Source organism: Vicugna pacos, chromosome X, assembly GCF_048564905.1.
Source record: "Vicugna pacos chromosome X, VicPac4, whole genome shotgun sequence".
NCBI classification, from domain to species: Eukaryota; Metazoa; Chordata; class Mammalia; order Artiodactyla; family Camelidae; genus Vicugna; species Vicugna pacos.
In genome coordinates, this window is record NC_133023.1 from 111,369,195 (window position 1) to 111,430,611 (window position 61,417).

General features: G+C 40.7%; 2 protein-coding genes, 1 long non-coding RNA gene and 1 other non-coding gene across 4 annotated transcripts; 2 read left to right on the forward strand and 2 right to left on the reverse strand.

The window, feature by feature from the left end:
* Positions 1 to 9,734: 9,734 nt before the first annotated feature.
* Positions 9,735 to 19,393, reverse strand: SLC25A53 (solute carrier family 25 member 53). Its single transcript, XM_006216535.4, has 2 exons — positions 19,300 to 19,393; positions 9,735 to 12,289 (listed from the first exon to the last, which is right to left on the reverse strand). The coding sequence occupies exon 2, from the start codon at positions 12,256 to 12,258 to the stop codon at positions 11,338 to 11,340; it is 921 nt and encodes a 306-aa protein (XP_006216597.1). The 5' UTR covers positions 12,259 to 12,289; positions 19,300 to 19,393; the 3' UTR covers positions 9,735 to 11,337.
* Positions 12,790 to 12,861, forward strand: TRNAA-AGC (transfer RNA alanine (anticodon AGC)). The gene has a single exon. It is a non-coding gene; the product is annotated as a tRNA-Ala (tRNA).
* Positions 19,394 to 19,598: 205 nt separating the features above from the next.
* On the forward strand, positions 19,599 to 22,763 carry ZCCHC18 (zinc finger CCHC-type containing 18). The gene is made up of 3 exons (XM_072956402.1): positions 19,599 to 19,766; positions 20,116 to 20,167; positions 20,906 to 22,763. Exon 3 carries the CDS (start codon positions 21,033 to 21,035, stop codon positions 22,215 to 22,217), a length of 1,185 nt encoding a protein of 394 aa, XP_072812503.1. The 5' UTR covers positions 19,599 to 19,766; positions 20,116 to 20,167; positions 20,906 to 21,032; the 3' UTR covers positions 22,218 to 22,763.
* A 3,684-nt stretch (positions 22,764 to 26,447) lies between these two features.
* On the reverse strand, positions 26,448 to 47,910 carry LOC107034783 (uncharacterized). The gene is made up of 3 exons (XR_012067503.1): positions 47,566 to 47,910; positions 39,781 to 39,999; positions 26,448 to 30,773 (listed from the first exon to the last, which is right to left on the reverse strand). It is a non-coding gene; the product is annotated as an uncharacterized lncRNA (long non-coding RNA).
* Positions 47,911 to 61,417: the final 13,507 nt, after the last annotated feature.

Sequence of the window (61,417 nt, forward strand, 5' to 3'; positions counted from 1 at the left end):
GCTATGATGTTTGATAGGTTAGGTGTATTTAATGCATTTTTGACTTACAATATTTTCAACTTACAATGGGTTTATCCAGATGTAATCCTATCGTAAACTGAGGAAGGTCTATAGATCATTTTCTCTCACAATCTCTCTACCATCTCTCGCCCGCTTATCTCCTACATCATCGATCTGTGCTCTCTACCACATTGTTTCTGTCAGGATATCTTCATGCTGTTGTTTCTTATCTTCATATAAATACATTTTCATCATTATATATGGATTGTTCTATATATATGTTCTCTTAATTCCACTTTCCACACTTGCTATCAGCCCATTTGTTTACTCCCCTTTGAGGCAAATCTCTTTTAAAGATAAATGTAATCTACATCTCCATGTGTAATATTTGAACATGAATATTTGAAGACATTGTTTGAATCAGTGTTCCTAGTCTAAGACCACATTCCCTTAGGCCTTCTACCTACATCAATCTGGTGTCCAGAGGGAGCCTCACACAACATTCCTTTCCTAGCCCCTACCCTCTCTGTGTGCTCTCCACCTCACTCACTCTGCTCCAACTACGGCCTCTTTCCTGTTCCTCAGACAAGTCACACTCACTGCTGCCGAGGGCCTTTTTAATATCTGTTCCACTTTCATGAACATTCATCCCTCAGACATCCACTTGGACTACTTCACCCTTTTGTAATATTTGTCTTATTCACTGTTTCCAAATTTTCTCCTCCTATTCTCATTTGAATACATTCCCATCAGTGGCCCACCTCCACTGCTCCACTGAAATTGCTCTTGTCAAGGTCATGAATAAATTCCACATTGCTCAATCCAGTGGTCAGTTCTTAGTACTTGTCTTACTTGACCTATCAGCAGGACTGGCACAGCCAATGAGCCCCTCCTGCTCAGTTCATTTTCTTCACTTGGCTTCCAGGATTCCACACTCTCCTGGTTTCCTCTGACCTCACTCACTGCTCCTTCTCAGTCCCTATTACTGGCTCCTCCTCTCCTCCCAGACCTCTTAAAATGGGAGTGCCCCTGGGCTCAGTCCTTGTTCTCATTTCTACACTCCCTTGGTTGTCTCTTCCAGTCCAATGCTGTAAAACCATTTCTATACTGACAACTCCTAAATTCATGCCTGCAGATCAGATCTGTATTCCAAACTGCAGTCTAATATATCCAACTGCCTACTCAGCACCTCCTCTCAGATGTCTAATGGACATCTCAAACTCAAAATGTCCCAGATTGACTTCCTAATCTTTTCCCCCAAAGCTGCTTCTCTTACGGCCATTCTCACCTCAATTGATGGCAATTCTATCAGTTCATATGCTCAGGGCCAAAATCCTGACATTATCTTCAGTTCTTCCCTTTCTCTCCCACTGCACATTCAATCTATCAAGAAATCATTTTGGTTCAACCTCAGAATGTATTCAAAATCCAACCACTTCTCACCATACCCATTGCTACATATAAGATCTAATCCACCATTATCTCTCATCTGATAACTGAAATAGCCTTCTAACAGATCTCTCTGTTTTTATCCCTGATCCTCTATGGTGCACTCTCTACACAAAAAAATTAAGTGATCATTTAAAAATATAAATCAAATTCTTGTACTTCTCTGCTTAAAATCCTGAAAGGATACCCAGTTCCCCTTAGAGTGAGAGCCAAAGTCCCTACAAAAGCCCTACATTTTCCATCTTTCCACTATACCTCTCACCTCCCTACCTGCTCTCTTCCTCACTCACTCTGTCCAGTCTGTGTTCTCCTTACTGTTCATCAGACAAGCTAGGCTCACTGTTGCCATAGGGCCTTTGTAATGTCCCTGTGCAAGGAGAGCTTTTTTCCAAGTTATCCATTTATTTAAACTCTTTCACCTCCTTCAAGGCTCATTTCATTGAGGCCCACCTAAACTATGCTATTTAATACTGCAACCTGCCCATCCCTGTCCTACCTGCCTTACCTTGCTCTGCTTTCATCACTAACACACTATACAACTTATTTACTTGCTATGCTTATTGCTTTATTTCAGTCTTCCCCCATGGAATGTAAAGTCCATGAAGGCAAAGCTCTCTGTTTTGTTCACTGATTCCAAGTACCTAGAATTGTGCACAAAATGAAGATCTGTTAAATGAATTATTTTCTTGTGATTTTTGCATCACAATAAATTATATCACATTGTGTGTAATTATCTACAACTCGATTTTTTTCACCCAACATTATGGTTTTTTAAGATTTATCCATGTTCATACTGCAACATATGTACATTCATTTAAATTGATATATAGTATTCCATTATATGAATAGTTTATTTATGCATTTCCATTCTTGTGGACATTTAAGTTGCTTTTTTTCTATTATAAACAATGCTGCAATTAATAGTCTTTTTATAGCTTCCTATTACTCTATAAACATGTTCCCTAGAAGTGAAATTGCTAAATGACAGAGTATGTGCATCTTCAACCTCTCCAGACATTGCAAAATAGCTTGCCACAGTAATTGCACAAATTTACACATGTATCAACTGTAGAAAAGTCCCCACTTCCCTCACATTCTTACAAATAAGTATTTTTAGATTTCTTTTTACCAGTCTAATGGGTGAAAATGAGTATCTCTCTAGTATTTGAATCTTCTTTTCCCAGAGTATTTCATGAGATGAGCATCTTTTTATGTTTTCTGGCCATACATATTTCCTCTTCTATGAATTACCTTTTGATATCCTTTACCCGTTTTTCTTTTGTTTGTCCTTTTACTATTGCTTCTGATGGGTGCTTTACATATTCTATATTCTAATTATTGGTCTGTAATATATTTTGCAAAAGTTTTTCTGCATTCCTAATTTGGTGGCTTACAACAAGTAGAACTGGAATAAATCTGAAGGAAAAAATGACTTTTGGTATACATGTAACTCTACTAGTAGAAGCCAGGTATAAGAAAGTATCCTTAGTAGGCAGGTTTTCAAAAGGTTTTGTTTAAGTATCATATACATACAGAAAAACAGACATATCTTAAGTGTACATAATCAGCCTCCAGATCAAGACTGGAAACACCACCTGTCCCCCTAGAAGCCTCTCTTGTGTCCCCTTTCAGTGACTGTGCCCAAGAATGGTAACCCTTGTTCTGAAAATTAGTTTTGTCTCTTTTGTATTTTAAGTAAATGGAATCATTGAGTACATACTCTTCTGTGTCTGGCTTTTTTTGCTCAACATTAGGTTTATAAGATTCATCCATATTGCTATGTGTGTTGTCATGTGTTCTCCTTTATGTACCGGGTTCCAATGTATGAATATACTACAGTTTATTCATTCTGCTGTTGATGGACATTTGGGTTTTCCCATTTGAGGGTATTACAAATGATGCTGTTATGAGCACACTTATGCCTTTTAATGAATATACATATGCACTTTTCTTGGGCATATATCAAGAGGAGCTGCTGGTCATGGGACATGCATAAGCTCCGTTTTAGGAGCCAATTACTGCTTGCCTTTTGACCTTAACTTTGCTTCTTATGTCTTTTACTATATAGTTTTCATGGAATCAAATGTATCAATCCTCCTTCAAAACTTGTGTTGTTATGTTTTGTTTGGGAAATTCTTCTCTACTCTGAGGACATTATGATTTTTGTCTACACTTTTAACTGTTTAAATTTGGTTGTGTACTTTAGGTCTCTTTTATATCTGGAATTTATTTTGTATAAGGCATGGATCTAGGTATTTTTAAGGGAGGCCAGTTGTCAATCATATTTATTACATTGTCCATCTTTCCTCCACTCTTTTGCTGTGTCACATTTTTCATAAACTAATTTGCCATATGTGCCTTTTCCAATTTTGTAATCAATTTGTGAAGTTCCACAAGAAATGGGCCTGTTAATATTTTGATTGGAATGATTTACGGATTAATTTGAGATGAATTGCTAACTTACTGACATGAAGTCTTCCCACACATAAATACAGTGTTGTTGGGAGACACAGTCCACCATTGGCCCTGAGCATCTCTCCATGTTCTTGCTGAGTGTGCCAACATGCAAGCCCCTGACGACTGTTTATCTGAATCATTGCTTAGGGTCATGTTTGCAGTGGGGAACCGTGAGGGATGAGGAGGTATCTCCCCATAGACAAAGAGCAGGCTTGCTTCTACTTTCCATAAAATCAATGGAACCTCCAAACTCATTGTTCCTCTCCTGTAATACAATCCACTGTGTGTGCAGCCATCCATAAGGGTCCTTTACATCATCCCTGTGGGACTTGGGGGACATTAGGAACAGACAAACCAAATGAAGCTCTGGCTACTGCTTTTGTTGTCAACAATAAAGCCCTTTGTCTCTCACCCAAGATTCTCATATCTTATGCTAAAATCCATTAAAAAACTGCAGGCTAATGTCTTAGCTTCTATATAGGTAAAATCCCCAACCCTGTGCAGGTCTTGACAAGTATATTTCTTTACTTACAGGTATTTTTAAAAATTTCCTTTAGTACAATTTTATACTTTTATGCATAATGGTTTGTTCATCTTTGTTAGCTATCTTCTTAACTGCCTTATAGATTTTGGAGCTACTGTGAATGAGTTATTTTTTCTACTGAATTTTCTAATTGGTTGTTGAATTCTATATCCTTTTTACATGTCACTCGTTTAGCTACTCATATGGAATAATGTAGTGTATGATAAATTAGATAATTCTTGTGATGCTTTCATATAGTACCAGGCACAGAGCATGCATTCAATATATAGTAATTCTTATGAGTGGTAACTCTGTTTTATCCATCCCTCTGGTATTAATTCTCAAGTCAATCAAAACACACTCCCTGTATATCCACAATGTGTAATGGATTGTATTAGGTATCATGGAGAACACAAAGATGAATAAGATCCTACCTCTACCCACAGTGACCTGCAGGTAACGGATATAAAATATGTACACAAATAATCATAAGGGAAGGAAGATTCCTCTGGCCCTCCATAGCATGAGGATGTTGGACCATGGCCACCAAGATTATTTCCAAGTCTAACATTATGATTCTATGACTTCTATGATTGTAAGTGCTACATCAAGGGTACTAAATACCAGGGGAGAGTGGAAAAGAAGTTAAACCTAATTCTACCTGGGATAGCTGGGGATGCCTGCATAGAGGAAATGATATTTGAATTGTGTTATAAGAGATAGGTACCATTTGGTGAGGGAAGAAATGGAATTGCATGCAGAGAGAAAAATAAGAAGAAAAAGAAATGTAGGGCACACTCAGGGAATACCCAGTCGTCCTCTATGGTTGGAACAGCAAGATGCATATTAACTTTGGGATTCCTATAAGATATTTTAGTGGAAATGTCAAGGAAGCATTTAGATGTAGATATTTTGAGCTTTTTTGTGCTCCATCCCACAATTCCTCTCCATTAACATAGTATTTTGTTTAAGGTGAACTGTTCATTTTTTGAAAGCCTGATGAATTGTTGGCATCTTTATCAATAATAGTATATTAATCAATATATAATATATTACATTGACTATGTCAATATGAGGGAGAAACGAATAGATAAACAAGATTACACTGTATAGCACAGGGAAATATACACAAAATGTTATGATAAATCACAGAGAAAAAATGTGACAATGACTGTGTATATGTCCATGTATGACTGAAAAATTGTGCTGAACACTGGAATTTGACACAACATTGTAAAATGATTATAAATCAATAAAAAATGTTAAAAAAATATGAGGGAGAAACACATATAAATAGACTTCTTAAGACAGATGTATATTCTCTCTTAAAACAAAACATTACCTATAAGAAACCTATTATGATCCCATTCCTGAGAATTCTTTTTACTGTTAACAACTTTTAAAAATTCAGCAACTAACAAAAATCCAACAAAAGATATGTTATACTCCATGTAAAATATTATGAAACTTTGAGAAACATTAAAATTAGAGTCTCAACCATTATTTTTGCTTACATTAAAGTTCAACAGTTACTTTTGCTAAAATTAAAATCTCAGCATTAATTTTTGTAGAAAATAAAATCTCAGCATGTATTTTTGTAGATATTGATATGAACAGTTAAGAAACTCCTGATGAGAACAGAATGAGGTGGGAAGACTTTCCCTATCAGATATCAAGGCTCATTACAAAGCTATAGTAATTAAGGCAATATCATATTGGAACAAGATTAGACAAACAGACCTGTAGAACAGAACGGAGAAGCTACAAATAGTCCTAAGAACACATGAACACGATATTTGACAGAATTGGCAGTGTGAATGAGTGGGGCAAAGAGAGCTTTTTCAACAAATGACATGGGGCAATTGGGTATTTGTAAGGAGAAAAATGAAATTGGACATCTATTCTATCACTCTGCACAAAAATTAACTCCAAATATATTAAAGACTTAAGTGTAAAAGGAAAAACTATAGAAAATTTAAATGTTAATATAGGTGAATATTTTCATGATGTTGGGTAGGGAAGGATTTCTTTGAAAAGACACAGAAGAGCACTATGCCTAAAGAAGAAAAGATTGGTAACTTTAGACTATATTATAATTAAGAACTTCTGTTTATTGAAAGAAATCATCAAGAAATGATCATAAATAAGAGACAAACTGGAGAAAGATATATGCAACATATATAAAGAACAAAGGACTAACTTTAAACTATATAAATAACACCTACAAATTATTTTTTTAAAGGCACACTACCCAACAGAAAAAAAACTTGCCAAATATCTTGAATAAATACTTCACAAAATAATAAATCTTAATGTCCAGTAGGCATATGAAAAGATGCTCAACATCATTAGTAATCAGGAAAATCAAATTATGAGAGGCCATTTTACACCCACCAGATTGGCAAAAATTTTGACGTTTGATAATACCAAATATTGCCAGCAGGTGGAGCAATGGAAACTGTCAGACTCCTAGTAAGAGCGTAAATTGGTAAATAACATTAGGAAAAGTTAGTAATTAGAAAAAGTTAGGGGGAGGGTATAGCTCAAGTGGCAGAGCACATGCTTAGCATGCATGAGGTCCTGGGTTCAATCCCTGGTACCTCCTCTGAAAATAAATAAATAGACCTAATTACCACCCCCCCAAAAGAAATTTAAAGAAAAAAATTAGGCATCATCTAGTAACGTTGAAGATGCCCATACCCTATAAACAAGCCATTCTACTCTTAGGTAAATATCCTAGAGGTATCTGTATTTATACACACTACCAAGAATATTCATGGGAGCCCTGTTTTATGATTCATGGTAACCCTGTTTTGTAACAGTCAAAAATGGGAAAAAATCAGAATGCCCTCAAAGTTATCATGGATAATTTGTGGTATATTCATACAACAGTGCATACAAAAATAAAAGGGAAATAACCAAACAGCAGTGAGATACCTCTAATACAGCTATTAGAATGCCCAAAATTTGGAACACTAACATCAAATGCTGACAAGGATGTCGAGCAGCAGGAACTCTCATTCATCGCTGGCGGGAATGCCAAATTGTACAGCCACTTTGGAAGGCAGTTTCACAGTTTCTTACAAAACTAAACTGTATGCTTTCTATATGGTCCAGCAATTGTGTTCCTTGGTACTTACCCAAAGGAGTTAAAAACATGTCTGCACAAAAACCTACAGACAGAGGTTTATAACAGCTTTATTCATAACTACCAAAACTTGGAAGCAACCCAGATGTCCTTCAGTAGGTGAAGGTATAAATAAACTGTGATAAATCCTGATGATGGAATATTATTCAGCACTAAAAAGAAATGAGCTTTCAAGCCACAGAAAGACATGGAACAACCTTATATGCACATTACTAAGTGAAAAAAGCTGATCTGGAAAGACTACATACTGCATGACATTCTGGAAAAGGCAAAACTATGAAGATGGTAAAAGATAAATGGTTGCCAGAGGTGGGGCAGGGGGATGACTAGGCAGAGCACAGAGGATTTGAAGGGCAGTGAAATTACTCTGTATGATACTATAATGGTGGAAACATGTCCTTATACATTTGTCCAAGCCCATAGAATATACAACACTAAGAGTGAACCCTAAGGTAAACTACAGACTTTGGGTGACAATGATGTAGCAATATAATTTCAGCAATCGTAGCAAATGTACCACTCTGGTGGGGGATGTTGATAATGGGGGAGGCTATGTACGTGTGGGAACAGGGGATATATGGGAACTCTCCATAACTTCCTCTCAAATTTGCTGTGAACCTGAAACTTCTCCAGAAAACACTTTTTTGAAGTAAATTTATCACAATTTAGAAAAACAAAATAACTACAACTACCTGCAAAAACGTGGATGAATCTCACAAATAATGTGAAGGGAAAGAAGACAGTCACAACTGCAAGTACATAAAGTGTATAAAGTTCAAATATTTGTAAAACAAAACTGTGTTGTTTAGGGATGTCTGTATGGAAGATAAACCTATAACGAATGGTAAAGAAATGATATCATAATAGTCAGGATTGGGGTTACCTCTGGGATGGGTGGATGGGTGGAGGAATGTCATCAGTGGGGGCCCTGGGGTGCAGAAGGAGTAGGGTGTGAGGGGCATCAAGGTGTCCCATTTCTGGTCTTGGATGGTCATTATATGGGCGATAGCTTTATAAATATTCTTTTAACTGTCAGTTCTCTTCTGAATACTTCTCTGTTCCTAGAGAAATAGAAGGTAAGGTCTCCAACTGCGATTGAGGATGGGGGAGGAGTGTTGAAGATTTGAGGAAAAGGAAGATAGTATGAAAGAAACAGAGAGAACACTGGAGAGTGAACAGAATAGAGAAATACAGTATTTTTTACATTATTCTTTTAGGAAAATTTCACTTTTTAAATCAAGCTTTTTGTCTCCTGTATAACATTATTTTATTAACTTCAATATACTATACTATATGCAGTTATTCGAAACATGTAGTTACATTATAATGCTATCTAATGTTCAAAAATAAATGTTGAAAGCGAAAGTCTTAATAAACCATGTAATTATAGTAATAGTCATAATACATTACTTATTTATTATTTCACCTTGAGCTTTAGAAAGCTGATGTAGTTTATATTTAGACAAAATTACACAGGGCTTATACAGGGATTTTTATTCTTTTTCTTCAACTTTTATAACAACTGATTTTAGTGTTAAATTTTACATTTTATAAATTTTAAACAGAGGTATTTATTACCTCATTTTATTGATTTCAAGTTTATCCCCTTCTTTCCAGCTTAAAAACCAAAGCCATTAGCTGAGTAATGATTTTTTGTAAATAGTTCCTTCATTCTGAGAGCTGGCCTTGAAATATAACTAGCTGTTCTTTAATTTTTTTCTTCCCTTATGTGGATTTATTGCTCCCCATCCTTGAATCCCCAAGCAGAGTACTGTCTGTCCCATCCTGTCCAGGTCTGCACGTGGGTGCTCATCTGCAGCTGTTCTGGACCAGTCATTTTCTCTTGATCTTGTTGGCAAAGGCTTTCTGATCTCAAATCACCTAGAGCTATGTCTTCAATTGCTGTGCTATTCAGTGAGGAATTCTCACTGCTAAGATATATAAATGACAATTTTGATTTGGTAAGGAGGTACAAGCGGAGGTCATTGCATGATATCATCCATAAAGGCAAAACTGCAACATATGCCACCTTGGAAATCCTCAAAATTCCAGAGTTGAAACAAATCAGAGAGTTGGGCAGTGTGTCTCTGTGAAATTTCAGTTCCAGTTCCAGTGTTGCTAACAATAAACCTCAATAACACAAACTCATCAGATGTGTCAGTTGAAAGTCATTGTTTAATTATTGTTGTTATTATCATCAGCATCATTATCATTAGCACACAAAAGTAAACTCACTAATAAAACAAAAAGGACACCCCAAAGGCAGGTGTCTTGATGACAGTGAATCAATAACATTATCTTCATGTACAAGGGACAGCACCCTGAGGATAAAGACCATATCACAGCTTGATAATCAATTCAGTAATTCAGCCAACATTATTGAGCACCTAGGCACCATGGGAGATTTAAAACTGCGTAGAAGAATCCCTGCTTTCAAGGAGTTTTACAGTCTAGTAGGAGGTATTGAAGAACATCAAGAACACAGGATCACATGAGATCAATGACATAATGGAATCAGTGCCATGTATGAGGGGTTAATGGCGATGGGCATCATCACAAGACACTAACATCACATTCAGTTGGGGGCCATCAGGAGACGCTCCTTAGAGAAGGTGGCATCTGAGCTGGACTTTGAGGAACTGGAAGGATTTTGCAGACTGGCATGTGGAGAATGGGTACTGCAGGTGGAAAAAATAGTGTGGGTCAAAAAAGCATGGCCATGAAAAAGTTAGTGGCATGCTTGGGGAGAGAACTAATAGTCCAGTTTGGCTGCTCTATGGGATCCATGTAAGTGGGAGTGGTGTGGTAAAATGCTACAAGTTTGATGGGGACCATATTTTAAATGGCTCTGAATGACAGGCTAAGATTTCAGATCTTTCATTTGCATCCTAGTAACCATATTTATCCCCAACAAGAAAATATGAAATTATTTATGAAGAGATACTCATTCGAGTTTCAGATTTCTTAGGGAAACTCAAATGTTTCTAGGCAATGTTATTATTGCCTTGCTATCAAAAACATCCCAGCATTTAACACCAAGCAATCTACAGAATTTTCTATGCTGCATGCAACTAAACCTCTTCTTTCAAAGTCTATTCTTTCTATCCATCCAGGGACCACACTTCTTCCCACTCCCACCTCCAGCCCCACAAGTTCTTGTGGCACCTGATCAGTTGAGGCAAGTCTAATTTAGGATTTCCAGCCACAACTGCTATCCCGAAACTTCTCAACCCACAGCCTTGAGAAGTGGGAGTGGTGGTGGTAAGAGCAGGGAACAATGTCGTGAAAATGCAGCCATCTGAGAAAGTCTATGAAATCCCAGTCCTACGAGTCAAGCTTAGTTCTCTGAAATTGGAATTCCTGGTCCTCCATCCAGTTTGGTCCGGAGGCCAACTGGAGGGGCCCCAGAACTCACAGTGCCTAATTAAAGGCATCTTTTAGAGTTTCCTCTTATTGTCAAGGAATTCCTTAAAGAAATGACATTCCATCTGGGTTCTGAGTTACTTAAAGGTTTCCTGGGTCTGAGGCCATTGCAGCTGTGGATAGACTGGGGTAAATTTCTCTTTCTAACCAAGGAACCGTGTTGGGCTTTGTCTTTGTCCAACAGGCTGGTAGTTGGGAACTTCTCCAGTGCACTGACAGTTCAAAGATGTTAAGGAATAGCTGTATTAGGTGACCAAGCCAAAGAAGTAAGCTATTTAAACCAACCCAAGAAGGCTTAGAATAACAAAATTGCCAAGGCCACACTTCCTGCAGCTAGTCAGTCTTGCAGCTCTTTCCTGGAATGAAACCTCCTCAGCAGGAAGTCATGGATAGCAGTGGTGAGGCCCCATGTCACGCTGGACCTTAGGATGACCAGGGAACCCCCACGGTAGATCAGGAACAGCTTTCGGCCCCGAGTGTCCCACACGTCCTGGACAGAGGCCCACAGACTTGGCATGCTCTGCCAGCCAATATGGGACTGCATATTGGCAACTAGCACGATTAGAGGATACAGAACCAGGCAGGTGATTGTTCCATTGATACTCCCAGACACCAAGGCAGGCACCCAATGGGGCAGGCCTTGCTTTGCCAAGCCCTCCTGGATGGGGTCCTTAAAGGAGAAATACAGAGCACTCCCCAGGCTGTTCCTGAGAAGGACAGGCCAGAAACCTCGATAGTAACCCAGCGACAGCCGCCCCCAGAGCCCGTAAGAGTGGAATTCCTTGAGAATGCTGAAGGTGCTGGGAAAGCGAGCTTGCTTGCGACCATCCTGAAGCACATTTTGCACCCTCTCAAAGGGGCTGAGGGCCACAGCCTCCACCACCCCAGACATGAGCCCTGCAGCCCAGCGGTGTCCCAGGGAGTGTGGCCCAACAGGGGAGAGAGAGCAGAGCAGGCTATCGTAAGTCCCAAACAGCAGAGTCCCTTGCAACGTCTTGGAGAGAAGAGGCGGGTAGATTCCCCGGTAGAAGTATTGAGGGCCTTCATGCCAAAGCTGTCGCACAGCCTCCGACACCGCCACAGCATGGATCTGTTGCCGGAACACAACCTTATAGATAGGAAAGGTCAGAAAAGTAGACATAAAGTTGGAAACAGCCCCGAGGGCATAGGCCTGGGAGGGCCAGCTTTTCTTTCCTGGAGCTTCTGCTCGTGTCCAGTGCTGAAGTTCCTTCCCGGGAGAGTGGTTCTGTTCCCCCATGCTGAAGACACCTGGGTGCAGAGGGAAGAAACTGGCAAGAGTGGAAAAAAGAGGTTAGACTGATCAATCAAATCTGTTGGTGAGCATTTTCATTGCTCAGTTTAGAAGCAGAGTCCCAAGAAACTCAGTTCTAAGGAAACAAGCAACTCTTAGGGCCAGTTTCTGAGAAACAGGCACGCTCTTAAGAAAGAATTCATCAAACTTTAATTAACAAAGGCAGTGAGCTCATCGACACAGAAAACAAACTTATGGTTACCAAAGGGGAAGGGGGGAGGGATAAATTAGGAATTTGAGATTACGAGATAGACACTACTATATATAAAACAGATAAACAGCAGGGACCTCTTGTACAGCACAGGGAACTATATGTCCGATATCTTGTAATAACCTATAGTGGAAAAGAATCTGAAAAAGAATATACATGCACACACGAACACATATATATATGTATATATAGCTGAGTCACTTTGTTGTGTACCTGAAACACTGTAAATCAAATATACTTCAATTTAAAAAATAAAAACAAGAAGGGAGGGTATAGCTCAGTGGTAGAGCACGTGCTTAGCATGCACGAGGTCCTGGGTTCAATCCCCAGTACCTTCGTAAAAATAAATAACTAAACCAATAAACCAAATTACCCCCCACCAAGGAAAAAAAAAAGAAAAATAAAAAATAAAAACAAAGGCAGTTAGTTTTTCTGCACAGAGCCACCTCTTCAGTGTTTTTCTGACCCCTCAAATATTCTAATATTCAAAGAAGGTTGAAGATTGAAAAAAATCAAATTGGGGAAGGAGGGCTCCAAAATCTTACTGTATTCAGTCTTCACTACATGAAATTTTGCATTTGATGAACTGCTGAAATAATAAGCTGCTATTCCCTTTCTGAAAAGTGGCACTCTCCTGTAGACACAGTACGGCATTCAACAGTTATAGTCCAGTACTTTTCTCTAAAAGTTGGTAGTAAATTTAGGGAGTGGGGAATCTCTTCGCCTCTCTTTTTGTAGATTCCTGACGATGTTGTAGCTGTTTCATGGCAACACCCCGCCCCCCTCTCCTAATTGAGGAACAGAAGGAGTAGCTGTTCCTGGAAGTTTAGCACCAAAAGGCTCCGTACCTGGCAGTTTCCAAGCTTAACCTTGTAGACCTGTAGCTATATAACAGAGCTGGGGTTCTCAGTCTACATACTATTGAAATTCTGGGCCAGATAATTCTTTGCCAGAGGTTCCTGCTCTGTGCATCATACAATGTTTAGCAGAACCCTAGCCTCTACTCGCTCAAAACCAGCAGCACAAACTGTGACCTACCCAGCTATGACAAACAAAAATAGCTATAGACATTGCCATATGTCTCCTGGGAGGAGGGTATAATCGTTCCTGGTTCACAACCACTATACTAGAGGGAAGAGACAGTGCAAGGACTCCAAATTCTCCCACCCCAGAATGGTCTGGGAGCAGACGGAGTAGTATGAGAGATGATTGGGGAGCCAGGGAACAGGAAGGAAATTTGGGGTCAAGAAGAAATGAATGCTCATTGCAGATCTGAGAACCTGAGGGAGTTTGTCAGGAAGCGAATAGGGGTGAGAGGACAGGGTGTGCTGCATGGGAGATGGTGTGTGGAGGAGAGAAAGCACAGAGCTTTCTCTGTGTGTGGGTTGGGGGGAGAGGGCATGACGACCAGGCAGGGGACTCACAGCTAGATTTGCAGGAAGCCTGGTAGGATTCACAGACCCAGAGGTTTCACACAGAACCCTGCGCTGTGTGGTCCCGAGGGGAGAGGGCGGTTGGGGCTCTAATTATGGGAGCAGTTGATGGCCTGTTCAGTAGCGACAACAGGGACACCGGGGTCCCCTGCCCTCCAGGCTGAGGCACTGAGGGAGGGGTAGAAGCCAGTCACTGCAAGAAGACCACTGCAGCCTTCCCTGGGCTGCCACACCCAGAACCTGCCTTGACTTGCTTCTCCTTCCAGAATCACCCCCATCAGCTCCTCCCTGGCCTCATGCTCCTGCTCCATCCGTGACTTCACAGTCAGACCTTACAGCCTTATAGGAGCAAAGGCTCGTGAGGCCCACTCCTGGTATTCCTCTGGGGCACTTTCTGGCCCCTGGCAGCCACCTCTATCTCTCCAGAGTCACAGGAGTCACAGACCCCCAGGGAGGAGGTAGCTCCACTCAGGCCCCCAATGCCACAGGGGCTCCCAACATTACCCAGCTCTCCTACCAAAGATTTCTTCCCCAAGTTTTACTTGCACCTGCATAAGGATGAGTGGTGAGGGAAACATTTGTCCCCTCTTCTAATTCAGAGTATAGTAACGTTCCACTTCCTCCCCACATTTTCCTGAGTAACCTATAAACGTGTGTTGACTGACTGCATAAGGGAGGCTGACTTAGCAGAAAGAAAACCAGGCTAGAATTTGGCAGATCAGAATTCTAGGTGTCCATTCTATTATCAGTTTCTTGTGTGACCGTTAGAAAGACATTGACACCTTGGAGCTTCATGCATCTCAGTTGTAAAATGAGCAGACCGGGATGAATGCTCTCTAAGCATCCTCACGCTGTGCATGTGACAGGGGGCTGACCAGGGGGAATTCGGAGCAGTATCTGATAGAGGAATTGTCCATTTCCATCCCTGATTCCTTCTGCCGTTTTTGCCCATGATTTCCCGGGATTAAAAGTGAACAATAATTTAGAAACATTTTACCTTAAATATGGAATTCATCATTTTATAAATCTAATTCTTCCAGTTTTCTGGGGGAGGGGAGTCTACTTTTCTCCCATGTATTTTTCTGTTAAGATGCCAGGCTTTGGGGACAGACAGACCTAATCCTGGGTCCTGCCTCCACCACTTGCTTAGTTTTGTGACCTTAGGCAAGATGTTTCACTTGGTCTCGGTTTCTTCAGCTACAAAATAGGGACAACAGACCTCCCTCAGAAGGTTGTTGCAAAGATCACAAAATAAAATGAGATAAAGTGGTTCACCATCCACAGCATGGTGGCCTCAATAAACAGCATTTTTTTTAACAGAGACTTATTTATTTATTTTTAGAGGGGATCCTGGGGACTGAACCCAGGACCTTGTGTATGCTAAGCATGCACTCTACCACTTGAGCTATACCCTCCTCCCCAACCAGTATTTTTTTTTAAAGACACTTCCTGACCTCACCATCTGTCTCCACAGAGCATACGCTCCTGCAGGACTCTCTTAGAACCAGAGGGAAGTGGTTTGGTGGGACAAATCCTATGTTCACGTGGGAGGCAAGGAAGACCCTTCTCCTGTGAATGCAAAGGTGTTATATACACAATCCTGGACAGACTGGCCTCTTAAAGGTGAATTCCAAAGTAGAGACCACAGAATGAGCCTGGAGTTGGCCTTTGGCACTTATCGCCTGGACCCTATGATAGGTCTCCTATGTTTACAGCCTAGTAAAGTGAGCCCAGGGGATTCCAGACTCCCCTGATCAGTCTAGTCTAGATGGACAACCTGTGTGACCACATCAGTATCTAGCCCCCTATTTATCCATTCATTCTAGGCATCCCTCAGCCAGTCCTTTGATCAGCTCACAAACACGTATTGATCTACGAAATCACTATGTGTAAGTCACTGCGGAGCTAGAGATGAACAGACTTGGTACCTGCCCACAAGGGTCCGGGAATCTAGTGGAGGAGACAGGTCAATCATGAGCTAAACTCTACTGGAAGGTAGGATAAAGGGTACTCTAATCCAGGTCAGAGCAGAAAGACAAGAGCAATTTATTCCACCTGGGATAGGGAGTGGCCAAAAATTTTTTCTGAGGAGGGACATCTGACTATCCTTTACCAATGAGCAGGCTTCTGTTAGGTGGAGGTGTCAGGGCAAGAGTTCTGGACTGAGGAAGATGCCTAAGGCACAGATGCCTAAAAGCCTGAGTGGTACCCGGCTCTGGACACAGGCCATGGGAAGGAGACAGAGCTGTTGGCTGACAGAGACTAGCCGAATCAGAAAGAGGGCCCTGTTTATTTTTCCCAGTACAGCGCATTATAGCATAAAGATACAGGCTCTGGAATCAGACAGCCCTGGGTTTGGAGTTCACCATGCCACTTCCTAGCTTTATGATCTTGGCCAAGTCTCTTCAACATTCTGAGCCTCAGTATCCTTGCCTGCAAAATGATTGTCATGAAAGTTGCATGAGATGAAGTACATAAAATGCTTAGTGTGGTACCTGGTACACAAGTTGCTCCGTAAGTTATATTAATCGTCTCATTAAAAAAAAAAGAGAAAGATCCCTGGAATATAGATAAGATTACCACCACATTCTTCTAAAGGCTGAAATCAGTCTAATGTACTGGGTCAACTGAAGAGTGCATTTTAAATTGCTTATCTGGAAGACAACAGAGAAGATGGGCCTTGGAGTCTGCCAGCCTTGGGCTGGAGTCCCAGTGCCTCCACTTACAAGGAGTTTGGCCTTATACAAGTTACCTAACCTCCCTGAAACTCAGTTGTCCTAACTGCAAAATGGGATAACAATGTCTGTATCAGTGGCGTTGCTGAGAACCTTAAATGAGATAATCAACAGCAAGTTCCTGGCACAGAGGAGGCAGGTAGTGAAGGGCAGCTATTATTGTTTCAACTAAAAGCTTTATCTCCCTAACCTTCAGGCTTTTAAGATTTTTTTGTTGAAATTGGAAAATGTGCTCACATTACAGCCATGAATTGGAACACACTTCCATACATGAGGCCAGAGATCACAGATGCTCTATATCTAACTGAAGTCAGCTTAGTATACCCTCCTCCCAGCCTTGCAAAAGAGATCCTGACTTTGTTCTAAGGGCCCAATCCAGGCTCATGCACCCAATCTGTTTCTTTTCACATTTTTTTGTCAGAGCTCTAAGATCTATTCTTTGTCCTGGCTGATCCCAACCCCACCAGGTCCAACTGCAGATCACCTACTTTGGCAATGCAGCCCATTTAAACACAGAACGAGAGTCTGCAAGAGACCCAGGGTCAGATGTCACGATGTTGGGGAGCAGGAGCAAGAATCTGAAGGAAACCCAAGTGCTACTGCCAGCATCACCCCTGACTGTGTGAGGCGAGCCTTCTTCTCTATTTCCTCCACCCTCCAATCCCCCTGTGGTTCCATCCACAAAAAAGCCCTCAGGCCTCAGATGGAAGGTGCTTCATCTCCAAATTTGAATTGTTTACTCCAGGGTACTCTAGGTATTGAGGTAAGTCAAAAAGAAGGCAGAAAGGAGCAGGTGAAGTACCTTGGCAGGTTGAAGACCTCCCAACAGCTGTCAAAGGGCACAGTGTTCATTTGCTTCCAAGCATCAGGAGTGAAGAACCAGCCCTGCAGGGGGCCTCCCAACCACAATCTATGTAAGGGAAGTAAGATCTGCTCTTCAAGAACCAGAAATCATGGAAAATGGTGCAGATTTCTCTGCCACTGGCTTCACGGTCCATTCACTCTGGACAGCCCTACATGCCGTTTCCATGGAGTTGCTCCTTCTCTGAGGCCAGTGATGCCAAATTCAGCATTTAAGAGGTCCCCTCAAGAGCTCACAGAAGGGCAACCTAGCAACGTGTCCTCAAGCCAGGAAATGAAAGAGCTATCTATACCAGCGGCTGAGGGCTGTCGTTCGGGGGTTAGATCAAATTGTGTTTCGTTTCTCACACTTCTTCCTCAAGCACAAGTTGAAAGAGAAAAACGTTAGGAAGAAAGATTGTAGGGAGGTGGTCCTTAACTATTTCTGGACTCATCTGAAAATTTACAAAGCTATGAACTCCAAAAAATAAAGAGTTCAAATTCTAATCTTTGCAAACAATTTCAGGAAAGACCCTAGGTCTTGGAGTTAAATCTCACGACAGATACCTTGTGGGCAGTTACGTAGGCCACAGACCAATTGACTTACTGCCCTCAGCATGATGTGTTTTCAGAAGTGGTTCACAAACTTCTCTACACCTCAAAATTAACTACAGCACTGGTGAAAACTATCAATCACACTCCCCACGCCCAGTCCTAGTAAATCCAACCCCCCCCCCAGAGGTGGGGCTCAGGAATTTGCATCTCTAACAAGCTCTTGAAAATGATTCTGAGGCAGCCAGCCTTGTACCCATACTTTGGTTAATAGCATAGATTCTGGTGTCAGAGAGACTTGGTCCAAATTTTGGCTTCACCTTGTAATTTTAGGCAACTCATTTTATCTCTCTGAGCCTTGTCTCCTTTGGGGTCATAAGCTGTAAAAATGTTTTTTTTTTAAAAAGGCAGACAGCTTGTTGTAATGTAAAAAAAAAAGATAAAGAAAAGAATCTCAGTTTCCTCTTTTGTACAATGGGTACCATAAAAGTTGCCTACCTCTTCCCCCTCCCCTCTCCCCACTGTCTCCCCACCTCTCCCTCAGCACTTCCAAGACACCAAGAAGCTGTTGAAATGGTTCGGGACCGCCCATGTGAAAAATGCCCTCTAGGCAACTCAGGAGGATAAATAGTTGGCCTTTGGAGAACAACTGACTTAGGTGTAAAATCGGATACTGATACTTATTTGCTGTATGATATCGCGCAAGATGCCTAACCTCTCTGTGTCTGTTTACTCATTTGTAAAATGGAGATAATATTCCTTGCTCACTAATTCTATGTAGTTCCAAATGGACCTTCCCATCTCCCCTTTGGCTTTGGCTTTTCTCCACTAACCCTCAGTCTGAGAGGAGAGAAGAGTGTTTACAAGGGGCAGCCCTTGAAATCAGACATATCGACTTGGGTGTGAGCTCTTAGCTCTGCACTTCCTAACCAGAGTGACTGAGTGCTTAAGTCCCCTCTCTGTTAAATGGGCATACTGCTCCCTCCTTCACAAGGCTTCTGAGAATAAATGAGATGTCCGCGCAAATGCATTTGCACGGAGAGAGCGCTCAGTAAATCTTTTCCCCCCTTCCCCCTATACAAAGGTAAGGAACTCTTATTGTTCACTTGATTTCTGTCCCACCTCGTGTTTAAGGCATCCGGTCTCAAAGCGCGGAGGACAGCAGAGGTGGAAGGGGAGAGGAAGAAAGAAAGCAAGGGGGAAGCAGCAAACTCACGGGTGAAATGCAAATCGGCCCGGTCCGTGAGTCCGAGCTGCACTTGACACCGCACCGGCTCCCGCGCTCGTGTGCCGCAGCCCCCGCAGGCCGGCTCCCCCCTTTTTGCTAGCAATGGCCTCGGGCCGGAGGCTGCGCGGGGAGGCCGCCCCCGCGCTCCGCTGATTGGCCGTGCCGCCCCGCTCATCATGCTCTTTTGTCTCAATGGGCAGAGGCTAAAAGAAGCGGCGGCTGCTGGGAGGGCCCAGCGGGTGGGCGGGGGCGGCCGCTGCTGCCGTGGGAACCGGGCTGCCTCGACTCCGCTGTCCCTTACTGGGCAATGCTTCGAAGCAGCTCGGTCTGGCTGCTCCGGGTCTCTTAGCGGCCTAGGAGGCGTCATCCTTTCTCCCTACAGAGCCTCTGAGGCGGCGAGGCGGCATCCACAGCTGTCCACGCCAGAGCATCCGCTGTCCACCAGCGGAGCACAGGTAAAGAAAGGGGGAGCGATTGCCTGGCGTGGAGAGAGGAGGAGGAAGTCCCACCAGGACTGGGTGGCTCCCCACTTGGGGAATCGAGAACTGAGAGGCAGGGAACGGAGCACTCTTGTTGGCCCCGCTGAGCTGAGGGAGGAGGTGGGGTTCCATGGGATGCTGCCTAAAGGGTAGGATTTGCCTGGATTGAGAGGGGGACGTTTCAGGGATGGTGGTGGCAAGGGGCTGGTGGTGGGGTAGAATCGCAATCTGTCTGCCTTGAACCCCCTTTGCATCTCCTGGTCTCTTCCTGGTGAGGAATATGTGGGTCTACGTGTCCAACTCCCATTCCCTTTCTCCACGGCAGGTCATCAAAACCGAATTTGAACTTGAATTCCGTACGGCTGATTGCGGAGCTGGTAGGCCAACGATTTCCCGGGCTGAGGGCGGGGGATGTAACGGGGGCGTCGCTTTAGCTTGTATTCACAACGTGGGAGAGGAATTTTCCGTCTGGCTACGGCGGAGGAGAGGGTGAGGGAGCGGGATGAAGGATGAGACTGCTTCTGACCCTTCCCTTCCATGCCCTGCCCTCCGCGATGGCCCTGAGGACCGGGATCTGCAACCCGCGTGGACAGGTCGACTTAGCCCCGGAGCGAGCTCTCTCACCGAAGCACCTGTTGCGGAGGCTGAACGGGAAATAAAGGCGCGCACTTATTTCCAAACTCATATAAGAATCTGAGAAATAACGGCGGAAGCTTTGAGAAGGGGGTGTGGTTGAGACCTGAGATCATGAGTTTAATGGAGATCTTATTTACTACCACAAATTTGTGAGACTTAGACCGTTGCAGTCTATTTTGAAAGCTCAATATCGGCTCCACACACTGACAATTTCACCTAGAATTCTAACAGTTGCCACCTAAGTAACAGGTGGGAGGGAATGGTTGTAGCTCCGACAAGCTCCCTGCTTGCATGGGACACCCACTAGCTCCTGAAGGTTATAATTGCCAGTTTCCTGTAAGGTATTTTCAATTCCAGTTTCCTGCAGTGGGCAAATGGAAAGTGTACTGCCGGGTGTTCGGGAAGATAAAGAAAACGACCGCAGACTGCTTCCCTGCAGTCTACTATCTTACTGACTTATTCTTTTCTTTTCTTTGCAGTTCCTATTGAGATACAAGAAAGGCAGAGCTCGGGAACGTTGCTTTGGGGGTTTCGCCTGCAGATTAGACTTTTCTAAAAAGCCTGAGCATTTTGTTATATTCAGATAGACGATCATCATCGTCTGTCATGGCTAGCATCATTGCACGTGTGGTTAATAGCCGGTGGCAGAACACATCCTTGCCACCTTGGGCCCAATCCATGTTGAGGTCCCTGGGGAGGAGTCTTGGTCCTTTAAGGGTCAATATGGCCGAAAGAAACGTGAAGTTTTTCTCCGGAAGGGTGGTGCCAGCCCAAGGGGAAGACACCTTTGAAAACTGGCTGATCCAAGTCAATGGGATCCTGCCAGATTGGAATATGTCTGAGAAGGAAAAGCTCAAGCGCTTGCTGAAAACTCTGAGGGGCCCCGCGCGAGAGGTCATGCGTTTGCTGCAGGCTGCGAACCCCAACCTAAGTGTGGCAGATTTCTTGCGCGCCATGAAATTGGTGTTTGGGGAATCTGAAAGCAGTGTCACTGCCCATGGGAAATTTTTTAACACTTTGCAGGCACAAGGGGAGAAAGCCTCTCTTTATGTGATCCGTTTAGAGATGCAGCTCCAGAATGCTATTCAGGCAGGGATCATAGCTCAGAAATATGCAAACCAGACTCGCCTGCACCAGCTTCTTTTAGGGGCTGAACTGAATGGGGACCTGCGCTTTAGGCTAAAGAATTTTCTCAGGATGTATGCAGATGATCCAGAGCATCTTCCCAATTTCCTAGAGTTAATCAAGATGATAAGAGAGGAAGAGGATTGGGATGACACTTTTATGAAACGGAAGCGGCCCAAAAGATCTGAGCTAATCATGGGGAGGACAGCAAGCCCTGTAGCATTTCAGGACCCCCCGCCAGTAGCCATCAGCAGTGCTGATTGCAACGTGATAGAGATAGATGATACCCTCAATGACTCAGATGAGGATGTGATCCTGGTGGACTCTCAGAACCCTCCACTGACATCCATTGGCCACCCTCCCCTCAGAGTCAGGGCCAGACCTCAGAATCACGTACTGGTCATTGATTCCCCAAACAGTTCCCGGGCTCAGTCTCCTATCAGTGGTGGTTCTGGGTATAAGAATGATAGTCCTGGGGATATACGGAGAGCCAGAAAGAGAAAATATACAATCCACTGTTCATATTGTGGTGAAGAGGGCCATTCAAAGGAAACTTGTGATGAGAGCAGCAGGGCCCAGGGGTTTGAGAATCTAATCATTACCCTGCAGGAGCTGACCCATACTGAAGAGGAGAGGTTAAAAAAAGGTTCCTGGCAGACACAATGACCTCTCTGAGCCAAAGTAAGGTGCTAGACCAGCCCTAAGTAAACCCATAACTGTATTCAGAGACTGGTGATAGGGAAAACAGTGGTGGTGGGGTGGTGGGGGAGGCTTTGCATGAATTTATCCACAAAGTGGCTTTCTTTGGAGAAGAGGTTATGTATACCAGCAAAGTGGAAAGAATGGCCTGACCTCTATCCCTGCTCCCTCCTCCATCTGCCTAAGTGTCTATTCTCTTGATGTGTCTATGTCTATTTCCTTGATGACTTTATTCTTTTTATGTAAGGAGTATAACTCATTGTTAAACCTTCAAAAAGTGAAGGAAAAAACAAAAACTAAAGTATGCATTACCTGAAACTGTCCACCCTTGTATAACCAGTCAGTCCTTGGATGAATGTCCTAAATATTTCCCTCTTCTTGTGTACCCAGAAAGATATATGTATAGATAAAAGTGATCAAATATAAGTGCTGTTCTATACTGTGTATATTTTCACCAAATAATATATGTTGTGGATTTCTATGTCAATTAATATATGTAAGCATCAAGTTTAATGTCTCTGTGTGTGATAATACTTTTAGGAGTACAGAAGGAAAATAATAAGAAAACTAAATATAGAAGCTATAAATGGGGGGTCGTACTGTGAAGTGGAGTTTTTATGAACCTCATTTACAGATGAGGAAAATGGAAGCTGAAATAAGTTGACTATCTCCCAGAGTCCCTTATCACAACTGATCTGTCTCCTATGTCACAGAGTCAAATCTGCCCCACTAGTTAACAATGCTTTCTTCCCTAATGCATCTTGAGAACTCTGATGATGGGGACAGGGGTGGGGCAAAAATGGGATATGGGTATTTCAAGGGCTCCATTCTGTTCACTTTAGGAAGGGAAGGCTCTCCCTTGCCTGGGTAGATTCCTTAGATTGCTGCTACTGCTCCTTCTGGACAACACCTGAATAAGACTGTCCCTTGGGTTGATTCTACCCTCTGCCTCCTTTCCAATTACAGAGAAAGGAGCTATTCATGAGAGTTCAGTATCAGGGGGAGCAGCACAATGCAAACCTCACCCTAGCTACATGCTAGAGGACACCAGAAGCCCAAGGACTCCCAGCTAACTTTCCGTGATCCAAGAAATGGGACTTGCCAAGGAAAGATGAGAAGCAATCCAGATGCCAGGGTGTGTGAAAACACAAGGAAATTAGAATGTCACAGACCCCTTTAATTTTTCCCTTAGCAGATGTACTGGGGATTGAACCCAGGACCTTGTGCATGCCAAGCACATGCTCTATCACTGAGCTATACCCCCCACCCCATCCACATACCGTTTTAGAACTGAGGGTATTAATAGGGGAGAGAAAACACAGAAGGACCTTCCTGGACATCTGCTCCTGCTACATCCCATGGCTTCAGATTGGAGGGTGATTTAAAAAAAAATGACTGACTTGTGACCTCAGTCTTTGAGGGTCCCATGTTCCTGGTGGGTAAAGAAGTTCCTGTCCTTGTGAGCAGGACAAGGTTGGTAGGGGAATGATTTCATTTATGTCTGTGTGTGGAGTGAAATGAATGAAGACCTGAGGGAGTTTGTCAGGAAAAGAATAGGGGTGAGAGGACAGGGTTGCTGCATGGGAGATGGTGTGTGGAGGAGAGAAAGCACAGAGCTTTCTCTGTGTGTGGGTGGTGGGGGGAGGGCATGACGACCAGGCAGGGGACTCACAGCTAGATTTGCAGGAAGCCTGGTAGGATTCACAGACCCAGAGGTTTCACACAGAACCCTGCGCTGTGTGGTCCCGAGGGGAGAGGGCGGTTGGGGCTCTAATTATGGGAGCAGTTGATGGCCTGTTCAGTAGCGACAACAGGGACACCGGGGTCCCCTGCCCTCCAGGCTGAGGCACTGAGGGAGGGGTAGAAGCCAGTCACTGCAAGAAGACCACTGCAGCCTTCCCTGGGCTGCCACACCCAGAACCTGCCTTGACTTGCTTCTCCTTCCAGAATCACCCCCATCAGCTCCTCCCTGGCCTCATGCTCCTGCTCCATCACAGTCTGACCTCACAACCCACGCACGCCCTCCAGCCACAGTGTCTGCAGGTGGAGGGGGTGGAGGCTCAGCCTCCTGTGCTCTGCCGTCACTCCTCCTCGACCCCCAGCAGTCCACGGGTGCTTTTAATCTCACCTCCTTAACCCTCAGGGCCAGAAGGCGGCTGGGAGGGCTCCTCTGCCTTGGACCCTTCAGCTGAGAGCTGGCCAGGGGCAAAGGCTTGTGAGGCCCACTCCTGGCATCCCTCTGGGGCACTTTCTGGCCCATGGCAGCCACCTCTATCTCTCCAGAGTCACAGGGGATCTCTCCCCTCCAGGAAGGAGGTAGCTCCACTCAGGCCCCCCATTCCCTGACTCTTGTAGGTTTATAATACTTTAGTCCACTATACCCTTCTCTAAATCTACACTTGGAGGGGATCATTCATTATCTTAGATTATCATTCTTATTATTAATATCTTAGAATATCATTCCTGGGGGGGAGAGTATAGCTCAATGGTAGAGCATGTGCTTAGTGTGCACGAGGTCCCGGGTTCAATCCGCAGTACCTCCATTATATATATATATATATATATACACCTAATTACCTCCCCGTCAAAAAACTCCAAAGAATACCATTCCTCTTTCTGCTCTCTTTTCTCAATTTTTCTCTTAAATACACCACCCTCCTTTTCACTGGAGTTAGCTTGGGGGTTCACAGACCACTGCTTTGAAAACCCGTAATTCATCCCTTTTTCTTCCCTCCCCAGCCTCAGCTCTGTTGTATAAACTTGAAATTGTCTAGATTTTTATTTCACCAAAATGACGCGAACCTGATAGTTTATTTTAGTTTGTGTGAGACTGGCTTTTCCTTTATTCAGGAAATATGTATTTTCCCTATTTGGAAGACGTGGGAGACCTGGGAATTCAGATCAGATTGAGGGAAATAGGCGAAAGAATGCTTTTAGATACTTTTGCATCTAATAGCCTTTATTGAAGGTGATGGGTTTTCTTCCTTCCTCTCTGCCTCCAGTCTCATTAGTCGCTAAGAGATGAAATGGGTATTTTGCAGGAGAAACTAGCCTTTGAATGACCTTCCTTTGCATTATCTCCCTCCTTCTAGATACGATCTTCCCTTGGTTTCCATGACACCCCTGTCTCTTAGTTTCCCCCTCTGAGATCTTTTTTGGTGCCTAGTTCTTAGTCTCCTTTCCTGAATTTTTTTCTCTTCCTCATTGTTCCATCATAATAGTGATAGAAAGATTAAAATCACCACAAATGTGATTCATTGAAAGCTTATTATGCGTCAGGCACCCTCATGCTAAGTAAGCCCTTAAAGTCCAGTATAGCTCTTTAATTCCCAGAAGCAACCTCAGAAGATAGCTATTACTCTTTCTATTTCTAATTTACTATTAATATTAATTTCATTACTATTAATTGTCACATATTCAGATGAGGAAACAGGTTGGAAAGTTAGGTAACGACATAGGGTCATGAAGCTAGTCAGTGGTGGAGCCAGGGAAGAGACACCTGGCCGACTGACTCCAAAGCTTGTGCTCCTTACTGCAGTTAGCTCTTGTGCCCCGCACCCTGTGACGCAGGTGCTGTAGCTATCCGCACGTGTCGCGTGAGGAGACTGACGTCTCCGCACATGAAGTGATTAGTCGAGGGTCAGAAGCGCAGGCGGCTTGTGTGTCACATACAAGGATGGAATCTTTAAGGAACACTTCTTTGACAGAAAAAAGGCTTTTCTACATTTTCTGTCCCTCCAGGTTGCAGCTGCCTGGCAACCATCCCCTCCCCCTCCTTCAGCTGCATTATCACATTCCATTTCTATGCTTTAGGTGCAAATGCTTGTGAATTTAACATATGCAAAAGGAGAAAGCAGCAGAATTCAGTGGGGAAGAGATGAATTGTTAAATAGTGGTGCTAGGGGGGACTTCATTACCTGATTGGAGAAAAGATCAGTTTATTTTCTCCCATGACATTACATATGAATTCCCCGTCAATTTGAGAAATAAATGTAAATTTTATCCAAGTGTGTACTAATTTTTAAATATGTTGTTATGAAATGAAGAAAAAGAATCAAATGATCAAAAGCAACTCCTTTTAAAACTGCAAAGAAAATAAAATATTTATTAAATCTCTGTACTGGAGAAGACTTTCTATGGTTAAGAATGATGAAAGAAATTATAAAGGAAAGGCTGTTGCCGAAAGATTGGTCCCCTTCCCTGACGAGCCAAATAACTCATAGACGGGGGCTTGGAGCTTAGAAAAAAAGAGACAGCTTCATTACTTTGCTGGGCAAAGGGGACTCACAGCAGGCTAGTGCCTTCAAAACTGTGAACCCACCTTGGGGATGGGGCAGGGTGGTTATACAGTCACAGCTCAAACAATAAAACATCGATAACAATCAACAGAATCATTTTCTCATCAGAAGACTTAGACGGGCATCATGATGCCTCCAGGCGACCAATTCTATAGAGGCTAGCTGTTGTCACTTTTTCTTTATCCCGTAAGCACTCAAGGTGTGGTCTTTTTGGTATTTAGCCTACTTTGTAAGGTTACAGTTCTGTGACCTTCTCCCTGGAAATCGACTCAGAGACCAAGCATGATTATAGGTTTCGATTCCTGGAATAAAGTATAAACAGTAAGATCAATAGCTTTAGTTTTAACAATGGGCCTGGAACTGTGAGTAGCAACTGGTCAGTCAGGTCAGCTGACTGTTTTAAGGGCAAACATAATAAGCAATCCGTTAGCCGAAGGGAGGCCATTTTATTAATCCTCCTTCAAGACCAATAACTCAAAAGACAGCATTAACAGAAATAAAAGACAAACAACAAGCTGAGAAATATAGGCAACAAATATGAAAAACATAACAGCAAACTTTTATTGTAGATAGCTAACATTTATTAAGGTCTTTCAAAGTACCAGGCATATTCTAAGAGCTCAACATGGTTTCATTTCATTATCACAGTTAACCCTGAGATAGATCCTAATATTATCTTCAGGTTCTAAAACATTCTTACTGAGGGCAAAATAACAGAAAAAGCATAAAATATAAGTATACAGCCTAACAAATTATAAAGGTTAACCACTATATATAAAAATAGATTAAAAAAACAAGTTTCTTCTGTGTAGCACAGGGAACTAGATTCAATACCTTGTAATTACCTTTAATAAAATAGAATATGAAAATGAATGTATGTATATATGTGTATATATATATATGCATGACTGTACCTATGAGACATTATGCTGTACACCAGAAATGGGCATATTGTAATTGACTATACTTCAATTAAAAATTTTTTTTATTTAGAAATATTTTTTAAAAGAAAAAATTTTTAAGAGAAGGAAGAGAAAAAAATTGTCATAAAAGCAAACTACTACAAAGATCAAGAAAGAGAGCATGGCCAGAACTCCTGAAATCCCTGTGAGCCCCTGTGCAATCACAGCCTCTCTCCTCTTCCCTAAAGGAAACCACTCTCATGATAGTTATAGGTATTACTTTCTTGCTTTTCTTTAGAGCGTTGCCACTCAAATATGAATCCCCAACACTGTTGTTCTGTTTTCAAACGTTATATAAACAGAACTACTGATACCAAATGGAACTTGAGTCTGCTTGCCCTCTGCACAGAAAAGTCAATCTCCTGACACTGGGCTGTGGTGAAGGAAAGTACAGTGTTTATTGCAGGGCACCAGGCAAGGAGACTGGGCAGCTCACGCTCAAAAGACCTAAACTCCCCAGTGGCTTTCAGGGTTTAAAGACATTTCAGGTGAGGGCTGCAGCTCACGGACTTTCTTTTGACTGGTTGGTGGTGAGGTAACAGCATGATGTTTAGGGGAGCTTAATCATTAAACTTCTGGTTCCAACCAGTCTGGGGTCTACATGCTTGTGGTTTGCACATGTAACCAATACTTCCAGAGGAGAAATTCCTAGAAGCAGAGCTGCTGAATGAAGGACTATGTTTCACAGGAGCAGGGGGCGATAGGTGGCCCATTCTATGACCTACTTTGGTAGCACTGGCTCACATTCAGGGTCCTTCCTCATTTCTTCATGTGCCTGTAATGCTCTTTTAACTCAGAGCTACTATAGACTTTAATATGCCATATTTATTCAACTCTAAGAAATCATCAAATTACCTATGTTTTCAAATGATTTAGGGAGTTGCATTTTAACTTTTTTAATGGAACTTTTCAAACACATACAAAGGGATAGAGAATGGTATAGTGAACCCTCGTGTTCCCATCAGCCAGCTTCAAGAATTAACATTTGCATATCTTCATCTGTAATTCCCTATAATTTTTAATGGCATATTTTAAAGCAATTACTAAACATCATATCAAATGGTATTATTCATCTGTATCCTATCCATAGTTACTCTCCTCTTTTCCATTCCAAATATTTTTTTATTGGGGAAAAATTCATATAACAAAATTTACCATTTCAAGTGTATAATTCAGTGGCATTTAGAATACATTCTTTTTATTCTTGTTTGTGCATTTCTCTTTATTCTGAGTCAGTTTTTCCAGAGGTTCATCTACTAGTCTTTTGGACAAATTTACTTTTGGTTTCTCTGACTTTTCTATTTGTTTTCTACTTCAATGATTTCTACTCTTATCTTTATTAGATCCTCCCTTCTACCTTACCTAAATTATATTGGAGATTTGCTGCACATATTTCCAGTCTTTCACTTTAAATATACACACTTTGCCTTTAAATTTGCTTTCTAGTACTGTTTGTGGTGTATTCCACAAGCTTGGCTGAAAATCAGATTTTTCATCATCATTCAGTTCTACATGTTTTCTTATCCACTTCCAGCAGATGCAGGCACTTCGCTGGCTGAAGACCAAGGGCAGAATTTAGCCTCAAGATGGTCACAGGCTTCTGTAAACTTCTGGCTCTACAGTCCCTATCAGCAACCTTGACACTTACTAAATACCACGTCTTGAAGTACTCCACTGAAAAAAGGTTGATCTCACTTGCATTTTGTAGAATGAGACTACATCACCCCCTTCTTTGTTTAGCTACCCTAAATCTTCCTTTTATAAGGACATAACTACCCTTAATAACATGGATGAAGAAGAAGGTAATCAGAAATTTAGTTTCAAGCTGGACATTTTGCTACACTGTACCAAATAAACCAGGTTCTTCACTCTGGCTTTTGGGAGTTAGCACTGACTGAGCTCTTAAAGCAGTGATCTCCTGATTCCAATACTGCATTTTGTATAAAAGCAGCCAGGTAGGTTGCCTACGGAGGGGTTGGGCAGTTGGATAAAGAGAGGAGGGACATGATTTGGGCATTCTTGAAACCCTTGCTCCTTCCCTTACAACTTATGCATGGTAGTGAACTTCACTGTGCTTCAGCTTCCTCCTTGGTAAACTGGAGTCATAACAGGAAGTCCCTCATAGGGTTGTGGTGAGAATGAAATGTGTGCACATCTGGGAAATTTCTAAGAGGGCCTGGTGCATTTTAACTGCCATGCCACAGAATGCCATCATAACTGCATCAAACGCTTCTTTCCAAATTTTCCAAACAGGATTGTAGGTGGATTATCTAAGCCCTCCCTCAGCCTCTTCACAGGGAATTCCATTAAACTCCATAGCCTTAGGTTACTTTGCCCATGCGAAGGCAGAGAGAATAAAAATCCTTTCAGAGCTAACCAAATAATTCTTGTCAGAACAGGAACTGTCTTTGCTTAGGAACACACCTGCGAGAATGCTTTACGCTTGTGTGCTTAGGGAGGTGAGTGAGGCTCTCTGGACTTGGATGAGATGGCCTGGGTCTACAGGAAGATAGCAGCAAAACTTCTCTGTACAAGGATAACTGCAGAAGGAACTCTGGAGGATGGGAGCTGCTAAGCTAAGGAGATGAGGGAACCTAAGGGCCAGGCAGGAGGCTGAATGGAAGAGAAGTTTGAGTGAAACTGCCTTGAGATTTTTTAGTGTAATTTACTGATTGGTTATTTTTTTATTGGTTGGCCTTTTAAAAATCATTTTAACATTGTTTAGTGTAGTATATGCTCAATTAAAATGAAACAGCTTTCAAACACAGAAAGGAACAAAGTAAAAGATAAAGTGAAAGTTACCCCATCTCCCCACAGTCCAGACTGGTATATGTTCTTCCAGATCTGCTTTTACATAAACATATATGTTCCAGTTCTTTTTCTATAAAAGCTGGGTCATAGCAGGCACTTGGCTCTGAGGTTCTCTTTCACGTTGTCTGCTGTGTGAGGATGAATTTCCTCCACTCTCCCGAACCTTCAGCAAGATCCTGCTACCTGCCTTGTGCTGGCAGGTCTTTGGACTAGATCCCTGATTTCTATCACCAGTTTCTCTCAGTGAAAGGAAGAAATTACAGTTTTACCTCCATACATTCACATAGTGATACTGATACAGCCACTGCTTATAATGCCCCTCCTCTGTGCCAGGCAGCCTCCTTGGTGCTTCACTTGAATTCTCTCACGTCATTTCCTCACAACAACCCCGTGGAAGTCAGTTCCATTATTTTGCATGTGGGTTCACAGACAGGACTTAAGAGGCCCAAAAACTAAAAAGAGGAAAAATAAGGAGGAAAATAAACATGTCAGAGGCAGGACTCAGATCTGTAGTGTCTCCTTAAATCTTCACAATGAACTTATGAGAGAGCTGTCACCACAAAGGAGGCAATTAAGGGTTCGGAGTTCACAGAGCAAGATAAAGCCACTGAAATTCTACCAGTCCTCTCCCTTCGTAGGTGTACCTCTTCCTGTCAAACTGACGAAAGCAAGCAAGCAAAGATCTAAAAGAATGGAGAGACATGCAGTGTTCACTGACTGGAAGCCTCAAAATAGTAAAGATGTCAATTCTCTCCACAGTGATCTCTAGGTTTAAAACAATTAGTATCACAATCCCAGCAAGAATTTTCAGATACATACAAGCTTATTCTAAAATTTGTAAGGAAAAGCAAAGTAACTATGATAGCTAAAACAATTTTGAAAATGAAGAATAAACTGGGGAGAATCACTTTATTCATCAGACATATTATACAGCTACAGTAAACTGAGAAAGTGTGTTATTAGAGGAATGAGAGACACGGATCAGTGGAAACCAAATAAAGAACCCAGAAATAGACCAACACAAATATACCCAACTGATTTTTGACAAACGTGTAAAAAATTCAATAGAAGAACAGCTTTTTCAAAAAATGGTGCTTGAACAATTGAAGATCTACAGGTAAAAAAAATGAACTTCAACTTGAACCTCAAACCAGATACAAAAATTAACTGAAAATGAATCATGGTCTTACATATAAAATGTAAAACTATGAAACTTTTAGCAGAAAACATAAGAGAAAAATCTTTGGGACCTCAATCTTGTTGAAATTTCTCAGACTGGACACCAAAAAAAATGACATCCATAAAAGAAAAAAACATTATTAATCGGACTTGACCAAAATTAAAAATTCTTGTGCTGTAAGAAGATGAAAAGACAAGCTACAGACTGGGAGATAATATATGCAAACCACATATCCAACAAAGGATTGGTATCTAGAATGTATAAAGAATTCTCAGATGACCTCAATAGTAAAAAACAAATGATCCAATTAGAGAATGAGCAAAAGACATGAACAGAATCTCACCAAAGAAGATACACAGATGGCAAAGTAACACACAAAAAGATATTCAACATCATTAGCCATTAGGGGAATGAAAATTAAAACCACAGTAAGCTACCCTTATACACCCATTAGAATGGGTAAATATAAAATAGCAATACCAAATGTTGGCAAAGGTGTGGAAAATAGGATGTTTCACACAATGTTGCTGGGAATGTAAAACAATAAGGCTCTGGAAATCATTCTGGTAGTTTCTTATAAAACAAAACAGGCATTTATCATATGACCCTACAAGTACACTTTCGGGCATTTATCCCAGAGAAATGAAAACGTGTTCACACAACAACCTGTACATGAATATTCACAGCAGCTTAATTCATAATGGCAAAGCAGGAAATAATCCAAATGTCCTTCAATTAGTGATTGAATAAACAAATTCTGGTACATCCATCCAGTTGAACACTACTCAGCAATAAATAGGAACAAACTATTGATATACACAGCAGCTAGGCTAGACCTCAAAGGCATTTCATTTAGTAAAAAAAAAAGTCAATCCCAAAAGGTTACATATTATAGGATTCTATTTATATAACATTCTTAAAATGTCAAAACTAGAGAGACTAGGAAGAGATTAATCATTGCCAGGGTATAAGGACAGAATGAAGCAAGGGGCTGAAAACATAAAGGGGTACCACAAGGGAGAGCACTTTTGAGATAAATGAACAGTTTTATATCTTGACGGTGGTGGTGGTGGTTACACAAATCCATACATGGGATAACACTGTATAGAGCTACACACATGAAAATGTATGCATGTAAAAAGTGATGACAACTGAATAAGCTCTGTAGTCTAGTTAACAATATTATACCAATACCAATTTCCTGGACTTGATATTTTCCTACAATTATGTAAGATACCACCATTGGAGTAAGCCTGGTGACAGGCAAGTGGGCCACTAAGCAGCACTTTCGCAACACCCTGTGAGACCAAAAAGGATTTTTTTTCAAAAAGCTACTGTGGGATTCCAGAGTTTCAAAAAGTAGCCTTGGTGAATTTAGTTACGAGAATCACTCTGTGTTAGTTTCTTTTCATGCATAGCTGGAGTCGTTTAAAAATTCCTCCTCCTTTTGGCAAGTTTCACAAACATGTGCTCAAAGGACTAGTGCTAGCACTAGTGCTTCTTTTTACATCTGACAGCTTTCTTACAATATAGCTTAAAATAAAATTACATGTGCATAGTAAAAACATATTACTACTATTTCTTTGACCCTAAAGAGCTTCTGCTTATGTAGGTTACAGATCTATCAATATTTACTATATTCAAAATCAGAACTGAAAATACCTAAAAAATTAATTCATTAAAAATAACAATAAACCCATTACATGTTAACATAAAGAACATATTTTATTAAAATAAAATAACTATATTTTCAAAACAAAAAAATTTTTTTAATGTTTTCTATTTTTGAAAATCTCTTTCATGTCTGCTTTCATAAAAGACAGCTAGATTCTTATATTTGTTTCAGCACTGTGATATAGTTCTAGTTATTTTGGTTGAAGTATATAAAGAAAATCCAACCTTATGGAGGTATGTAGTGGGAAAAAGGAGGATTTCCCAGACACTTTGAACTCAGGTGTCAGGCGCCCCCAAGGTCCCCAGACCACACTTGGAGAACCAACATACTGGAGAAACATACTTAATATTTACAAAGGAAATGTTCGGATGACTGAAATTTGTATTAAAATACTCCACAACACACACACACACACACACACACGTCAATTCTCACTATATATGGTAGTTATGTTCAATAAAGTTATCTCAAGCACTGAATTAGCAAATGTGGAGTCATTGCTTCTAATGGATATACAGGGTGAGGTTCCTGCAAGTCCTGGTCACTGTCTCATCAACCAATCAACATATAACTTGTTTCACTTGTATTTCTGTTTAAAGACATCTTATTTTATATTACTTAAAATAATTATATGCAATATTTCTTTATAATAAAACACTAGTGAGAAGGGTCTAACATTTTCCTGACCCTGGGTAACATGACTAAATTTCCTTGGCTCGCAGCCTCACAACAATGTTGTCTACCAGGCTTTATAAAATTTGGTTGTCATCCTATGAATCCACAAATTTAGCTACTTTTCCATCTTTCCCATAGCTTCATCACACACAACAGATGTTACAGATGTTAGTTTAGCGATTTCTGGAGTGGTGTCACCTATAGATCAGTAAGTTTCCTCTTCCCTTTGCTAGATGCACCCTATTGTTAAATTAATAAATTGAACTCACAGCCAGTATCACTGTAACTCGTACCTGAATGAAGCTTATCTAATGCATGCATTTTCTCTGTAAGACACATCACAGCCTTTTTGCTTTGTCAGCTTCTGAACTCTGTTCACTCCCTTACATTCATTAAGGGATATGGCATCTCAATTAATTTCTTTCCTAAGCCTGTTTTTCCATTATCTTAAGTGATTTCAAGGTTCACATTTTTACTCATACAACATCCAGGCCTCTCATTCCCTTGATCATCTTGTCTCCAATGACCTTCCTCCATGGTCATACCCTGAACTTTGTGGTCACCTAGAATTCTTTATCCTTGAAACAATGCATTTTAGTCTATTTCTGTCTCTCCAGCTCATTCTCACTCCTATTCCCATTGCACTTACTCTTCAACCTTATAAAGACCTCCTCGATCCCTCCATTTTTCTCCAAGCATGGCTTCCCACTTCCTTGCTTATTTATTCTACATCTTATAATCAATCACTTCAACCTCTCTGACCAATATTCTCATCAAACTTTGCCCTGAAGACATCAGCTTTGAATCCATGCAAGGACTTTTTTTCTATCTTATGTCATGGCTTCTAAGAGCTGATAAAAAATATCACAGGTATAATAATCAGTGCAATCTCATTTTCTTGTGGCTTTCAATCTAATACTGCCTGGAAATCCTCCCACAAAACTTTAGTTACTTTCTGCTCTTATTTCTCATAACAGCTTTTCCAAATCTTTATCACAATCTTCAAGCCTGACACCTATCCCTGTTTCCGACATTCTCAGTAGACAGAATAAGCTCTTAGTCAACAGAGGAAAAACAGAAATAAGGATGTGAATTCTAGTCACTTTTCGGTCTGGGTTAAGTGAGTAAGCCAGAGACAGTACCTCAATTAACCAGTTCTTGGGAGATCCATTACTGTCCAGCTAACTTCCATATATTCTCTCAGGCTTAGTTGATCGGAAAACTTTTTAAAGATCCATAGGAAGGCAGACATCTCCTAGTTTAGAGGCTAAAGTGCCCCACTACCCTTACAGCCAAGATCAGTTCTTTCCCTGGAGTTTTGGATCTCATCCTTTCCCTTCTCAGAAACCTCATGTACCAGCCATTGCCTCTCTCTTCCACATTTTCAATCCTCTTTCTCCTAGCTCCTTCCCCATCAGCATGTGAACATTCTGAAGTCTCCACCATCTTTTAAAAAATCCTCCCACAATCTTGTGAGACCTTCTAGCTGCCATCTTCCAAGCTTATCAGAAGTACAACACGCATATACAATCTCTATTACCTCAATGCTCAATGTTCCAGTTATACATTGCTGTGCAATAAACCACCCACAAAACCTGGGGCTGAAATCAATAATCATTTTATTATACTCATGATTGGGTGGGTGAGAAATTTGGGCAAGGCTTACTGGACAATTCTTCTGCCCCACATGACATCTACTGGAGTCACTCAGTGGTATCCAGTTGGTAGCGAGGTTGATCTGGTAGATCCAACATGGTTTCCTTCACGTCTGGCGCCTGGGAGGGGTATCTGGAATGCTGGGTGCAGCTGGGCTTCTCTCTCTCTCCATGTCATCTCACCATCTCTCCACGTAGTCTCTCTAGCAGGGAGGTCAGACTCCGTACATGATTGCTCAGGGCTCCAAAAGACCAAGGCAAAAGCTGCACAGCTTCTCATGACCTACCCTTGTAAGTCAGGCAGCATCACTTTCCTGCATTCTATCAGTCAAACCTACTTACAGAGCCTACCAGATTCAAGACTAAGGGACTATACAGAAGTATGATTACTGGGAGGAACGGTTAACAGGAAACACGTGTTAAAGTCTACCACCCCTGTACACTCCCCAAACTGTACTTTGGCAACACTCTGCCACTCCACTGAAACTGCAATCTGAGGCAAAGACCTCTTAGTTGTTAAATCCAATGCATGCTTCTTAGTACTTGCTTTGTTTGCTTTTTCTGCTGAACTGGACCCTACTGACCACCAACCCCTTCGTGAAATTCTCATCCCTTGTCTTTTGTATACCACATTTCCTTGTCTGCCTTTGAATTTTCTGGCTGTTTCTCAGTTTTCTAAAGGGACTCATTCCTTATGCTCTCCCCTTTAACTACTGGGCTTTGTCATCAATTCTTCTCTCACCCTGAAGATGCTATCTGGCTATATCATCTATACCCATGGCCTCATCTATCACTTACCCACTGGAGATTCCCCAATATATATCTCCATCCGATATCTCTCTCTAGTCCTCCAGACTCATATGTATTCTGACTCATATGTATTCTCACAGGTACCTCAAACATGGTCAAAGATGAATTCATCTTTCCCCTTAAACGTGCTCTCTTTCTTATATTCTCTATTTTGTACTGACCATCCTTCCAGATGCCCAAGGCAGAAACCTGGAAGTCATCCTTAACTCTACCCTCTAATTCTCCCTCATATACTTTGTCACCAATCCATGACCATTCAACCTGCTAAAAAGCTTTTCAATTTATCCACTCTTCTCCATCCCAGATAGTAGATCTGGCAGAGGACTGGGTAAAGGTTTTGGCCTCTCATTCTGATCTATAAATTGTATAGAAGTTACATTTACTATAATAAACTCTGATAATTTTTTTAAAGCAGAGGTGGCCAGGACATACCAGGATAGGGAATATTTAGAGTGAATCTCCTCATGGGAAGAGGCACTCAGGTTGGTAGCAGTGAGATTCGGCCTGTCCAGAGTGATGGTATTTCAGCTCATGAGAAAGCCAACGTTGGGGCTTATTAAGCTTCTTATATCTCCAAACCCGTCATCCTGAAACTTTATCACATTTAATATGGTTATAAAACTGCCTTTATCAAGCCACATCACTGAGAGGGAACATCTGGATAGAATCTCGGTATAATTTCTTACTACCCCACTAGAACATTCTTGCTACAGTGGCCATAGGTTATATAACAGTGATCAGGCAGGTTCTGGCTTCTGGGAAATGACTGAGTAGCTTCTATCCAGCCCACCTTCCCTTTAGATATAACAACGATATACTCCAGACAAACCCTTAAAAAACAACTACCTGAAAGTATTGACAAACAACCTGAAGCAGGCAGAAACTGGAAGAGAACGTACACTTAAAAGATAGGATTAGAACTAGGTGAGATTTCCTATTTTTAAGGCTTTTAGCCACAGAGCAGGCCTCAGTCAGTGACCTGACAGATGAGTAAAACAGTCTTTACCAGAAGACACAATTCAGGGTTTCATCAGCTGGAACCTGTGGAGGAACCTTCTTCCCTTCCTCCTACCCAGCATTTTCTGCTTAGAGCATGGATGTGATGGTTGGAGCTCTACCTTGTACTATGGGGACAAGTGTCATCCTGTGACGATGATAGGCCATTCAACCCTTCAGGGTTTAACATGAAAGTGAAATGAATTTCTTTCCTGTTTAATCCACTGTTATTTTGGATGGCTGAGAGCTCACAGCTGAACTGAATCCTAACAGATCTGATCAAGGCAAAACAATCTAGAGTTTAAGAGCGGCATACAGTGAAACAGGTTAGAGTGGGCTAGAAACAACCACCTGGACTCGGATCTAGGCTGTGTCATTTACCAGCTCTGCGATCCTCAGCAGATTGCTTTTTCTCTCTGTACCTCAGTTTCCTCAGGCATAAAATGTGGGTAATGTTACCTACCCACAGATTGGTTGTGAGAACTGCGTGAGATAATTCACATAAGCACTGAGAACAGTGCCTGGCACATGATAAGTGCTCAGTGTTAGCTGTTTTCAATGCCTGCCCATTTTATCTACTAAACATTCTGTAAGATAGTCTGTACCTTGACAGCCCAAGTGCCACTTTATTCCACTCCAAGAAGTCCTGTCTTCAGCCTCATTCCTTCACAGCAACCTCCATGCTGCCTCAGGCTGACCTTTCTAGAGCACCCCGATCTGACCAGGTCACTCCTGCTTGAAACCTCTTGATGACTCCCCATTATCTACAGAATGAAGTCTTAACACCAAGGCCCTTTTGGATGAGGGCCCAACTGGCCTTTCTAGGCTCACCTCCTGCCACTTATCCACCACCAACCACACCCTGGCCGCAGCACTGAACTATTTTCTACCATCCCCTCCTTACCTGCCTCAAGAATGCCAACCACTGGCTTGCCCTCCCTCCTGAACTCTTTCCTCCCTCGGTTTCTGTGGCACCACACTCTCCTGGTTTTCTTCCAATCTCCTGGCTGTTCCTTTTCCATCTTTCTCATGGGCTTCTCATTCTCCACCCCCTTGGTAAGTGTCGGGGTTCCCTCCTTAGTCCACTCCCAGTCTCACTGCATGTCTTCTTCTTGAGTGATGGCATCCCCTGCCAGACTTTCAAGCTCCACCAACATGCTGTGATTCCCTGATCTTCACTCCTGACCTCCCTGCCTGGGCACTGGTCTCACACATCCTAATGGGGAGTGTCTCCTGAAGATCACATAGACACAACCTTAACATGTCCCTAAACGGGATTCATCTTCTACTCCAAACTCGCTTCTCTTCTTTACTCTGAATCAATTGGTGGCACCACCATCACGGAAAGCAGAAACCTGTAACTCTCCATTTTCTTTTATTCTCTACAACTAAGAAGTTACCAAGACTGCCAAATTCACATCCTCAGTAACTCTCCAGTCCATCTCCTTTCCACACTCATTGCCATTGCGTTAGTTTGGCTCTCACCCTCTTTAGCATGAACTCCACAATAGTCCCTTCTCTGCCTCCAGCCTGTCAAGCCTCCCATCCAAATGATGACATGTACCACCTCCCTACTGCGATAAACTTATCATGCTACTGCCCTGCTGGAAACTCTTCACTGGTTCCCAAGGCCCAGTCAGACAAAATGATTCCTTTCTCCATAGCTGTTAAATACCTACTATGTACCAGGGGCTAGGCTAAGTATTAGGAATGCAATGTTGGCCATGAACTGGCCCCTGCCTTTTAAGGATTTGCCACCTATCTGGGAAGTCAGATGCATAACCACATACTAATAACATAATGTATTAAGTCCTGTGATAGATATATTCACATAGCATTACAGGAGCATACAATGCAGTTTCTTGAAGCAGAGACTTGGGTCTTCCTAATCTTTGTTTCCCCAACATCTGGTACCAGGTCTGATTCAACAGAGAATCATTTTTGAATACTGAACAGATGAACTTCTCTGATCCTCAGTTTTCCTCTATGTAAAATGGCCTACAGCTCAGGTATCAAATGAATTCAATCTACAGTCTTTGTTTGAATCCTAATTTGAATTAACCAAATGCAATTAAAAAACTGAGACAACCAGGTAAATTTGAACTCTATGTGTATATTTGATAATGTTAGGGTATTGTTGTTGGTTGGGGTTTTTAATGTTATAATGGTACTATGGTGTGTTAAAAGTCCTCATCTTTTAGAAGTATATAAGAAAGTACAGAAAAATGAAATTATAAAATGAAAAATCATCTGGGATTTGCCTGAAAATAATCCAGTGGTGTTAGGTGAGGAGTATAGCTGAAACAAGACTGGCCACACATGTTAATAATTGCTGAAGCAAGACGATGGATAAAATAAATGACAAAATTAATCTTAGCATTCTGTGGCAATTCAATGACGTGATTATATAAAATTTCTGATATAGTGCCTGCTGTCTCAAAAAATGTTAGTTTTACTTCTCCACTCACCCTTGTAATTCCATCCAGGGCAGAGCAAGAGAAATAGATCAGTAATGTGGGAGTTAGAAGCCCAGTGTTTGAAGAACTGGAAACTCAGCATCGTTTCTCTCCTCTGCTTGGTAAAGACCGAGCGGCTAGAGTGCCAGATGGTTCCCAAGCAGCCTTGAGTAGGAATGGCAGTGCTCCAAGACCAGCAGAACAAAGGGAAAGAAATCACAGCTTCAATTTCTGTGGAGAGGAGAGAAAACTGTGTCAGACATAAACATGAACCCTTGGCTGGAAAGGGCTCATCATTGCCTCTGCTGTTTGACTCCCTGTGCGGTACTGCCACCTGGTGGCTCTCTAGCATTGCTTTTCCTCCTAGTTCCAGGATGCAGTTTGTTCTCATAGTTCCTGACTGCACTGTGAAAATTCTGGAAGGGAACAGTGCCTCTCAACCAAACGTTCCCTGAACTGCTCAGAGTTGAGCATAGCATAGCATAGCATAGCATAGCATAGCATAGCATATCCTCCATGTCCTGCAAAGGGCCTTGTACTCAGGCTCTCTTGTAGCATCTCTCACTTTATTAGGATTGTTTACCAGTGAGCATTCATTCATTCACCTAACAAACTTATTAGGCATAGGAGACAAAGTGGCGAAAAAAATTGAGCATATAAACAGAAAATTAAACATGTAAACAGAGAATTAAAATAGTCACTTCCCCACCCACTATGAAAGTAGTTTGTTGAGCACTTAATATATGTCACGAACTTGTCTAAGTCTTTTATATATACCTGTATTAACTTATTTAACTCTTACAATAATTCTATGTGATAGATATTATTATCCTGCAGAAGTGCAGAAAGGTTAGTTTAGGTAAATTGCCCAAGGTCACAGAGCTAGGGAATATCAGGGCTCAGATTCAGCCTCTCTTGGGTCCAGAGCCCATGCTCTAGTTAAAAAAAAATACTACTGAACCCCCCACTAACTCCAATGCCTGTTTTATGATGGAATAAATAAAAACTGTGGACCTCTGAAACCCAAGGAGAAAGAAAAACTCAGGTAGTAGAATCTCCTAGCAGGAGGTTAAGCTGATCCAGAACTTGGCTCCACCCCTCTGAATCTCACCTAGGTCTGGAGGATTCTCTCTGTGGGATCCCTGCCTCATTGCAGCCCTGCACCCTCTGCCCCCAAAGTGAGTACTCTCCCTTTAATGTTCTGTCTCAAACATAAACAAAAAACACTCCATATGATTCTTCCTAACATGATGCTAGCATTTTCAAGAAGATGTTACCAAAATCTAAAGGTGAACTGAACAGAAATAAACAAAGCAACTGCAGGAAGCATTCAAAAACAATTTCAATTCTGATCATACCTACACGGTTTCTAGCTTTGTACACTTGGTATCTGGATTCATGGCTGGACTCATAGATTAAAAATATGGCTGCCTTAGGGATGTAATGTACAACATGATAAATATACTTAACACTGCTGTATGTTATATACCAAAGTCATTAAGAGAGTAAATCCTAAAAGTTCTCATCACAAATAAAAGAATCTTTTTCCATTTCTTGTTCTGTCCCTATATGAGATAATGCATATTCACTAAACTTATTGTGATAATCACTTCATGATGTCTGTAAATCAAATCACTGTACTGTACACCTTAAAGTTATACAGTGCTGTACATCAATTATATCTCAAGAAAACCGGCAGAAAAAATATATGGCTGCGTTTTGGTGTGCACTCACTCTGTACAAGGCATTGTAATTTGAACTATTTGTTTTAATTGACGTATAGTCAGCTACAATGTGTCAGTTTCTGGTGTACATCACAATGTCCCAGTCATGCACATACATATATTCTTTTTCATATTATTTTTCACTAAAGGTTATTACAAGATATTGAATATAGTTCCCTGTGCTATACAGAAGAATTTTTAAAATCTATTTTTATATACAATTGCTAACATTTGCAAATCTCAACCTCCTAAATTTATCCCTTCCCACTCCCTTTCCTCCGGTAACCATAAGATTGTTCACTATGTCTGCGAATCTGTTTCTGTTTTGTAGATGAGTTCATTAGCGTCCTCTTTTTTCCTTCTTTTTTTTTTAGATTCCACATATGAGTGGTATACGGTATTTTTCTTTCTCTTTCTGGCTTACTTCACTTAGAATGACAATCTCTAGGTCCTGTATTTTGCACTATTGATGAACTATCCCATTTAATTTCTCACCAAACCTGTGAGGCAGGAAAGTATTACCATTTCACAGATTAAGATAATACAGCCAGAGAGGTTAAGAAAATTGCCCAGAATCATAGAGCTAAAAAGCATATAAGCAGAAAACCTGGGGTTGGAATTTAAGCAATCTGACATCAGAACCTGAGTTCTTAACCACTATGATATACTGCCTCCTCCCTTATTATTATTTTTTTATCATTGCCTAGTATCTGGCTTTCTCCCAAGGATTTATTCTTTCTTTTTAAAAATTTATTGAAGTATAGTTGATTTACAACGTTTCAGGTGTACAGCAAAGTGATTCAGTTACACAAATATATATTCTTTTTCAGATTCTTTTCCATTATAGATTATTACAAGATACTGAATATAGTTCCCTGTGCTATACAGTAGGTTCTTGTTTATCTATTTTCTATAAAGTAGTGTGTATCTGTTAATCCCATAATTTATCCCCCCTTTCCCCTTTGGCAACTATAAGTTTGTTTTCTATGTTGGTGAGTCTATTTATGTTTGGTAAATAAGTTCATTTGTACCATTCTTTTAGATTCCACATATAAGTAATATCATATATTTGTCTTTCTCTGACTTATTTCACTTAATATAATCTCTATCTAGATCTACCCATGTTACTGCAAATGGCATTCGTTCTTTTTTATGGCTGAGTAAGTCCACTGTATATACATATTTATACCACATCTTCTTTATCCACTCATCTGTCAGTGGACATTTAGGTTGCTTGCATGTCTTGGCTATTGTAAATAGTGCTGCTATGAACACTGGAGTGCATGTATCTTTTTGAATTAGAGTTTTATCCAGATATATGCCCAGGAGTGGGATTTCTAGATCATCTGTAACTCTATTTTTAGTTTTTTAAGGAATCTCCATTCTGTTCTCCACAGTGGCTGCACCAATTTACATTCCCATCAACAGTGTAGGAGGGTTCCCAGGGATTTATTCTTACAGTGGCTCAGTGAGGGGAATTAATTATAGTAATCTCAGTTGGTTCCATTAAATTTAACTGCTTTCCTACTTATCACCCATTTTCTTCAAGTAACCAACATGCACCCATTCTCGTAAAACCAGATCAAATCCCATGCCTCCTGCAGGAAGCCTTCCTTGATCTCTCCAGTCCACTATTCATTGATTCATTCAACAAATGTTTGTTTCCCTCTTTTTAATATCATTCTCTTCCAAATTCTTTCTAAAGAAAAGGTCCAAGTCCAATAAACTTTCTGGGAAATATAGTAAACAGTAAAGGGGAACTGGTGGCCCATCCCTGGAGAAGTTTGGCTCAAACACATCTCAAGGTTTTCAGGTATTTGTAAGCATAGAAGGAAACAGCCTACTAGAAGAAAAAACAACATTATCTCACTGGCTGTCCATAGTTCTCACCCACTGGCCTACTCATGATCACAGCCCAGCCTCAGCTCAGGACAGTCTTTTAAGTCCTGAAGACACAGGAAGAGGCCGTCTTCAGCATTTTCACTGTTAGTCCAAATCCTGCCCACTGCTAAGATGCTCTGATCCAAATATCCATACACCAAAATTGTTATTTCATATGGAAATCTAACTGTACCCTAAACAGAATAAAATATGTGAGTAGGGGCTTTTGGAATGGTATAGTAAGAACCTAGGAAAATCCACTCCTTCAAAACAACGAGAACACTGGCAAAAGGTGTTAAAAATCAATGTTTTCAGAACTTTGGAAATGATCTAAAAGCTTGCAGACAGTCCAAGAAGCATTTATTCAAGAAAACCACTGAATCTTGCTAAGAACACTGATCTTTGGGGACTTTTAACTTTCCTATTCCCATCACCCTCTCTCCTGCTCAATGGTATCCTTGAAAAATGGTAGCCTTGAAAACCAGCAGCCTTGTACCCACAGTAAATGATGAAAACCAGCTGCTTAACAGTCACGAGAAAGGGCAGAGCAGCTTGGAGCTCCTCAAAAACTCCCATCCCTAGAGCACTGCCACTATTTGATCTGTCTGTCAGCTCCCTGAAAAAAATCCCTTGGCATGGCCTGGAGTTATTTGACACAACTCAAAAGGAAAAATGAGATAATGGGAAAAGCCCTATCTACAGGGTATTTACCAAACACAATTAGTGGCAAGTGTTTAACATCACAGCTGTCTAGGCCACAATACCTGTTAGGGAAAACAAGAGACTGGCCAAAAAGCTTTAAGGAAGATCTGGGGAATGAGATGTCCAAAAAGGTCTTTGAAAAGCTACGATACACTTCTGAGGATCTAAAAGTAGACACATGTGGAAGGCTGTAATACATGGAATAACGTGACAAGGTGCTCATCTCTCACCACTGGCTAACCTTGAAAGTCTGTAAAAACAGGAAGTGAAGGCTAAGGCAGAATTGTGAACTGCTTACCAGAGCACTGACAGTGTACCACAATACACACAGAGCCCCTATGCAAAAGGTGGGAGGGTTATTGGTTCAAGACATTTTAGGAAACCTCTGACCAATTATCAGCTGACAACTAAGCTACAAGCTTAGTGATGTAACTGGGCAAGACTTCAGTGGCTACACGCAATAGGAAACACACACTTTACAGAATTAGTCCAGGGAAGACAATAAACAAATAGCAATAATAAAAACAGCAACAAACCCTGGCAGTGTGAATGTGATTTCGAGTTTCCACATTATTGAAAATGTCCACTTTAAAACAACGAATTATGAGACACACAAAAAAGAGAAAAAGAAAGAATGGCCCAAACACAGGAAAACCAGTCAGTATTGATTTTTTGACAGTCAAAACTGTCCCTGTAGAAGCTGAGACATTAGACTTACTAGACAAAGGCTTCAAATAACCTATTATAAATATGCTCAAAGAACTAATTAAAGCAAACCATGTGTAAAGATTTAAAGTATGAGAAGGATGCTTCACCAAATAGAGAATATCAATAAAGAGACAGAAATTATTTAAAAGAACCAAACAAAAATTATGGAGTTGAAAAATACATCAAACATTTACTAGAGGGGCTCAACAGCAGATTTGAGTTGGCAGAAACTTGTGCAGGGTCATCAAGGCCTACAGGGTGTGGAGCCCAGATTGCAACACAGGCAGTCTTGCTCCAGAGTCTGCACTCTCCATCTGGGCATGCTCCCTTAACTCCTCGGATGGAGAGGTTCTTATAAGTCATGTGATTTAGGACTACACTGAGGCCAAAGTGGGTTTTCTGTTCTCAGTCCCTCCACCCCAGAGTTGAAATCTTAGAAACTGTACCTTCAGGCACCACAGACAAGGAGACACTTTTCCTATATACATTTGTTCAAGTCACTTTGGCCCTGGGGGTGGGAATCAGGAGAAGAAACATTAGAATAAAGTCAAGGAAAAGGTATCTTTTTCATAACACAATAAGCAAAGGCAAAGAGACAAAAGACTACTATGCCAAAGGGGGGAGAATTCAGGTAGGGGGAGGGAGGCAGGGGATTTCCTTAGTGAGTTTTGAGGTCGGAGTTACCAGGATGATGACCACAGGTCAGTGAGTACAGGGGCTAAAGGGTATGTGGCTTTATCCATCTCATTTCTTGTTTTCAGTCACACCTATGGCTTCCATTACCTGGGGTCAGCTTCACCGAGAGAGCAGGAACTCTTGGGCAACCCTAGACCCCAGCCACATTGTCCCGTTGTTAGGCCCACAGCAAGGCCAATAAAAGGCAGAAATTAGTAATGAGCTCTGCTTTTTTTCCTTTGTATTTTAAAGAAATACTAACTTTCCCAAGAAGGTTTTTACATAAAATGAAGATATTTTTGTGCCCAGCACATCACATTTTTCTTTTATCAGAACACTAAACAAGAGTTCAGTGGGAGCTGCCTCACAGTCCTCAGAATTGCTACCAGGGAGAGACAAGTGGTATAAGAGAGCAGTGGAAAAACACAAGCACAGAAAAAGCTGGGGGGTTCTGGCTTTGTGTTTCTCCTTTCATGCATCAATATAATGCATGAGATAAGAACCTGTGATAAGTAAACAATACCACACTCCCTAAGGTCCCTGTCATTATCATCCTTGTACACGAAAACCTATTTACAACAGGGAAAGATGATGCAGAGGAGAACAGGCGATCTAGGTTTCCAAACAAGTGGCACTGACTTTGGGCCTTGAGTGTTGCAAAAGATTGGGGTATGTGTGAATGGACAGAAATACTTTTCAAGGAAGAATGTATAGAGGGAATAAGCAGAATCAGCAGTAGAAGGATGATCAAGGTTCCTATGGGGGAGTTCAGTGTGGCTGGAACACATTCGAAAGATCCAAACACCCAATTCACGTGAATTTTTACAATGAAACAAGAGACTGAGACATTCTGTACTTGGCCCATGACCAGAAGGTCAGCTGGTCGTTGTACTCAACATTTATAACCACTGTCTTTGAGTACTCACCAATTACAGAATTCCAACAATAGTCCTAGGACTTCTATTCTAACCTTGAGGTAGAATGAGTTACTCAGCAAGAACTACCCATGTGTGTAAAATATAGACACATATGGAGGCTTTAAAAGTGAACCAAATTCTGCCAGATTAAAAAAATAAAATTTCTATACATGTCATTGGAAATAATACTATGTTTTCCTCCAACTTCATACAATGAGAGGAGAGCAAACGTCCCTTACCTTCTGGTTACTAAGTACAGTTACCAAGGAAGATTAAAGAGCTAGCAGTCTTCACAGTTTCAACACTAACACCATCAAAGTGTTTTATGTAAACACCTCAAATAAGGTATACTGAGGCAAGCCTTCATATAACCACAGCAAAATAGAAGTTATTTTTTAAATAAATAATTCAAGATAACTGACTGAAAAATGATTAGTGGAATTTTCTCAAAGGATTGTTACTATAGGCAACTATAATAGTAAATCTTGTTATTCATTGATTAGTTTGCCGGTGTTAATTAATATTACTACTTGTTTCCTTAGAGAAAATTCCCACATACTTCGGCTAGTTTTAGCAAGATGTTCAGTTAAGAAAACAATCAAATGTCCATCAAAAGGTGAATGGACCTGTTGTGGTATACTCATTAAATGGACTATTAATCAGCAATAAAAAGAAAAGAACTATTCATACTACAACAATACAGATAGATTGAAACCCCACTCTGGGGTTTCTGGGATCAAAGAGCCCAGCAGCAGCAGCAGCAGCAAAACTAAATGCTATGTCATTAGTCTGTTTTTTCTTCTAATAACTACTTGCCTTCCTTGCTCCTTTAATTCCATTCCTTTTATGTTAACCAAAATTTCTACCTCTGTTTCGGTTACCATTGCTTTGTGATAAACCAACCAAAAGTCAGTAGTGCAAAACAGTCTAGTAAGTGTCGAGGATAACGGTTAATTCCTTTCCTCATACAGAGCTTCTAGTGCAGTACCCAGCCAGCCCATCAAAAGCAGAATCTGAAACCAAGGGCCCAATAAAATCACTCCAATAAAATCATCCCGTATAGGTAGGATTGTACGTTCTGGTGCCTAGCTGACAACACGTTTTCACCCTGCTGACTTTACTCTCCACTCATGTGTTCCCAACCTCTCCCACGCCCAAACACTACCCAGAAGAGTCATACATCTCAGTACCTTCACGACATGATTACACACCCACTTGCGACATTGACGTCATCAATTCTCGCCGACCGGTCCGTCTGTCTGTCAGTTTCCCCTAGTTCTTACCCCCTCTCACTTCCGTTCCCCTGTTCCTGCGCAGCTGGAGGCAGGACGTGCCTACGCCTTCAGCTCAAAACAAGTGCTACAAACCTCCGCCTCATCCTCTCTCTCCGCCGTGGACCGCGGCCGATGGCCCCTGTCTTGCGGCCTCGGAGAGCAGCTGCGGCGGCACTGGCTAGACCCCAACCCGCCTCTGGCCCCCATTTAGGGTCGGTAATAATAGAGACGCGCACTGGATATATCCCAGGCGCCCATGGGGCGACGTACAACGGATATCCCACAATCCTCTTCGTCCCCGTTCGCCCCACCCCCCAATTCCGGCATTAACCCCTTCACGCCTATGTTCCTTGGACTATCGACGCCCCCCTAGCACGTCGACACGCCCCCTGGCACGTCGACACGCCCCCTGGCACGCAGATTGCTTGGTTCGGAGATCCAGGGCACTTATCTGGTAAAAGATGTAAGAGACCAGGCCTATCCTGTTAGTTATAGTTAGCTATTGAATATTTTCTCAACCTTTTTGTAATTTGACTTGTAATCTTACCAAGTCATTTTTAAATAGGAGCTTAACTTACTTGTTAATTAAATTGACAACATAAACAGTTCATAATGATGCCTTTAAACTTCCGGACCAACCCAAACTCTAAATTTTCAGTTTCTGGCTGTTCACCTGTGCCTTTTCTGTCATCCATTCCCCATCTCCTTTCGGTCCTTGTCTGATTATTTAACCGCATACCTCGATGGTTAAGGGCACAGACTTTGTAAACCTGACTTTCTGGGTTTGAATCTACACTCTACCAGTATCCAACCGTGGAGTCTTAGGCAAGTGATTTAAGCATGCTATTCCTTGGCTTCCTCATCTGTAGATGGGTATCTACCTCTAGAGTTATAGTGAGAATTTTAGTTTTTTTATTAAGTATAGTTTATTTACAATGTTGTGTTAGTTTCTGGTGTACAGTATAGTGATTCAGTTTTATATATACATATATATTCTTTTTCATATTATTTTTCATTATACATTATTACAAGATATTGAATATAATTCCCTGTGCTATGCAGAAGAAACTTCTTGTTTATTTTATATATAATAGTTTGTATCTGCTAATCCCAAGCTCCTAATTTATCCCTTACCCCTTCCTTTCCCCTTTGGTAACCATAAGTTTGTTTTCTATGTCTGTGAGTCTCTTTCTGTTTTGTAAATAAGTTCATATATATATATATATATATATATGTATATATATATATATATTTAAGATTCCACATATAAGTGATAACATATATTTGTCTGTCTGACTTACTTCACTTAGTATGATAATCTCTATGTCCATCTATGTTGCTACAAATGATATGATTTCATTCTTTTTATGGCTGAGTAGTATTCTTGTGTGTGTGTGTATTCTTTATCTAATCATCTGTTGATGGACATTTAGTTTGCTTCCATGTCTTGGCTATTGTAAATAGTGCTGCTATGAACATTGATGTGCTTGTATCTTTTCGAATTAGAGTTTCTTCTGGATATATGCCCAGGAGTGGGATTGCTGGATCATATGGTAAGTCTATTTTTAATTTTTTAAGGAGTCTCTATACTGTTTTCCATGGTGGCTGCACGTTACATTCCCACCAACAGTGTAGGAGGGTTCCCTTTTCTCCACACTCACCAGCATTTATTGTTTTTGGAGTGAGAATTCTAAAAGTTTTAAATGCAAGCAGCACCTAGAATATTGCTTACCACAGAGTTAAGCAGTATATTGAAATAGAAATTATAATTATTGACTTTGATGGAGATGTCTTCTCAGCTAAGACTTTCTAGCTGATAAATAATAAATGATAATCATGGTTAACACTTGAGCAACTATGGACTAGGTACTATGTTAAGTGCTTTACACCCACTTTTGTTGTTGTTGTTTAATTCTCACAATTATTGGTGGTAGTTATAAGTATTATCCTTCCCTCCCCTCCTCTTTGTGGCTCTAAAGCAGCTGAGAAAATTCAGGCCAGAGAGATAGCAGATAACTCAATAACTTGCCCACGGTCACAGAGCTAGTAACAAATGGAGCCAAGACTTAAACTCATATATGTCTTGGCCCTTCTCAAAGATCACTGAGAAAACAGCCATAAACTCTTCTTGAATGCTCTTCTTTTCCCTAAGAGTCGCCTCAATACCCATGCAGGTCAGGAAGACTAGGTTCTCTTCAGAGGCAGGACAGCAGGCAATAAAGCAAGGGTCTCACCCTTGAAGGCTGGCACAAAGGAGATGACTAAAATAGCAATAATCATAACGAGGTCAAATATTGTGCCGCACTGTGCTACACAGGCCTCACTACTACCCATACTGCCTAAGGCCACCAGAGATAAAGCTGCAGGATCCTTACCTCACCCCATCATTCTGTAAAGCTTGGATATTATCAAAGATTTTGCTTGTTTTAGGACTGCACCAAGAGACTCTTTAATGTACTATTCTGAACCAGCCGAAGTGCTAGTAATTTCCACATTAGCAGTTGGTAGAATCAGGTATTTCTACCACAGCCCAAGAGCACAGGGAAATCTCCTCTTTTCCAGATAAAAGTTAAAAAGGAATTCCCTCCTTTTCTTCAGAGCCTACAGTACCCAGGGTCTTCTTATTCTTGCTCCACACCCACCCATTCCCACTTCCTGACTTACTCTCAGGCAGTCCACAATGTTTTTTTTTCAGGAGCCAGACTGGTGATGGTAAAGGGACTGGGGAAGGATAAGAAGGTAAGTGTTTGCTGCAGGTAAACCAAGTCCTGCCTTGTCCCCATCCCTGTACCACTTTTTATTATTATTGAAGTACAATCAGTTTACAATATTGTGTCAATTTCTGGTGTACAGCATGATTTTTCAATCATATACATACATATATTCCTTTTCATATTCTTTTCCATTATAGGTTACTACAAGATATTGAATATAGTTCCCTGTGCTACACAGTATAAGCTTGTTTATTTTATATATAGTGTTAGTATCTGCAAATCTCGAACTCCCAATTTATCCCTTCCTACCCCTTCTCCCCTCCCCTGGTATCCATAAGTTTGTTTTCTATGTCTGTGAGTCTGTTTCCATTTTGTAAATAAGTTCACTTTCCCTGTACCGCTTTTATAGCTCCCTGACCTTCTTCACTCCCTCTTGGCACTTCAGAACTCATTACCATGCACACCCTGGAAAGCCTCTGGGCTTCAATTGCAGAAGAACCAACTTGTCTTTTTTCTTCCCAACTCCCAACAATAGCACACATGTCTGGCCTTGGTCTTCTACTTAAGGTGGCTAAGTTTAAAAAGAAATAGGAGAGATATAGCATGAGAAGGCTTTCGATTTCCCCCTACTACTTCTAGTGTTAAACTATTAGAAAATGTCAGCATAGGGGTAAAGCTGTTAGAAGTCAGGTTCCAGAGGCCAGGAAAAGATCGAAATCCTGGCACACAGCAAAAGTGTTGACAAAGGAAAACAGGCAGACAAAGGTGTCTCTAGGGCCAGTAGAAATAAACAGAGCAGAGAGGTTGGGTGCAGATATCAGACACAAACAAGAGACCCTGCCCTTAAAGCTCCTTTCACCCTAAACCCCATATCCCCATTCCAGAGACTTCATCTGCCTTGAATTCTCCTAACCAACCAAGTTCTTTCACTGCTGGGCATCTTGCCCTGATCACAGAAGCCGCCACCAGCTGCTACTGCTTAGCAAAGAGAGTAGGTAAGGGGAGAGGATATTCCTAAACCCAATGTTAGAAAGGGAGATGTGTTTCCAGCATCTCATCCCAGTTGTTCTCATAACATAATTTTAGAAACAACGTCATTCGTAGTTTAAGTGTTCAAGTTCTGCAGTGCTTTCTGTGGTGTGTTTCAGTTGTATGTTTCTTAAGGGTGGATCCGGGGTCCTAACACACATATGGCAGTGTTTCCATACTGTAGTGTACACACACTGATGGTGACCAGTTCAGGCCCCCTTTACAAGGCAGATTGACCCATCCCCCAGCAGTTGTGGGTGTTAGCTGCTAACTGCAGCTGCTTCCTTCCCTGGAGAATTGCACTCTGCAGAATAAGAGGTTCAGTACTCTACAACACCCCCACTCCCCACACCCCTGTAACCTGCAGTCAGTGATCGACTGATGATGAAGGTACATAACGCCAGCCACCTTGCCTCCAAAGTGGACCAGTTCTGTGGTGCAGAACCTACCCCAGCACTCCTTGTAAGGCCAGGCTAAGGCTGGCCTCCAGCTGGGTTTTTTTCCCCCTGCCCTATCCTGCTTCCTTCACTCTCCTGCATTTGAGATCCCTCCCTCAATAACTCACATGAAGAACTCCCCTGCCAACCTCAGGCATTGCTTCAGGCAGCCCTCCCTAAGACACATTCTTATCTCATGTTTATCAGTGAACTAAGTAAACATGGCCCTTTGTAGCCCTCCATTGTAGGCCAAGTAGTCATAACCATCTCTAGGGAAGCCAGGGGTAAGTTAAGATGCAACTAGATAGGGCCCCTCCAATTAAAGTTGGACATATGACCTAACAAATGAAAATGAGGCCCAGCCTATTTCTAACATCTCTTGTCATGCTGACACCAACAGACCACATTCTATCAAGTTAGAAATGAAAGTACATTCATTCATGCTTCATTGTAACTCTTTTTCACTACATAATATGAAAAAATCTTATTGAAAAAGCTATGAGACACTTAAAATTTTGGTTCAATTATAATTATTTTGTGATAGATATTCTTGCTGTAATGACTCTTAAATTTGTTTATCATCTGTTGGTTGTTTCATTTCTGTTAACTGTAATCTGTTAGTGAAGATGGCCAAAGATCAAGCCCAAGGTTGGATGCCCAACAAGGATGCTCTGATTAATCTAGAAGTGTTAAAAAAAATAGACCAGGCAACTAGTTTGCAAATAATAAAAATATATCCTAACTTAATAATTCTGCTATGATTCAGAAAACATTAGGGGTCATTATTATAAACCTTGATCATAATATTTTAAAATATATAGATATTAGTTGAGAAGTGTTCAGGTTGAAAAGGTGTTCGGATTTAAAACAACCAGATATTTAAAAGTTACATTTGCAAAGATACAAAATCCATAACTTCTGGCATCTTGTTCAGTTTTCCGCCCCAGCATATATATCTTGTAAAGCCACCCATACCAAAACAGTTGACTAAAATCCACTCTTCTGGCTTAAAATAAAAGTGCGAAGACAATTCTTTTCACTGAGATTATCCTCTCAGTTAACTTCCCCCTAAATTAAGATCCAGATATACCTGAAAACTTACTTCTGTGTATATTTGAATGTATTCCTTCAGTATGGCCTCTTGTAATTGGTTCCCTTTTTATTTATTATTTATATTTATTTACATATTATAATTTTTTTGTTATTTAGCAAAATATGTTGGTCATCCCCTCACTTGGAAAAAAAATCAGATTATAGAGTGTCTTTTAAGTGGTTGCTTTTGATTTGGTAACTGAAATAAACATCCTCTTTTTCATAAGAAGAAAATATCATTAATTAAAATTTTATACTGATCTGAGATATATTGGTTGTTTCTGAAAAGTCCTTTCTACATTGGCCAAATAAATGTCAATATTTATAGGTCTTGTGCAGTATTTTAGTTGTGTACAAGGTTTTCAATATAGCATAGGAAAGAATACTATGCTAACTTGCTTAGCACACACAAATACTGAAGAGAAGATACTACTTTCCTAACTTATCTGTAATAATGGTTAAATGAAGGTTTGGTAAGAGCAACTGAAGAATAGTGAATTTCTCATTAAATTGTTTTAAGTACTTAAACATTGGAATGAGTAGAATCATACAGGGGAACAATATATCTTATTTCCCTCACAGAAATAAGAAGAAAATTATATGAGAACAGATAGGTAAATTTTATTATAATAAGCCCCTCTGTTGGCATTTCTTAAAATTTTTCTGGCCACTAAACCTTAGGGGTTTCCATGATTATATATTGTAGGCCCCCACCTGAAGGCTCTAGAGAATAAGCCATGGGCTAAACTGATAAACAAGCTATGAAAAATGTCATGTAGCCGGCTGGATAAGAGATGGCCTATTTAATGTATACAGTATGGACGGTTGGATAGCCAATGACGGGTAAGATCCTCAGAGGAGGAGAACCTAAGACAGGCACAGCCGACTGGATAAGAGATGGCCTACTTAATGAAGTTTTGTGATGAACTTTAAAACAATCTGTCCTTGATCATGTAACATCCTGTGCTTACTGCTGGAGCCTGGGAACCTAAACAGCTTAAGATTATTCACATTGTTATAACTTAGATGGTATGTGAGGCATCATGCATGTCCTATATAAACCCTTTTACAAAAATCAATAAACAGAGTAGCCATCAGCTCTCTCCCCATACAGTGTGTAGGTGTACATGATATCGTGACACCAACATATATGACAAATAGCACATCATCTATTTCTAATAAAAAATTTTTTTCTACGTCCTTCATCTACCTTTTAACATTGACTAATTTCACCACAGAAATGATATGGAATTTCAGCATCACTGTTTCATCCAAAATGCCTATGTTTTCCAGCCTAATGGACAGCTACTCATATTCTAAGGGCCCAGGCCAAATGTCACTCCCTCTGTTAAGCCATTCCCAATCTCCTTTCCCCTACGCAGAATTCATCTTTTCCTTAAATGTGTACTGATAGGTCTTTATACATACTTCTTTTAGACCTTGCATCTCACTGTATTATAATTATATGTTGTATCAGTTAGCAGTTGTGTTTGGCTGTCAGTAAGAAACTAATTATTTTTCTATCACATAAAGGAAATCCAAAGGTAGGCAGTTCAATATTGTTATAGCAGCTCCTTTCATCTTTCTGCTACATTTTCCAAGCTCAAGCTCTGCCTTCCTAACTCACAGTTTCCTCAGTGTAACAACATGGTTGCTGTAGCTACAGCCATCACACATAAGGAAAATTTTTAACTAAGATGTTCACAGTAGTTTCCATTGTATTCCTCGTTCTAAACAGGCTTAATTATTATTTATAAGAGAATTGCTTGTAATGTCTGAGTTATTGTATATAGAAAAGCAGTTTTTAAGGAATGGAGCAGAACAGGTAAAATACAATTCACTTCCCATCCACAGCCATCTGGCCTAACTTCAATCTGAACTGCCTATGAGCTCTTTAGAAAACTGCAACTATGGCCAAGTAGTGTGTAGGCTGGAAAGACCTTATCCGAGGGTCATAAACATGGACTCAGGAAAAGGTTATGTAAATCTTTCCTTAAAATATTTCATATGCTTATTCCTATTTCTTTATTTGGTTATCCCTTAAGAAGCATTTTTAACTCATCCCTTTTATTCAGTGAAATTCCTCAGAATGCAATACTGTCATTGTTCGGCCAAGATTCAATCACCATGGGTTATGACTACGAATCACAATCTAAATTCTATCCCCATGACCACTCTGCTCTCAACTTTTAGTACCTCAAAAAAATGTTAATTTTATGTCTTGAGTCTGTGCTATTTTTCTTTCATTAATTTCACTAATGCATTAGTTATAAAATATTTGTATCGCTCCCTCACATGCATGCAGTCCTTGTTACCTCATATAAACAAAGACAGTCAATGCAGAGGAAAACCATGAGTCTCTCCAAGCCCAATCCCAGAAAATGAATATGAAAGGGATACTGCCCTCAATTTTCCAAAAGCAAAGGTTATCTAAAGATAGGAACATGTAAGGATTTTTATTATTCAGTTCTTAGTTTCTCTAACATTTTCTCTTTCAACAGAGTATATAGTTGCCTTTTTAACCCAAAAGCAGCATTAACTGCCTTAGCAAGTCCAGTTATAACTTCAGCAAGTCTAACAACTCCATTTTTGAAGTGCACGTTTAAAACTTTTTTGTTAGAATTAAGGTAACTTCATATTTTCTCAAGATCAGTTATTTGAAACAGAATCATTAAGAGCCAGAAACAGAAATTTGGCCATATTACACTGAAATTGCTAAAATAGGAGACCAAGCACTTAGTAGGGAGTGAAAGAAAGGACAAGATAAACACAGAACAGAAAGGTGATCAGTTGCTATTTGGTTAAATCTAGACCAACCATTCAATAAGAAGTAAATTAATTAACCTTAACTAAGGGTGGGCTGAGAATAACTCTTTCAAAATAAATGGATGCTTTTTATATTAAGTAGGGGGAGATACCTATCTTATACTTTTTTAATACCAAAGAAGAATGCATTTAAACTTAGGAAAGCCCCAGAAGAACTAAAATTCACCTAATCTTTCTTCAGTCACTTTATAAGAGAGGCAGGAATACCAGAGCAGATTAAGATTAGATTGGTGTAACTTTATATTTTTTGGAATCTTTCATTAATTATAAAACATAATTCTGAAGTAGAAACAAACTATTTTAACAAAACAGGTTTCATCATTTGCACAATAAAGAAAGTGTTTGTTATTTAAACTATGGGTATTTCACATAAATCTCTTTATAGACTATCTGGAAATGGAGAGGTCTTACAGCATAAGAACAAAAGAAGTTTGAATGTGCTATTTTTCTGAGCCTCTTTTAATAAAGATTACAAGATGACATAAAGTAAAGTTTGTTTTCTAAAGTGTTCAATACAAATCCAATTACTGTTTCCCTATTCAAAAACTTGGGTTTTACCTCAGAACCATACTAGTAAGAAGGTAGTTTGAATTGATACAGTTACCACAGAATGAAAATAAAACCAGGATAATTTAAAAAAAGGAAGAGATGCTCAACCTTCACCAGGTTAAATTTGTATGGGTAAAATGTAATTAATATAAAAGTTTCAGAAATTGTATGCTATATGGGAAGTTCCTAGAGATTTCTCAGTGCTCTTGGTCTCCACGATGTTTCTATTTATCAGAGTCCTGGTGGTGCTTTGCTTGAGAATATTAGGCAGTAGCAATATAGCATTGTCAATTATGATTTCAGTTATTATTTTAAACCTTTACTTGGCCTTACTTCTTATTAATATGAATCTAGCATCTTCGAGGCCAGTGGTTTTTAAGTGAAGATGTGTATCAGACTTAACCTATGGAGCTACATTAAAATATAGAATTTTTGTACCTGATCCAGACTTAACCGATTCTCTTTGGTTGATATTCTTGATACTCTGTCAATATATATTCTTTCCATATGTTTGGTATATTTATGGTATAGAATGTACATTATATCTCGGTATTATTATATGTTGTATCTTACAATTTTTCTTTTACAAAAATTATGTTCATCTCTCTTTTTGTAAATCAGATATAACATTTACTGTCTTTGTTGAAAATAGGCTTAATCATTATCCTTATAGGTACTTCGTCTGAAACTTTGGGAATCAGCTTTATTGTCAGGATTGTCTTTGATATACATTTTGGCCCATTGGTTTGTCATCTAAGAAAAAGGGTAATCAGATAATTTAATTCGAGAAGAAAAAAAAGGAGTGGGGGCTCTGACTAGAGAAGTGAAACCCTAACTACTTTAGGGGAAGTCTGGATTTCTTTTTCCTCTCTTCAGGCCTCTTAATTTCTTGCTTCATAAAAGGCCTAGAAAGTAGAGCAAATCCTACATGCTGTGGTTCAGAGAATATCAAGCGATCTATAAGGAAAATATAAATTTCTGGTGAAAGAAATCAAACATGAACTAAATAAATGAAGAGATGTTCCATGTATCTGGACAGGAAGACTCAATGTTTTCAAGATGTCAGTTCTTCCCAACTTGATCCATAGATTCAATGTAGTCTCAATCAAAATCCCAACGAATTATTTTTGTGGATATTGACAAACTGATTCTCAAGTTTATATGGAAAGGCAAAAGACCCAGAATAGTTAACACAATGTTGAAGAAGAACAAAATCAGAGAACTGACACTACCCAACTTGAAAACCCACTATAAAGCTTCAGTAATCAAACAGTGTGGTATTGGCAAAACAATAGACAAACAGATAGGTGGAACAGCGTGGAATCCCAATATAGACCCACATAAAATAATCTTTGACAAAGGTGTAAAGACAATACAGTGGAGAAAAGATACTCTTTTCAATAAATGGTGCTGGAACAACTTGATATCCACATGCAAAAAAATTAGTCTAGACACAGACCGGATACCCATCCTAAGAATTTCCCAAAAGACCCACCAACTCTTCAATAGAAAGCATCAGCAAAGTTTGCGCCCTAAGATTCCCTGAATTCCTCACCTCAAAACTCTTACCTTGCTGCTTCCACCACTCCTGGACTGTTGTATCATGATTCTTACTTAATCCTAACTGAGTCCCCACACTGAAATCGCCACTTGAAACCAAACTTCTAATTCTTAATGAATTCTATCTTTGCCTTTTCCCTCTGAGACACTGCAAAATCACTGTGGAGATGTTCTCCCTTGCTGTGATAAGTAATACACTCAAGCTTTGTTTTAACAGCAGGTTGTGTTGGTGATACTTGGGGAGCTGATTATATATAATATATGTTATTTAGTATGTCTTGATGTAGATGTAGTTAGATACATATACACACATACTTTGCATCCGTCAGTCACATGAAAAATTATAATGGTTAGATCATAGATCATTATTGGGTCAAGGTCAATATATTTCTATCCAATAGTAACCAAAATGATAAAGATTGGTTGGCAATTCTCAATCCTGTTCAGTCTCTCCACAACCCTCCTGCAGTCCAACATCTCTCTGGGAGGTAAGTTATGCATCTGGAGAAGGTAGATCACCCCAGGGTTGCCTTCCAGGCCCAGACTCTCAGAGAAGGTAGGGAACTAATACATAAATATTAGAATTATTCCATTCCATTATAATGGAAGGGAGGGACGAATGGGGTAAATGCAGTCAGACTACCCCCAAGGGACAAACCAAGCAAACTGAAGTGGGGCAAGAAGGGAGGATGCACAACAGTCATCAACTCCTAGTGGCTAAGAGCTTGGTAAAGATGTATTAGTACATCATTACCATATATTTAAGTAAACATTACACACACAGTACACATACTCTATGTACTGTTGTCATTATCTGTATCAGTGTTTCTCAGCTAAAAATATATTTAAGGGACCTCTTTTAAAAGAAAAACATTCTCTCATTCCCAATCATTTATGTGAATTCTTTTTATAATACTATTTCTTAAATGTAAACAAACATACAACTTAATATGAACTGTGCTCTTCATAAAGCTCTTAAACAAATTCAACACCAAAATAAACTTAAAAATTATGCACAAACACAAAATAATGTTTATTTAATGTAGCATATGATGTTTGCTGAGACAGAACTGCCCTTAGAAACCCAAACATACTACTGACTGGCCAGCATGTGTTCTTGACTGTCAACGAGCTTGTATGTGTGTCTCGTGAGGATTCTCTTTTCCCATCACATTCCTCTTTCAAGCTACCAGAAAATCTTCATTTGTATAGTAAGCCATGAAGTAGGAGGTTCACCTCATTTACTTTCTCACTGGCTCATGACAATTAAAGTAGTATTACCTTGTCCCAACTAGATTTTAAAAACAGACTCAAGTGCATGACCTAATTATGTGGCATCTGTTATCATTTAGTCATCCAGATACTCCAGAATATGCTTAAAACTGAATGTAAAGGTAAAACACACTTGTAGAAGACTCACAGACTCTGTCATTGGATTCTAGTTTTAAAAAGCATGGAAACAACCTTAATGTCCATCAACAGATGACTGGATAAAGAAGTTATGGTATACTTATACAATGGAATACTACCCAGCCATAAAAAGGATAAAATAATACCGTTTGTAGCAACATGCATGCACCTGGAGATTGTCGTTCTAAGTAAAGTAAGCCAGAAAGAGGAAGAAAAATACCATATGATATCACTTATATGTGGAATCTAAAAAAAAAAGACAATGAACTTACTTACAAAACAAAAACAGACTCACAAGACATAGAGAACAAACTTATGGTTATGGGGGTGGGGGGAAGGGATAAATTAGGAGTTTGAGATTTACAGATACTAACTAATATATAAAATAAACAACAATTTCATACTATAAAGCACAGGGAATTATATTCAATATCTTGTAGTAACTTATGGTGAAAAAGAATATGAAAACAAATATATGTTCATGTATGACTGAAGCATTGCGCTGTACACCAGAAGTTGATACAACATTGTAAACTGACTATACTTCAATAAAAATGTATATTAAAAATCACTGTCCTGTTATAGTATGTATAAAATATAAGTGTAAATGAGAGTATTTTGTTAGCTTCTTATTAATACTTTCTGGTACTATTAACTGAGTACCTACATTATTATGCAGCACTGGACTCTTCCTTCAGTTGGACCATCAAGTCTCTTGTTTGTGAGAACTAAGCCATGGCCCATTCGGTTTCACTAGTCCCAGGCCCCCGAGAATTGGTGCGTAGGGGGCCATAGGTCAGACTATCATCACCCTCACTTCTACGATCTTTAAGTAAAAGAAGACATACGTGTTCAGCAGTAGGGTAAACTGAAGCAAGACAATACATAAATTTTAAAGGAATGGTTAAGAGTTGTTTTCATTATAAGTTGCATTGGTAGGACAAGACACAGAGTTTAAGACTGGGGCTCATGTGACCCCTTCTCCCAACCCTCTTTCTCCTTACCTTCTGCATTCTTTCGCCGTTCCCCTCCTTTTTACCTACTTTAGTTCTAAGCTTCTCTCAAGATTCAATGTGATGTTTCTCCATAAACCTAAATATATTTAAATTTTTATTGAAGATTGTGCCCTTATCATTTTATATGAAAATATGCTTCCTTTTATAAAGTAGTAGTAGGTAGTTTAAAAAATTGTCCCTATTTGGCAAAATAAGTGATTGGCAATCTTGTGTTTTCCTCCGTCTATTTTTTAAAAATTTACACATCCGAGATCTGGAACCACTTGTCTAGAAAAACAGAGAAAAGAGGGAAAAGATAGTAAGAAATAACAGTATGTAGCACCTAGTAAGCTGATTTAAGTTGAACAACTTAAGCGTCATAATATATCTTACACGGGAGCACTGGCAGGAATACCTAAGTCTCATTTGGGAGTCAGGGAAGGCTTCACAGAGGAGGTAACGTTAGAGCTGGGGCTTTAAGGATTAGCAGGGCAGAAACGGCAGGGCATTCCAAGCAGAATACATAATGCGAGCAAGAGCACAGAGCACAGAGCACAAAAGAGCACTACGTGTCCAGCAACTCTGAGTAGCCCGGTGGCTGTCGCGCAGAGTTTTTCGGCTTAGGTGATCAAGGGTGAGACAGGGACTATTTCTCCCTACTTGGCCCATTTTCCCTGCAGCTCATTGCACAGTGCTGGGCACACACACACTACAGGAGCTCAATAAATACTTGTTGAATTGGGACAGGGTGATCGAGTGTGCTGGGAACTGAGGCCTCCCGATTTTTTCTCACGCACCCGCGGTGTGACCTTGGCCAAGTCCCTTTTCTCAGCGCTGCGACTTGCTGCTTAGTAATCAGCGGAGGGTAAGAAAGCGGAGGAGGAGGTTGGCCTGATGCGCCTGGGCCCTTCCAGCCCCTGGAATTCCTGATTCGACGCGTGGAGGGCGGGGCGGGGCGGGGCGGGGCGGGGCTGCGGCGGGCGGAGCTTCAGTTCCTCCTCCGCTCCAGCAGAGGGCACAGGGAGCGGCTTCCCTCCGCCCTTCCCCTCCCAGCGGGCGCCGGGTGGACTGCAGCAGTCGCAAGCGGCGAGCGCAGTGGGCGGGCCGGGCGGCGGCGGCGGCGGCGGCGGCGGCGCTTCGCTGACTGGGCTGGGCC

Coding starts and splice junctions, on each gene's coding strand:
- ZCCHC18 (XM_072956402.1), top strand. CDS start 21,033: ATGGCTAGCATCATTGCACGTGTGGTTAATAGCCGGTGGCAGAACACA.
- SLC25A53 (XM_006216535.4), bottom strand. CDS start 12,258: ATGGGGGAACAGAACCACTCTCCCGGGAAGGAACTTCAGCACTGGACA.